General features: G+C 36.6%; 1 protein-coding gene across 1 annotated transcript; it reads right to left on the bottom strand.

Annotated features, from left to right (window-relative positions):
- Nucleotides 1-40,063: 40,063 nt before the first annotated feature.
- LOC145054207 (cytochrome P450 724B1-like) lies at nt 40,064-44,135 on the bottom strand. The gene is made up of 9 exons (XM_079002350.1): nt 43,697-44,135; nt 43,203-43,527; nt 42,929-43,081; nt 42,358-42,651; nt 41,962-42,048; nt 41,605-41,683; nt 40,765-40,871; nt 40,482-40,609; nt 40,064-40,390 (listed from the first exon to the last, which is right to left on the bottom strand). The coding sequence occupies exons 1-9, from the start codon at nt 43,906-43,908 to the stop codon at nt 40,297-40,299; spliced, it is 1,479 nt and encodes a 492-aa protein (XP_078858476.1). The 5' UTR covers nt 43,909-44,135; the 3' UTR covers nt 40,064-40,296.
- Between the last annotated feature and the right edge of the window lie 27,954 nt (nt 44,136-72,089).

Genomic DNA, 72,089 nt, shown 5'->3' with positions numbered 1-72,089 from the left:
TCAGCCTATTCCTGATATTTGCAACCATCATAGACCGATGACTATGAAGGGTTTCTTGATCTTGGTTTTATGCCACAAGTTGTTGTTCCTGTTGTTCCCTTAAATGTTGTCAAACCTGATTCTTACTTTGAGGGGGAGATTTCTCAAGAAGAGGTTCCTCAATAGTGACATTGAATCTGACAATGACCAGCTCAATCCTCGAAAGAGGAAGGCCTCCTTCTCAGGTGGAGCTTATGGCGTTGAAGCTGGAAGTTGTTCTGTTGTTGTTGCTGGTGATCCTTCGACATCTCCACCTAAAAAGAAAAGTAAGTTCATCTTTGATCTAAATGAATTAGCATAAACATGGAGGTTACCTATTAAGGAAGTTATATAAATCATGTTAGAGTATAATGATGTTGTGAGACAAAAGAAAGTAGCAAGAAAAGAAGAATGTTTGTCTGCCAAACTTGCTCAAGCTCTTGCTTCCGCTGATGAGAGTGCTAATGTTCTAAGCACTAATAATTAGGTCATGAAAATATTCAATAATAATGTGGAGAAACAACACATAGTTTCAGACTTAAAAAATTTGGAGATGTTCTTACTCGCTATTCAAAGCCTGATCACGTCATCAAAGTGAGATGAACCAAACCAAGAAACAAGTCACTAAAGATTCAATTGGTCATGAAGAAGACTGAATATGAATACACTGAGGTTGTATTTGCTCGTGATCTAGTCAAATTTGGCTACAACGAGTGGATGTAAATTCAAGTAATTATTGGCAAACACAAAGGTATTCATGATTAGAAAGTGAAGTTGGAAATTCAACAGTTACTCAACAAAGTCAAGAAGCTGAACAATGTACCATCAACTGGTCCATCAAGACCATCCTCCTTAGGCAAAATAGGTGCTCCCATAAATTCCAAGCATACCAAGTTTCTTCTTCCTTATGGAACTTGGCATATTAACAATGAATTGCCAGTGCGTGTCGAACCAGTTTAATATATATTCATTCTAGAACCAGAGCCATGGGATATTTTATCTTGACATTGAGAATAAAATGTGATTTCAAATGCACCGATGATCTTCCTTTTTCTCCCAGTGAACATTTGTTTCATATTTGCTTGGAAGGACTTGGTCACTATGAACTGCAAAGAGGATATCATGTGCTGATATCTCTGGATCTTCGTAGAAGACTGCATGAACTTAAACTTGATCAATTCAGGTGGTTCAAGCCAGAGATCTTGAAAGAAGCTAACAAGTTGTACAATGGATCTTCCGATGAATCTGAAGAAGAAGATTAGTTTTGACATCATCAGATAAGGGGAGACTGTAAGGTCACACCTTAAGATCTGATGAGTCAAACACTCTACACATCTATCAGCGTCAGTGTCTTCACTACTACCAGTTCTAATGTATCAAGCTTATCAGTATTAGCACTTAGTATAGTTATTCTATGTAATTTTTTATATATTAGGTAATGATACAGATAAGTATAGAATAGATAGCAGATCCGTTATCTTTGTTACGAAGATCGGTTCTTAGTATAGATAAGATATCATCCCTTAAATCCAGGGATTCATATTTATAGATTAGTATATAATCTACATTAGGGTAAATCCTAATGTAGAGAGTTCGGCTTTGTGTCAATCGTCTTTATGACAACCCGTCTTCTTAATGAAGACAAAACCCTTTCTTGGCGAAAGAACAATTTGGAGAACTCTCTGTGTTATTAACTTTTTGTTCTTTATTTTCTTAGATTAAGTTTTACTTTCATCTTTATACTTGAAGTGTACCCAATTGATACAGATGCTCAGGCCTATTTAAAAGAAGTGATGGATAGGGTTTCCTCCACCCTCAACCTCCATCACCTCCAAAAGTGTTCTTGAGCAAACCCTATCCTTTTTCAAGCTTTGAGCTCATTATGGTGTCTTTAGTGCACTTTGAAGGAAGAAGAAGGAAGTTATGGTGCAAGTATCAAGAAACTAACTCCTCTCCATCTTTGGAGTCACTTTCTGGACCTTGTGTAAGACTTTAAGACTTGATCTTTTTGGTCCCTTTTTAGTAGATCTAGGGTTTGGTTGCATTTTTGGGTTCATAGATGTGATTGGAATGGTTCCGAGAGTTAAAGTTTGCAACTTTATGGCTCATCTTGGTCCCTTGGTCACTATATCATCTGGATCTAAAGTTTGAATGAGTTTTAAGATCCATGTATGAGATTTAGGCCATTTTCTCATTTTTTTTGACCTATTTAGGTGAAGGACATGCATGGTTCATGCATGTCCATAAAGCTTGGATTTTTATAGACTAATAGGGTCCCAAGAAGTTTACTGGAAAGTATGAAGAAGGGGCTTAATGAACTAAGGACTAAATCCATCAAATTGTTTAAGTGTAGTAGCCACAACATAGGGATGGTGGACTTCACGTCCATTCAGTATGGATGCTACCATGATGTGGTGTCATGTTTTCCATGATGTGGTAGTGGAAATTAGATCACAATTAAGTTTAATGGCCACGACGTGGCCATGGGGTGGCCACGACGCGGAGGCCACATGGAGTTGAGTTTGACTTGGTTTGACTTTTAGTCAAATTGCTACTTTTTAAAGGTAGAGTAAAGGTTTACCTTGTATGTTTCATTAAGAGGTGTGTAGCACCTGCTTTTCGACTGTGTAAGCTTGTTAGTTGTCGACTGCGTTTGTGAGGCAAGTTTTCTCACTATACTATATAGCATGCTAGACTATCTTTATGACTCTTGCATGAAAGACTGTGGTTAGATCACAACACTTATATGAAAGATTGTGGTTGAATCACAACACTTGTATGGAATACCATTATTGGATCATGGTAGGAAAGAATGCAGTTGGGTTGTAGCAATGTAAGTGATTGTAAGACTATGGTTGGATCATAGCATCCATATGGGTTGAAACATGCCCCTAGGGTTGGGCCCACTGATATGTATGATATGTGGTATTTTGGATAACTCACTAAGAGTTATGCTTACGGTTTTACGTTTACATGTTTCAGGTACATCTGGTTCCAAAGGGAATCGCCCGACATCATTACATCACATCCACTAGAGTTTCCACACTTTTGATTTTGTTATTACTATAATCTTAGTTTGAAACACTATTGATACACTAATTGTCTTTTGAAAGTAAATAATGAATGTTTTGGTTGAACTAAAAATGAAATGTTTACCTGTTATTTTTGGGACGTTACAAGTTGGTATCCGAGCCTTGGTTTGAGGGAGTTGGGAACACTCTCGGGCGTGTATGAAATTAAAATGAGGAATTAATAAAATCTTTTGAACAAAAACAATTTTCTAAAAAGGTTTTTACAAAGAAAGGGGTGTGATGCATGCCATCGGCTGAGCTCAGGTACGTAATTCACAAAATACCTATACATGAATGTTATGCTTTAGTATGCTATTATGTGGATTGCATTCTAGATTAGGGCTAAGGATCTGCTCATGATTTCTTTTGAATCTCCATTCCAATTATCTTCTTTATTGCTCTAAATCCTTCATCTCAAACTCATTCTTCAGGGTTGCCTTCAAATCATTTATTCCAGCCATGTCATTGGCTGCGATGAGCATGTCATCAACATATAGCAACATATATATGTAGGAATTTGGTAACAATTCCTTTGAGTAACACAGCTGTGAAACTGGTTCCTAGTGTAGCCATGCGAGATCATGAATGAGTCAAATCTCTTGTACCATTTCCTTGGTGACTGCTTTAAATGATACAAGGATTTCTTCAACAAACATACATGATCCTTCTTAGAATCAAGGAACCATTTTGGTTGGGACATGCAAATCTTATCTTCTAAGTTCCCATGAAGAAATTCAGTTTTCACATCAAGTTGTTCAAGCTCTAGATCAAATGCACTCACTATGGCTAAAAGAACCTGGATTGTCTTGTGCTTCACTATCGATGAGAACACCTTGTGATAATTAATTCCTAATTTGTTAGAAAACCCTTTCTCCACCAACCTTTTATTGAACCTAGTTGGTTCAACTAATGGTATCCCTTTCTTCTTCTTAAAGATCCATTTGCATCCCACTGGTTTTCCTCCTTTTGGTAATAGAACTAGATCCCATGTTTTATTCTTCTCTAAAGACTGCATTTCTTCATTCATGGCTATCAACCATTTGTCTGCTTCTTTACTCGCCACGACCTGTTTAAAAGATTGAGGATCCTTAGTGTTAATGTCTTCTCCATTTGCAAAAGAAAAAGCAATGGATTCAAGCTCACCAGAATTGACACATCCCATATATCTATCAGGTTGTCGAATAACCATCTTTGATCTCCCCATTTTAATAAATTCGAGTCCATCGTCCTTTCCGACATCAACTCCACTAGACGAAGATCCTATGGGTTTCTATTGGGTTTCATATTGTCTAGGTTGTTCATTTTCACCTTGCTCTTCATCACTTATCATAACTTTGTCTAGAGTTTGAGATGCAAACTCCACCTTCTGGTTAGCACCCTGATCTTTATTCCCTACCTGACTTGTATCACCTCATCTCTAGTTACTCATGGCAAATTCATCAAAGGTTTCATCGCTACTCATGATAAATTTAAGACTTCTTCCTTCTTCTGTACACCATAGTCGATAACCTTTTACTTATGTCGCATATCTTAGAAATACGCACTTCATTTTCCTTGGCTTAAGTTTACCATCATTCACATGAACATACGCGGGGCATCTAAATATACATAATCCAGAATAGTCAGAGGGTTTCCTGAACCATCCTATTGAGGAGTCTTCAAGTCTATAGCAGTTGATGGTGATCTGTTCACCGGATAGCAAGCAGTGTTAACTGCTTCTGCCCATAATTTCTTAGATGAAATAGCAAATATCTGCATGCACCTTGCACGCTGCATAAGTGTTTGGTTCATCCATTATGACAATCCATTTTTTTGTGGTGTGTATCGAACAGTGTGGTGCCTCACTGTACCTTCTATCTTGTAAAATTTATCAAAGGGAGCATTGTATAATTCTAATCCATTATAATTCCATAGAGTGTTGACATGTTTTTCCAATTCTTTTGTCAACCATGGTCTTCTAATCCTTGAACTTCCCAAACACCTCATCTTTAGTCTTCATAAAGTATACACAATCCTTCCTTGAGTATTCATAAATGAACATCACAAAGTAAGAGCATCCACCATGAGACTTTACTGACACATGACCCCATATATATGAGTGAAAATATTCTAAGATCTCCTTGCTTGTCTTGACCGGTACCAAACTTTCACTTTGCGATGCTTACCCATGATACAAGCTTCATAAAACTTTATTTTTCCAGTAACCTCTCCACCAAACAATCATTGTTTACTTAGAACTGACATGCCCTTCTCACCCATGTGCCCCAACCTACAATGCCACAACTCTTTCTTGTCATCACCTTCATTCAAGAATTAAGAGATAGCCACTGTTTCCGTAACTGTATTGCCTTCTAGGATATAAATCCCACCATGATTTATCTTCCCATTCATTAAACTAGGGAAAATTTGGAGACTTTAATCCAAGTCACCCTCCCCAACATATCTCATCCTATTCTTAGCCAAAGTGCCAAGACAAATTAGATTCTTCTGAAGTTCCACAATGTACCAGCATTCTAAATTTTTATTATACCATTGTGCATTTTGATCTGCACATTGCCACTAACCTTGATATTTCTCACCCAATCATCACCTATCTTGATTGTGCCATTCCAATATTTGAAGGAGTCTAACCCATCACAATTCTATGTGATGTGATAGGATGCTCCAGAATCCAAGACCCAGGCATCTATAGAACTAGATGTACTTACAGTCAGTACCTCACCATCGTCCCCTTCATCAGAACTCTCTTGAACCCCAACAGCAATGTTATTGATGCTTGATTCACTCTTGAACTTTCCATTCTTCAATTGTGGAAAATTTTGCTTGAAGTTCCCATTCTCTTTGAAGTCATAAAATTTAGCATTTCATGAACCTTTAGACTTTGATTTTGAATGTGATCTTCCTCTGTTTCCCCATTTCCTCTCTTCTAACCGTCCTCTCACTGCGAACAAACCGGAACTAGAAACCTCTTCTCCAACTGAAGCTTTCCTTTGTAGTTCCTTAGACATCAAAGAATCCTTCACATCATCCACAATGATTGTTGTCCTACCATGGAGCATGGTATCAACGAAATTCTCATATGAGTTCAGAAGAGAACACTTCTTCTCCAACTAAAACTTTTGTTTTTATACTGAAGTGATCAAAACAAAACCCTAATGGACCAATCCCATTGGCCCATAGGCAGATGAAAGGTGTCAACCAATCACAATCTTCTGTGCAACAACTTTTGGAACATTCATCCATGCCAACAAACACATGAGCATCAACAACGCATATGATGGAGAACCTTGAGCCATAGTGAAGCATCATGATGCATAGGTGGCACATCATGAACACTAATGGTGCATAATCCATCGTGTTGGAGCATCAATGGTGTATTTATTGAGAATATTCAACTTCTGATCATCCTTGAACAATCTTGAGCATCATAGAGGACTTCATAGCATCGTGGCTCATCAAGCAATACCATGGCTCATCAAGGACACAAGTGGCGGTGCATCATCTTCCATAGTGGCACACCTTGTTCCTAGAGTGGCGCACCTTAAGCAAGTATGACACATGTAAGTAACTATGCACTAACCTGATTGAGGTGGAAGATCCACGGGAAAGATATCTCCAGCTTATCCCTTTTAAACAACCTAAATAAGTATATAACTACGTCTCAGTATTCGTTCGTATTTATACAAGTTTTTATGCCTATTTCCTAGATTCGTCAATAATCCCAACGAATACTTCGAGTTCTAGTTGATAAGGAATAACCAAGTAAGATCATATTGGATGTAGGATTTGTTTGGTATACGGAGTATGCTATTTGGAAAATCTACTTTAAATATCTCTCTAAATCTAGCCTAGAAATCACTCTTGTAAGTAGATCAATCAATATTTTGACTTGGAATCATTGATAAATATTATTTATAAATTCGTAATAACAACTATAAATATAAATATAAGTTACAGTTAAAACATAGTAAGTGTAGCATAACTTACAGAGTTTCTCACAAAAGTTAGGAAAGTCGGAGATAGAACTTCGATATCGAAGACTTCTTTCTGTCGGGCTTTCTACTGCTGCATCGCCTCATTAAAGTAGTTGGAAACCCAAAAGCCTTAGAAAAATCTCAGCTAAAGAGAGAGATAGAGAGATAGAGAGATAGAGAGAGAGAGAGAGAGAGAGAGAGAGAGGAAGTTATGGAGTGAATGGGTGAAGAAAGGAGGCCAACATTGTACTATTTATAGACTGGAAACGGAGGGACGCATCCTGACCATATTTAGGTGCACCATGCCTATGCATGCTCAACAAGGTCTGGTTTCCGGTCGTGGCACGTCGCTTATAGCAAGTAAAATTTTCAAACTTTGAAAAATCATATCTTTCGCATACGAGCTCCGTTTTTTATGTTCTTCATATCCCCAGTTTTGTATCAACGAGTATTACACTTTCATTTAGATTTTTTTAGCTAATTCTCATTCTACTTTTAATTTTACAATTTATGAATATTACACTATAAAATACTTTGCAAAATTCATAACTTCTTCATATGAACTCCGTTCTCGAAATTCTCTACATCGACAGTTTGGTATTTACGAGGACTTCAACTTTTGTTTACATTGAAACTTCGAAAAATCATAACTTCCTCATAAAACCTCAAATTTAGGCGTTCTATATACTTAAAACTTTTTAATTACGATTACTATGACTTTCATTCAGATCACTTTGGCAAATAAGCAACCTGTCTCTGATTCATATTTTATGACACACATTGTTGTGTAGCGTGGAACGCGAAACTTTGAAAAATCATAACTTCCCCATACAAAGTAATATTCAAACAATCTTTATATCAACGAGATCGTGATCACGACTACTACAACTTTCATTAAGTTTATTATCCTAAATAATCTTTTGTTTTTACACTTTATTTTATCTCTTAAACAATAAATTTTATAGTAAGATTTTCTACAAATATTATGTACTTATAATATTTGTTCACATAACGTGCATATATTAAATAGATATTTATATAGTGCATAACGCAAATAACGAATAATTATTGTATTCGATGATTTTTAATTATTCAATAAAATGAATAATTATAACTAAAATCACTTAAAATGTCTAGCCTTAACTTACGGGCATTACATACATTTAGATGTACGTGTAGAAAATTCGGGTCGTTACAGTATATTTAGGGTTTGAGAAGCTAATTATTATTGCCGTAGTGAAACGACTAAACAATCTTCCCCATGTCATTGTTATTTTTTATGCCACCATTCAACACCTTTACAACCCCACCATCGGTTCTTCAGCAACACCACAGCCATTGTAACACCAAGTGCCTTCATCCTTATCGCCACACCTAACATGTGGTTTTTTTCCTATTAGAACTAATGCAAAGCAAAAGGGAATAGGAGATGTAGACTTGCAAATTTAAGGTTGGTTCATGGTGGTTCTAAGAGGTCCGAGATTTACAGAATAAGATAGATTGTGAGAAGAAGGATGATTGTTCATCGCTTTTTTCTTCCATCGTTTCATTCTCGTTACATTCTTAGATATGCAGTTATAATTTATTTTCATTCTAATGAGAATGTTAGGTTAACTGTAAATTATCTTCATTCTTATGAGAATATCATATTTCCTCTCTAAATCTTAGGTTTTCCTTTTATTTAATATCTTATTTTTCAAGAATATGATTTATTATTTCAAGATATGTTAAATATTTTTTAAGAACGTCAGTTATACACTTGGAATTCAAGTCTTATTCTTCAAGAATGTTACATTCCTATTAAAGAATATGAGTTATGTACTTGTAATTCATGTCATATTCTTCAAGAATATGTTACAAGAATGTCATTCTAAACCATTCTCATCATGAGGCATGAAGTTTTAACTAAGAAAATTGATTCTTAACCATTATCATGATATATAAAACACTCTATTTCTTAAATGATTATCAACTCTGTATCAGCCATGAGAATTGTTAAACAAAATGTAATTCCCAAGTATAACAATGGTATCGAATAAGCTCCACCAGTTCACTCTTAACCATTTTATGATAAAAAAAAATTGTTTTCTAGGGGTGGAGGAAATCATAGGTATATTGAGTGCACATATATATCCCTAAAATATCTCATATTTCGTAATTCATTAATCATAAAAAGTCCATATCATCCGTTTAGATGGTTTAATTTTGTAAACTAATTATTTTTTTCTCCTTTATTTACAATAACCCAATGGTTTTTTTTTTGGAACCGGTAAATATATTATATGAAAACTGACACCCGTCCAACAAGTAACAAAACGGGGCAAGAAGAGAAAATAGAGTACATGACAGGAATGAAAAAGAAACAATTACATATTACAGGCAAGAAAATGCGCAACTAGACCAATCACACCAATTATAGTTGCACTTTGCCTTTTGATATTTGATCCACATGAAGACCTACGATTTGATGTTATCCACCACTTTTGTCGTGTTAACATGAAGGTTCTTGAAAACCCTGTCACACCTTGCCTTCCAAACCCACCATAGCATTCAGTAACATATAATGATCATCGTATTTCTCTTTCTTTGACGGTTCTCCCACCCCCCATAAAATTTATTGATATCAATAACATATGAGAATTGGGATGGTGTCGGAATGTCGCACTATCGTAGGACCCATTCCCATACAATTATTTCAAAAGGGCACTTAATGAGGACATGGCTCGCATCTTCCTCTTTTAAGCAACAATAGTACATGACGAGGAACCTTGGATTAATCCCCTCTTCATTAGTTCCCGTAACGTTGGGATTTTCCCCTATCAACGCACGCCATATGAAACATTGAAATTTAATAGGTATCTCACCAATCCATACAATTTTTTGTTGAGACCATTGTTTTTGGTCTATCAATCAATTAGCTAAGTACATCAACACGATGCATGCCATCCGATGATATCCCACATCGTCCTCTATCCATTTCCGTCGAGGGTTAAAAAGTTCCTAACAGTGAGGATAATGATTGCAATTCGTTTACCTGGTCTGCTGAGGAAGGGATTAATTTCCACCTCCAGGTGTGTTGACCAACCTGAATTCGATCTGAAATTCTACACGTTTTGTGCCTCTCCAGTTGGTATAGAGCCGGGAATACTAGTTTTAGAGGTTGTGTCCCTATCCATTGGTCAGACCAAAATAAAATGTTATCTCCTTTACCCATGTGCTTCACTAGTACTACATCCATATCAATCCCCAGTTCTTTGAGATCATCTTTGATTCCAGCTACATTGCTCCATACCCCTGGAATGGCTTTTGTTGAGATAACATTCGATGGTTTATTCCTTAATTTGTGAATTCCTTTAATCTCTCGAGCCCATAATTGTGAGGGATCCGTCTTAAGCCTCCACCACCATTTCATGATCAAGACTAGGTTTAGAGATCTTAGTGATCAAATTCCCAATCCACCCATTTGTTTTGGAGCTTTGAACTTTTCCCAAGATACTTAATGTACTTTCTTCTTTTCCTCGTGACCTCCCTAAAGGAACCTTCTTCTAATAGATTCAAGCATGTTTACTACCCTGATAGGAGCAGTAAACAAAGAAAGATAAAATGTTGGGAGGTTCCCCAAAAATAACTTAATCAGGGTCATCCGACCCCCAAAGGAAAGTGTATTCACCTTACATGTAATGCCCGCAGATCCGGACTAGTCAATTTAGAGACAATAAGCATCAAAAATGAATTGTTGATGGAAGATTATTTAGAAGTGTTAATCTTTTCCAAGTGGTAGTATATGTTACAAGGGTTCCATACATATAAAGAACGCCGAAATCCGAGTTATAACGAAGAAGTTATGACCCGTCGAAGTTTTTTGGCAAAACCGGCATGACACTGGGAGACATAAATAGTGAATTTACGATGGAGGACTTTTTATGTGACATCCCCATTTTCACGGCCAGAAAAGATCGATTTTGTTTATGCTTTATAAAAATCAGAGTATCTCTTTTAATAAAAACATTGCGGAATTTGTTCCCAGTAAAACATGATAAATACGTTATCAAAGAATTTCCGAGGAAAAGTATTTTTATTTATTTTAAAACATTTGGGATGTCATCGTCAATACAGAAACATAAGCATAAACAGAACTTACATTCATTATCACTAGTGATCTATATCTCCTTAATCTCTCAGTGTAATGTGACTTCATATCAACACCTGTGATATAAATAAACTAAGTGGGTCAGGTTGGGAAACATGGTGAGTACATAGGGTTTTCAACCCACAATAATATAATTATTATGTTTAAACAATCAAACAATCAACCCAATTACCCATCCCCGTTATCTTCTTTACTCTTAAGGATCTATCCTAAGAGTCATCTATTCTGCATTCGTTTATTTCGAGGTCCCTTGCTTCCAGGGTTATAGGACTGGCACTAAATCCATAGTTGCCAATGCTCGTTCGTAAAGCACTAATTCCATAGCTGCTATAGTTTATTCATCGGGTACTAAATCCATAGCTACCAGTGTTTATCTAATAGGTACTAAGTCCATAGATACCAACCCTAACATGTACTAAATCCATAGCTACCAGTGTTTGTCCAATAGGCACTAAGTCCATAGCCGCCGATGTTATTTATTAGGCACTAAGTCTGTAGCTGCCTATGTTTACTCACATCATATTTTATCTCTTATCATTCATCTACCCATGTCATACCCAACATATTTGTATATATATAAAATACGTATATAGTTTAAATCATTTAAAACATGATAAAAACGTTCATCCAACATAGATAGCAAGTACTCAGATAGTATGCACACATAGCACGTAATTTATATAAAATACTTCATATTTATGTGTAAGATGAAAGTAACTATACACTCACTTGATAAGGTGATGACTTGGTACTCGGACAGCACTTCGTTACTGTTAAAACAATTTCCCTCGGACAAAACCTAGTATCATTACCACTAGAGTTTAGTCTAACGTTAACCACGACTAATTAATAATCTAGATATTATTACTATTATATAAGCGTTAAGAAACACTCTTATATAACTCATAATAATAGCCCAAATACTCATTATAAGTTCCTAATAACGTTACTATATTAAAACATAAGCTATACTAAAGATAGGGTAGGCATAGATCACTTACAGCGGGTTTTTTGCAAGACCGGGCTTCGCTGGAGAAGCGTTTCCGAGCCGCAAGACCCTTTTTCTCGGGACTCTGGGAGCCTTGGGGCTTCCTTCGGGTGCTAGGGGGTTTACCTAGGCTTTTAGGGGGGTTAGGGAACTTAGAGAGAGAGTTTAGAGAGAGAAAGAAGAGGGTTGAGGGGTGAGAAAATGAGGGAACCCGACACCTTTATTTATAGGGTGAAATCCTGACGGACTCGCCGAGTCGGTGCCACGTGTCATCACCTGATGGCTTTTCTTGGGGAGAAAGCCTTGGCCAATATTCAGCCACGTCACCCCTTTTACAGCAGCACCCTGCTGACTTCTAAACCCCGTAACTTTCGCATACGAGCTTCGTTTTTGACATTTTGTTTTTCCACGCGTAGGTAAAAACAAGATCTACAACTTTTATATAGACTCCGTCGGCTAATTCTCGACCGATCTCAAATTTAACAGTAGGAGGCGTTTAGACTGTTAAATGACCGCGAAGAATTCGTAACTCCTTCATACGGACTCCATTTCCGTCTATCTTTTTATCGTTGAGTTCCTATTAATGAGATCTTCAACTCTCATTTAGGTCGCATAAGCCAAAAACCGCTCGAACTAAAATTCGAGTTTCAGGCCGTGCACTGCTAAGCCGAATCTTAGAAAAATCATAACTTCCTCATACGAAGTCAGATTTGGGCGTTCTTTTTATGGATGTTCTCGGTTTAACGTATACTACAACTTTGGTTTAGATCACCACGGCTAAAAAGTCCTCCAACGTAAATTCACTATTTACGTCTCTCGGTGTCGTGCCGGTTTTGCCGAAAAACTTCGACAAGCCATAACTTCTTCATTATAACTCGGATTTCGGCGTTCTTTATATGTACGGAACCCTTGAAACATATTCTACAACTTGGTTAAGATTATTTATTCTAAATAATCTTTTGTCGAAAAGTCGTTTTCGACCTCTATTATCTCTAAATTTAATAGCCCGGATCTACGACCGTTACATTTTAGCCTTAGAAATCTAAACAAAAGTTGTAGTATACGTTAAACTGGGAACATACAAAAAAAGAGCGCCCAAATCTGACTTCGTATGAGGAAGTTATGAATTTTCTAAGAATTGGCATAGCAGTGCACGACTCGAAACTCGAATTTTAGTTCAAGCGGTTTTTGACCTACGCGACCTAAATGAGAGTTGAAGATCTCATTAATAGAAACTCAACAGTAAAAGTACAGACGAAAACGGAGTCCGTATGAAGGAGTTACGAATTTTACGTGGATATTTAACAGTATAATCTCCTTGTACTGTAAAATTTAAGATCGGTCGAGAATTAGCCGACGGAATCAAAATGAAAGTTGTAGATATTATTTTTGCCTACGCGTGGGTATAAATAACGTCGAAGACAGAACTCGTATACAAAAGTTATGAATTTTTGAAAATCGACTGTTTTACCCCCTGTGTTCGGCGCCACGTGTCAGCACCAGGCTAAGCCTTGGAGCCTACGCAACACCACGACGTGGTGAGAGGCACCACGAGGTGATGACGCTCCAGGAAGCCTATAAATAGAGGTATCGGGCATTGCCATTTCCTCACACCTTTCCCCACTTCTTTCTCTCCCTAAACTCTCTCTCTCTCTCTCTCTCTCTCTCTCTCTCTCTCTAACCCCCAAACCCCCCGAAAAGCCTAGGGAACCCCCTAGCAAGAGGCGGAAGCCCCGGAGCGCCCGATGGCTCCAAAAATGTAACACTTGTGTTTCTAGCCTAAGCATTAATATTGATGTGATAGTCTAGGTTAACCTTTTTAACTCATTTTGAAGAAATGAAAAGGAATTATGTGAATACTATGTGTTTTATGTGTTTTATGCTTAATTACTAGGAGTTAATTAATTAAGAATAAAAATGAGCATCGAAAATAAATATTAGATAAAGCCGATATCTATTAAGAAAGTTTTAGTGGTCGTGACAAGGATTACAGATATATAAAGAATACCGAAATCCAAGTTATAACGAAGAAGTTACGACCTGTCGAAGTTTCACGACAAAACTGGCACAGTGCCAAATGTCGTAAAAAGTGAGTTTTTGATAAACTACTTTTTAGCCTTAGTGATCTAAATGAAACTCGTAGTGTTCGTTTAACCGAGAGTATGTTTAAAAAGAACGCCCTAATCTGACTTCGTATGAAGAAGTTATGATTTTTCAAAGTTCCAGCTTAGCGGTAGACAGCTAAAAACTCGAATTTTAGATCGAGTGAGTTTTAGCCGATATGACCTAAACGACAATCGAAGGTCTCGTCAATAGTAGCACAACGGTAAAAAGACAGACGAAAACGGACGTCGGATGAAGAAGTTATGAATTTTTAACGGATTTCCTGTCCCGGTCTGTTAAAAATAATAATATAAAAATTAAAGTCAAAATTAGCCGACGAAGTCTAAACGAAAGTTGTAGAGTGTAATTTTACCTACGCATGCATATAAATAACGTCAAAAACGTAGCTCGTATGCGAAAGTTATGGATTTTAGAAGTTTTTGCACAAAAACCGAGAAAATTCGCATAGGTGGACTTCGATCACGTCACCCTCGCTCAAAACGCGCCACGTATCCGAAATTGGTGAGTCACCGAAGCCAACTGGCGAGACGTGTCGCCTACCCTCGCATCCAAAGTCCGGTCCAATGGGTGTCCGACGTGTACCCTTTATCACGTGTCCGAGCCTCGCGGGTAAGCCACAAACCCCCTATCTCGGACCCTAAACCTCGGTCCACTTAGAAGCTTCCAGCGATACCCTCGCATGCATAGCCCACATGCGAAGCCATCTGCCCCCTTGCCACCTGGGAGCTTCTCAGTCGTCCGATCAGAAGCCTCCCCCTATAAATAGAAGGTTGCGAGCCTTCTCGGATGATTTTAAGAAATTGTCACTTTTAACCCTTTTCTTCATATTTCTTTCATTTTAATATTCCCAAAGCCCCGGTATCAATTATAAACCCCCCGGAATAGGCCACGAAGTGCCCGAGAAGCCCGGAAAATTGATCTTTTTGGTTTCGAAGCACAACCTTCGAAGAGCCCCGTTTCTTAATAAAACTCATGGTTTTATTAGAAACGATCGTTTTAAGCAACGAATTGTTGCCCAATTATCATCAAATCATGTGAGTGTGTAGTCACTTTCATCTTACACCTAGATATGAAGTATTTTCTATAAAATATGTGCTATGTGTAATTATATTAAGTGTTTATTTGAGGTGACTGTTGAACAGATGTTTTATACGAGTTTTAAACTATATATATATTTTATCTACAAATATGTTGGGTAGAACATGGGTAGACGAAATAGTTGATGTGTGTTAAAATGGTGAGAGGCCTCGATTTTTTTTTTGTTGTTGTTGTTGTTGTCGTCTAGCGGAGTATAGATGACGACCACGGACCTTTCTAGACAATCCAGTGGAACACGAGCAGGTTCGCAACTTGTAGGTGTTGGTGAACTATTTCTTCATTGATGTACTCCATCCCGCTCATGGTTTCCTTTAGGACATATATGGCTGAGGAGACCCCTTAGCAGTAGTGTCCATCCCGATGATATTCCTTAGGCTAGGTCCCTTGTGATAGGTGTTTAGGGACGTAAAGTGAGAACAACGGGAATGGGTAATCAGGGTTATTGTTGATTGGTGAACTTAATAAGTTTCTTATTATTGTGGGTTGAAAACCCTATATGCTCACCAGGCTTCCAAGCCTGACCCATTCAGATTTTTATTATTACAGGTAGTGGACCCCGAGCATAGTCGTAGGATGATGAGAAATTTTTGGATTATAGGCCAATAGTTTTAAATAAATGTTGTAAGGCTTATAATGTCTTGTTTATGCTTTTGATCTGTATCGGAACATGACATCCTGAGGTTTTGATATGAAATGAAACTATACATTTCTTAAAGAAAGGTTTTGATAAACTTTTATAAAGTTTTGTTTTGGGGACCAATTCCACAACATCTTTTAAAAGGATTTCTCTGATTTTATTTAAAAAACATAAATTAAATCAGTTTTTCTGGCCGAGAAATTAGGGGATGTCACAATTGGTATCAGAGCATTAGTTTAAGCGAACTAAGAAATTGTAGGATTTCTAGACTTCAACTTAGAATGGTAAGTGATGATTGTGAGATGAGTGTCTACCATATTTTAGACACGAGCACTAGTTTATTTTAGGAAAGGTGCCTAAAATGCTTTTTGTGCTAAATGCTATGTGTTTGCCATATATGCCATTATTTGTTCGGATCTATGGTCTATTGCCGACCGGATCTGGAAACCTTATGTGTAGGATTCTAAGCATATGATTACGAGATTAGAACTAACATGTAAACATTTCAAAGTGATAAGGGAATTGAAATATCTATCAAGGATAAAGACCTAAATTTGCCTTATTCGATATATAGATTATAATGGCAAGAACTCGGAGTGGAGCTGGAAATGCAAACAGAAACCAACAACCTCAACGTCAAGTGGTGGAACAGGTTCCTATAGTAGGAGCTGCACCCGAACCCATCACCATGGCTGGAGAACGAACTATGATTCAGACCATGATGGCTGAACAGAGGGAGGAATTGAGGCAAATGTTACTGACCAACAGGGATGAACCTTTAGTTCCTATTGAACAACGTGAACTAAATGACGATCGGTATGAAGAAGGGAACAACAACAGATCGGTTGGTCATAGTGAACCACTCGTGGTTGGGAAGAATAACCACGAGGATAGAGTGGAGAGAAATGGGTGCAAGTATTAGGACTTTATGACTTGCAAGACATCGACCTTCACTGGAAAAGAAGATTCTATCAGAGTAATGGATTGGATCTCGGAAATGGAATTGGCTTTCATGACTTGTGGTTGCCAAGGCAAGTTACAAACCACATTTGCAGTGCGGCAGTTCAGAGGTAGTGTTGTTCGATGGTGGAGCACTCTGGGGAAAACCCTAAGCCTTAATGAGCCACTGCAACTAACTTGGGTAGAGTTCTTGGTGCACTTCAAGCGCAAGTACTGCTCGTCCCAAAACGTGCTTGAGCTAGAAAACTAATTCCTGACGTTGAAGAAGGGAAGTACGACCATTGATGAATATACGAATAACTTCACAGATAAAATGGAGTTTGACTTGCGTATTGTCCCAGATGAGCTGGAAAAAATTGACTGATACGCAAAGGGACTTCCATGGGAGTATGCGGTGCCAGTCCGTTAGGCACTTACCTTGGAGGCAATTATTTGGGCTGCCAAATTTGTCGAAGATACGATTAAGGGGAGAGCCGCCAGCAAGGTTGAAATTGGCGAAAAGAGAAAGTTTGAAGGAACTTCAGGTTCCAATAAAAAGAACAAGTTCTCGAAGAATGGTTCGAGAAAATTCGGAGGAGGAGCCGAAGCCAAGTGGTGTGACAAGTGTAAGAAGAAACATGTTGGGAAATGTAGCATGGAAGTCACTTGTTACAAATGCGGAAAGCCTAGGCATTATGCCAATGAATGCACCTTCAATAAGAATGTCTGTTTAGGGTGCAATGAAGAAGGGCATATTTTGAGGGATTGCCCGAAGAAGAATGTGACATCCAAAATTTCAAAACAATTAAAACTTTTCAAAAGCCACTCATTTTAATAATGTTGTTACAAAAAGGTTTTCAATACATTATTTAACAGAGTATTTCCCAGGTTCAATTCATAAGACACCAATGCGAGGAACGGTACGATCACGCCTTTGCCTTGTCACAGACTCTTGAGAACCTGAAACATAAAACCACAACTGTAAGCCCGAAAGCTTAGTGAGATACCCCCAGAATACCAACCACATATACGCCTTTCCAGGCCCTGACCTTCCGGTCCATCACACAACATAATCGCCTTCCGGCCCATAACATATTGCCTTCCGGCCCATAACATATATTGCCTTCCGGCCCATAAGCATAAAATGCATATACAACATAACGAATAATCATATGGTAGTTCATAGACAACAATCGATCAACAGATTACATATCATAACATTACTCTAACAAGATACCGGTCTAGCCGGTCACTATCATAACATTACCCTATGAATCAGTCAACATACTAAATGCATACATACGCCTTTCCAGGCCCTCATGACCTTCCGGTCCACATAGTAATGCCTTCCGGCCTGTAACATATAATGACAACTTCCCGGATTTCCATCCGGTAAAAAAAGGGTCGGCCTTGGTGCCATAAACCCTAGCGATATAGTGAGGGTAACTCACCTCGAAACTGCCGACTGAACAGATAGCTCAAGCTGCTCCAATCACTGATACGATCTCCACCTCTGGACAGTCACCAATGCACTGAACTCAAACAATGACAACAATTACCAAAATACCCCTGGAACCACTGGTAAATCCTTGGTCAAAGACAAGGTCAAAGTCAACCCCTGACTGACCCTACTCGCCGAGTCAACCCTATGACTCGCCGAGTCCCCATACTCAGAACTTCACTTAACCCGCGACCTAACTCGCCGAGTCACCCCAAGACTCGCCGAGTTCAACGACTCTGAGTCCACTCGCCCTTGACTCACCGATTCCTTAAGGTTCCCTTTCTACACGTCGAGTATCCCCTTTTTACGCGACGAGTTCCTCCTGGAAGAATCGCGGGGCCACCCCGACTCAACTCGCCGAGTCTGAAGAACAACTCGACGAGTCCCAGTAAATCTTCAAGCTACTCGCCGAGTCTGTTCATCGGACTCGGCGAGTCCATGCCATGCAACCGCTCAAACTGCTTTCTAAGGTCAGAACTGCTCCGACCATTCATAAGTCTGGCCTTCCTAGACTGATCCACCACGTAAGGTCCTCATTTCAGTGCTCACGATACACCCCACGATTCATAATTCACATTTTGACCTAAGGCATAAGGATTCCAATCCAAAGCCTTCATCAATTCCCGAAATGCACAGGCATGGGACATTCTGGACCTCCAAAGGTCCTAATACAGAGTCACAATCGTTTGGGGGACTAGGGTAGCATTCAATCTAATCACAAAAGGGTTCCACAAACCCTAATTCCATAAACACATCAACATAGCAGAGTATACTCGAATTCTTACCTGGATGATGTATTCTCTGTGTCCCCAATCCTCAGAAGGTGACTCCCTTGCTGCTCCTTTAGCCAATCCCTTCTCTTCCTTGCACAACCACTCTTCTATAACCAACAATGGTCTATAATCCTTGCTCCAAATGCACACAAACGATTTAGGGTTCTTCTCAGAAGGCTAAAATGAACAATGACGGCCAATAAGTGCCTCTTATACGTCCCAAACCTGAACGGTTAGGGTTTTCGCTAAACAGCGCAGACTCGCCGAGTCCATATCTGGACTCGTCGAGTCCAGTCGCGAACCCGCGACCAGGTCTGCGATCCTACTCGGCGAGTCTAGGCTCCAACTCGCCGAGTCCCCTCTTAAAACACCCCAAAAACATAATTATTACAATACTTGGAATTCCGGGCTGTTACAACTCTCCCCCACTAGAACTAGACTTCGCTCTCGAAGTCTCACTCTGAAAATAGCTCCGGATGCTGCTCCCGCATCTCACGTTCCAGCTCACAGGTCATTTCCGATCCCCTCCGGTGCTGCCACCGAACTAACACTAGAGGTATCTCCTTATACCTCATAGCCTCGATCTTCCGATTTCTGATGACCACTGGTCTCTCAGCATAATTCAGGCCCACATCCACCTGAATGTCTTCTAATGGGACCACTGCCGACTCATCGGCTAAGCACTTCCTCAATTGCGACACATGAAAGGTGTCGTGGATCTGTCCCCACTCCGCTGGCAACTCCAATCGATAGGCTACCCGGCCTATCCTTGCAATCACCCGAAATGGCCCAATGTACCGGGGGCCCAACTTGCCCCTCTTCTTGAATCAAATCACTCCTCTCCAAAGAGAGGCCTTCAGGAGTACGAAGTCGCCGACCTGAAACTCAAGCTCGGATCGGTGGCTGTCTGCATAACTTTTCCTGTCGGCTCTGGGCGGTCAATAACCTCAGTCTCATCTGCTGAATCTGCTATGTCGACTGAAGCCCGATCTCTGTACTGTCCATCGCTCTCTGTAACCGAAAATTACCCAAGATGCAACTCTGCTCTAAATCTCAACGATCACTCGACCCATAAGGGTTAGAAAACCATGAACCACCGGATCCCCGATCCAAAGCCCACTTTGTCCATTCCGGACCGACTGAGAGATCCATTTTCACTCTCAGAGCAACTCTCACAAGTTCTCCTCTTGCCATCACATACACATACTGAACTAGTCCCAACACCCGCAGGTTGGAAGACCCGATACACTGATGATATCCTCGAACATCTCCCAAGATGAACCACTACATCCATCCTACACTCTGATCAGAATCACACGGAGAATTTAAGATTCTCTCTCCCCCTGCATCCCTTCTGATCCTCAACAGACATCTCCAAACCGGATGGGTTCCTACTTCGCTGTTGCGAACACGATGCTCGAAGGCATACTCGAAATACTCTAACCATAACTCTGCTCTGCAGCTTTCATTCTCGTGAACTTGCACTCCCTTTCGGAGTTACACACCTTTCTCTTTTCCTTCCAAGGGACCCTCTTGGCCATAATGCCACTCCAACCGGTGCTACGGTGCTTGCCCCAATCGACACCACCCTTTTTGCGTAACTGCTATTCACATACTCTGGTTCTCATTGTAGGGGCTCTCAATCCCATGCACCCTCTCCACTCATCAAAATCACTGCCTCAGCTAAACAAGATCACTACCCGGGGCCAGACCTTCCAATGCAATCACACTGCAACATACACGATCCGCAATCTCAAACTGATCCAGCAATACCAACAGAGTCTCCAGCATGACTGGACCGACTCTCATAACACATACTAGCCACTCGAGGCTATATCTCTGTGGGTCCGTACACCCAAACTCTGCGAACCCTCAGGTTCTAACTCTGGGAACCTTCCGGTTCCAGCTCTAGAAACATGCACAACATAATCCCGTGGGATTAATGTAGTACAACCCATCACGTACCTCCAACATACCAATACTCTGATCGCATACCCCGGTTACTTACTCAAGCTTGATCCCGGCCTTCTCTCAGGCCTCCATAATCAAATGCCCTAGGTCTGTATCCCGCCCCGCGTACTCGACAATCGCTCTTGTCAGCCTATACTCTGAGCTGATAGAACACTGCTGAATCCCAACAGCTAAGCACCCTCACATACTCACGATCTCCCGGAGAATTCTCCAATTCTCCCCCACTAAAGCACTGACTAACTGCCACCGATCGTCATTAACGACCTTTCAGAACAATCCTGCACAAAGAGAACATTTACACACTGACTGCTTCCCCCAAGCATAAGCAACCCTCAGCCAAGCACATCTCCTCCCTGATCAATCCGCTCGAAAGAATCTGGTCTTTCAATTATACACTCCACAACTGCAGATGCTACCCCAGTGCCGCATTACCACTATCAACTCTCACGAACGATAACCAACGGAATTCCCAAACAATAACCCGTAACCAAAACCCACAACCTGCAAGGGATAAATACCGCATCGAAAACCGCACAAGGCTACCGACACCAAAACACCAAACTATAACCCTACCAAACCATCAGGGAACAACGAATGCCAAAGCGAAAACCTGAAACACCAATCCATAACCAAGCCAAACCCGCGAAACAACGAATACCGCATCGAAATCCACACTACCAGCACAAACAATACGCCACAATCAACGCAAGCTAATCAAGACATCAAGAAAGCATCATACCCGCAGCTGCCTCCGGCACTGCTCCGTTTCCCTCTGCCGCAAGCTAATAAGCACGACCCTGAGCCCTTGGAGCTCCGCTCCATCCTGTCCTCCTCCTGAACTCCTCAAGGTGGCCGGTGCTAGAGCCTGCACCGGTCCTGCAAGAAGCTGTGGACAGTTGACCCTCAAATGTCCAACCTGCTGTCAATGATAACAAATCCTCGAATCCCGAATCGGCACTGACTGCCGACAGTCCCGCGCATAGTGCCCCTCTTTTCCGCACTTGTGGCATGCACCACCGGACTGGCAACTCTGGTGTGACCCCTCCCACACTTCCCACAAGTGTGGCGGCTCCGATCCCCCACTCTAACTTCAACGGTACTGGAAAGTTTCGGCGCTGGCTGCGACTGCATCGGAGCCTGCCTCAGCTCACGCAACTGTAGCTCAACCTCTAACTCACGCCGCATGGCGGCCTCCTGCAACACCAACAAGGTCTCGCACCTCTGCGCAGACACGAACTGTCTGATATCCCCCTTGAGCATGCTCAGATATCGGGACATCTGAGCCTGCTCCGAAGCGCACTCAGGGCAAAACATCGCCCTCTCAATAAACATCCCGGTGCTCTCAGTCACCGACTCCAAATCCTGCTTCAGCTCAAGGAACTCCCGAGCCAATCTCTCCCTCTCATCTCGCGGAACATAGCGAGTACTGAACATCTCTCTGAACTGATCCCCTGAAACCGCAGCCCTCTGCGCGTCGAAAAATGACCTCGTAGTCAATCTCCATCAATCCTTCGCTCCTAGCCTCAACAGGTTCAGAGCACACCTCACCCTCGGATCAGCAGGGCATAAACTCGTGGAGAAATACCCCTCCACGTCTGATAACCATCTCATAGCAACAATCGGGTCCTGAACCCTATCGAATGTGGGAGGCTTCGTATAATAGAAGTCCCGATACTGAAAACCCCGACTAGCTCCTCCCCTTGCCGCTGCTACAGCCGTTGTAGCCGCCGCGGCAACCGTCTCTGCGAGAGCCGCATATCGCTCATCGAAATACTCAATCATGGCGGTCTTGATCGACCCAAACAACTCCGGCAACTCAGCCCGGAACAATGCAGCAACCCCATCACGCAGGATCTCACGAATCCTCGCATCCCGCTCGCTCGTGCTCGTCCGATCGATAACCTTCGACGGCACTGATCCACCCGGAACTCGCTCTCCAGCTCCCGATCCTGATCCGGATCCACTATCATCATGCCTCGAGATCTCCATAATGAAGACACCCTACCAATCTCAGACACTTCCCAAAATCCTGGGATCCAACTCTCGCAACCCTACCCTAGAGACCATGGTTTCCCTGATACGCGTATGGGTCCTGTGCTTTCAGTAGTACGGGCCCATACTACCTTCCACACCTACCCATATTTGTATGAAGTACTACAACAATACCCTAGGGAACATGCATAACAACTATCAACCCTCACCACTAGAGGAACACTGAGAACATCCCACAAGGGACCCTAGGCTACAGGCATCACATATCAGGCAACATTATCATGAATTCCTGAAGATCCCTAGCCTAACTCTAGCATGCTGTTCTATCAAGCTCAAATAAACAAATATCATGTATGGTATCTTGGGGTTACTTACTGGCTCCGGCTGATCGTACCTCCGCGTCCTCCTTTTACCAAATTTGAAAACCATTTTAATTTCTCATTTTAAAATCCTCCTCGATTTGAGACTGGAGTCACACGAATGTTTCCCCAATTCACTCAAACCAAGGCTCTGATACCAACTTGTAACATCCAAAATTTCAAAACAATTAAAACTTTTCAAAAGCAACTCATTTTAATAATGTTGTTACAAAAAGGTTTTCAATACATTATTTAACAGAGTATTTCCCAGGTTCAATTCATAAGACACCAACGCGAGGAACGGTACGATCACGCCTTTGCCTTGTCACAGACTCTTGAGAACCTGAAACATAAAACCACAACTGTAAGCCCGAAAGCTTAGTGAGATACCCCCAGAATACCAACCACATATACGCCTTTCTAGGCCCTGACCTTCCGGTCCATCACACAACATAATCGCCTTCCGGCCCATAACATATTGCCTTCCGGCCCATAACATATATTGCCTTCCGGCCCATAAGCATAAAATGCATATACAACATAACGAATAATCATATGGTAGTTCATAGACAACAATCGATCAACAGATTACATATCATAACATTACTCTAACAAGATACCGGTCTAGCCGGTCACTATCATAACATTACCCTATGAATCAGTCAACATACTAAATGCATACATACGCCTTTCCAGGCCCTCATGACCTTCCGGTCCACATAGTAATGCCTTCCGGCCTGTAACATATAATGACAACTTCCCGGATTTCCATCCGGTAAAAAAAGGGTCGGCCTTGGTGCCATAAACCCTAGCGATATAGTGAGGGTAACTCACCTCGAAACTGCCGACTGAACAGATAGCTCAAGCTGCTCCAATCACTGATACGATCTCCACCTCTGGACAGTCACCAATGCACTGAACTCAAACAATGACAACAATTACCAAAATACCCCTGGAACCACTGGTAAATCCTTGGTCAAAGACAAGGTCAAAGTCAACCCCTGACTGACCCTACTCGCCGAGTCAACCCTATGACTCGCCGAGTCCCCATACTCAGAACTTCACTTAACCCGCGACCTAACTCGCCGAGTCACCCCAAGACTCGCCGAGTTCAACGACTCTGAGTCCACTCGCCCTTGACTCACCGATTCCTTAAGGTTCCCTTTCTACACGTCGAGTATCCCCTTTTTACGCGACGAGTTCCTCCTGGAAGAATCGCGGGGCCACCCCGACTCAACTCGCCGAGTCTGAAGAACAACTCGACGAGTCCCAGTAAATCTTCAAGCTACTCGCCGAGTCTGTTCATCGGACTCGGCGAGTCCATGCCATGCAACCGCTCAAACTGCTTTCTAAGGTCAGAACTGCTCCGACCATTCATAAGTCTGGCCTTCCTAGACTGATCCACCACGTAAGGTCCTCATTTCAGTGCTCACGATACACCCCACGATTCATAATTCACATTTTGACCTAAGGCATAAGGATTCCAATCCAAAGCCTTCATCAATTCCCGAAATGCACAGGCATGGGACATTCTGGACCTCCAAAGGTCCTAATACAGAGTCACAATCGTTTGGGGGACTAGGGTAGCATTCAATCTAATCACAAAAGGGTTCCACAAACCCTAATTCCATAAACACATCAACATAGCAGAGTATACTCGAATTCTTACCTGGATGATGTATTCTCTGTGTCCCCAATCCTCAGAAGGTGACTCCCTTGCTGCTCCTTTAGCCAATCCCTTCTCTTCCTTGCACAACCACTCTTCTATAACCAACAATGGTCTATAATCCTTGCTCCAAATGCACACAAACGATTTAGGGTTCTTCTCAGAAGGCTAAAATGAACAATGACGGCCAATAAGTGCCTCTTATACGTCCCAAACCTGAACGGTTAGGGTTTTCGCTAAACAGCGCAGACTCGCCGAGTCCATATCTGGACTCGTCGAGTCCAGTCGCGAACCCGCGACCAGGTCTGCGATCCTACTCGGCGAGTCTAGGCTCCAACTCGCCGAGTCCCCTCTTAAAACACCCCAAAAACATAATTATTACAATACTTGGAATTCCGGGCTGTTACAAAGAAGGATGCAGCAAAACCAAATCTTCCACCAAAACCGATGGCGAGAGCCTTTCAGATGACACTCGAAGTTGCGAAAGAAGAAGCCGATGTTGCTTCAGATACCTTTCTTGTAAACGAATTGCCTGCCCAAATTTTGCTAGATTCTGGAGCCAATTACTCCTTTATTTCGCATGAATTTGGAGAAAACTAGTTTTGCCTGTAGATATACTAGTTAATGCTATAATCATCGAGATTGCTAGTGGCAAGGTTGTACCTATTAGCCATCGTATGAAAAACATCCTCATTGACTTGGATGGAAATAAGTTCCACGAGGAATTATTGCCTATCGAGTTAAATGGATTCAACATAGTTTTACGAATGGATTGTCTTAGCGCCAATGATACGGAAATATTGTGTAGAAAGAAGATAGTAAAAGTAAACCCGCCAGGGAAAGAGTCGTATGAGGAAATTATGATTTTTCGAAGTTCCAGCTTAGCAGTAGACAGCTAAAAACTCGACTTTTAGATTGAGTGATTTTTAGCCAACACGACCTAAACGAGAATCGAAGGTCTTGTCAATAGTAGCACAACGGTAAAAAGACAGACGAAAACGGACGTCGGATGAATAAGTTATGAATTTTTAACGGATTTCCTATCCCTGTCTGTTAAAAATAATAATATAAAAATTAAAGTCAAAATTATCCGACGAAGTCTTAAAGAAAGTTGTAGAGCGTAATTTTACATACGCGTGCATATAAAGAAAACGTCAAAAACGGAGCTCGTATGCGAAAGTTATGGATTTAGAAGTTTTTGCACAAAAACCGAGAAAATTCGCATAGGTGGACTTCGGCCACGTCACCCTCGCTCAAAACGCGCCATGTATCCGAAATTGGTGAGTCACCGAAGCCAGCTGGCGAGACGAGTCGCCTGCCCTCGCATCCAAAGTCCATTACAATGGGTGTCCGACGCGTGCCCTTTATCACATGTTCGAGCCTCGCAGGTCAGCCACGAACCTCCTATCTCGGACCCTAGACCTCGGTCCACTTAGAAGCTGCCAGCGAGACCCTCGCATGCATAGCCTGCGTATGAAGCCATCTACCCCCTTCGGATCTGTTGCCACCTGGGAGCTTCTCAGCCGTCCGATCAGAAGCCTCCCCCTATAAATAGAAGGTTGCGAGCCTTCTCGGATAATTTTAAGAAATTGTCATTTTTATCCCCTTTCTTCATATTTCTTTCATTTGAATATTCCCCAAAGCCCCGATATCAATTATAACCCCCATAATACGCCACGAAGTGCCCGAAAAGCCCTAAAAATTTATCTTTTCGATTTCGAAGCCCAACCTTCGCAGAGGCCGGTTTCTCAATAAAACTCCGTTTTTATTAGAAACGATCGTTTTAAGCAACGAATTGTTGCCCAATTATCATCAAATCATGTGAGTATGTAGTCACTTTCATCTTACACCTAGATATGAAGTATTTTCTATAAAATATGTGCTATGTGTAATTATATTAAGTGTTTATTTGAGGTGACTGTTGAACAGATGTTTTATACGAGTTTTATACTGTATATGTATTTTATCTACAAATATGTTGGGTAGAACATGGGTAGACGAAATAGTTGATGTGTGTTAAAATGGTGAGAGGCCTCGATGTTTTTTGTTGTTGTTGTTGTTGTTGTCGTCGTCTAGCGGAGTATAGATGACGACCACGGACCTTTCTAGACAATCTAGTGGAACACGAGCAGGTTCGCAACTTGTAGGTGTTGGTGAACTATTTCTTCATTGGTGTACTCCATCCCCCTCATGGTTTCCTTTAGGACATATATGGCTGAGGAGACCCCTTAGCAGTATTGTCCATCCCGATGATATTCCTTAGGCTAGGTCCCTTGTGATAGGTGTTTAGGGACGTAAAGTGAGGACTACGGGAATGGGTAATCAGGGTTATTGTTGATTGGTGAACTTAATAAGTTTCTTATTATTGTGGGTTGAAAACTCTATATGCTCACCAGGCTTCCAAGCCTGACCCACTCAGCTTTTTATTATTACAGGTAGTGGACCCCGAGCATAGTCGTAGGATGATGAGAGATTTTTGGATTATAGGCCAGTAGTTGTAAATAAATGTTGTAAGGCTTATAATGTCTTCTTTATGCTTTTGATCTGTATCGGAACATGACATCCCGAGGTTTTGATATGAAATGAAACTATACATTTCTTAAAGAAATGTTTTGATAAACTTTTTAAAAGTTTTGTTTTGGTGACCAACATCTTTTAAAAGGATTTCTATGATTTTATTTAAAAAGCATAAATTAAATCGGTCTTTTCTGGCCGAGAAATTAAGGGATGTCACAGAAAAAAAAAGAGCCTTCGGCTCAGAAACTCTGCTTCGACAGAGCCCGGTTTTGAGAAAAACTCGTTATAAGTGAGCTACGCCTACGCTATCTTTAGTATAGTTTATGTTTCAATATAGTAATGTTATTAGGATCTTATAATAATTATTTGGGCTATTATTATGAGTTATATAAGAGTGTTTCTTAACGCTTATATAATAGTAATAATAGCTAGACTATTAATTAGTCGCGATTAACGTTAGACTAAACCCTAGTTGTATTGATACTAGGTTTTGTCAAGGGAAATTTTTTTTGAGATAACAAAAAGTTGTCCGAGTACCGAGTCACCACCTTACTAGGTGAGTGCATAGTTACTTTCATCTTACACATAGATATGAAGTAATTTATATAAATTACGTGTTGTGCGTGCATATTATCTGTATATTTGCTACCTATGCTGGATGAACGATTTTATACATGTTTTAAATGATTTAAACTGTATATGTATTTTATATTTACAAAATGTGTTGGGTAAAACATGGGTAGATGTAATAGTTGTTGTGTGACAAAATAAAATAATGAGAGACCTCGTCATAGATGTTATTGATGATCCGGTCATCTAGCGGAGTATAGATGACGACCACAAACTATTCTAGACAGTCCAGTGGAATGCTAGCAGGCTTGCAACCTGTAGGTGTTTATTTGAATTGTGTGCTCACCAGCAGTACTCCATCCCCCACATGGTTGCCTTATTTGACATGAATTGTTGAGGAACCCCCGAAGCATGTGTTGTCACCTTGATGAAAATCCTTAGGCTAGGTCCCTTATGTTAGATGTTTTAGGGACGTAAAGTGATGATAACGGGAACGGGTAATCGGGTTTGTTTGGTTGATGAAAATAATAAAATTATTTATTGTTGGTTGGAAACCCTATGTGCTCACTAGGCTCCCAAGCCTAACCCACTCAGTTTCTTGTATTACAGGTAGTGGCATACGAGCATAGATATGATGTATGGGATGAGAGATTACAGATATAGGCCTGTAGATATGAATAAATGTAGTAAGGCTTATACTGTACTGTTTATGCTTTTGATCTGTATCGAACATGAGATCCTGAGGTTTTTAATAAAATACATTTCTTTGGAAATGATTTGATAAATCTTTATCATATTTTATTTTGGGAACAAATTCCGCAAAACTTTTATTTAAAATGTTACTCTGATTTTCAAACAAAGCATAAACAAAATCGGTCTTTTCTGGCCGTGAAAATGGGGATGTCACAGTTGGTATCAGAGCATTAGTTTAAGCAAATTAGGAATTTGTAGGATTTCTAAACTTAAACTTAGAATGTTAAGCAATGATTGTGAGATGAGTGTCTAGTATATTTTAGACACAAGCACTAGTTTATTTTAGGAAAGATGCCTAAAATGCTTTTATGTGCCATATGCTATTATTTGTTCAGATCTATGGTATGTTGCCTACCGGATCTGGAAACCTTATGTGTTTAGGATTCTAAACGTACGACTACGATATTAGAACTAGCATGTAAACGTTTCAGAGAGATAAGGATGATTTAAATGTCTATCCTAGATAAAGATCTAAATTCACCCTATTCGATGCATAGATCAAAATGGCGAGAACCTGCAGTGGAGCCGGGAATGCAAATGGGAACAGGAATCAACCACTAGTAATTGAACAAATACATGTTGTATCAGATGCTCCTGAGCCAATTACAATGGTCAGAGTACAAGCCATGATACGGGCTATGTTGGATGAAAAACGAGAAGAGATGAGGCAGATATTGCATAAAAACAGGGACGAACCTACAATGCCAGTTGAACAGCCCAAATTGAACGATGGGTAGTCAGAAGGAGGGCACTACAGTGGGACCGTTGGTCAAGCCAACCCACTAATAGTTCGACAAAACAACTAGGATGACGGAGTCGAGAGGAATGGATGCAGGTACAAGGATTTTTTGACTTGCAAGCCATCGACTTTCATTGGAAAGGAAGATCCGATCAGAGTCATGGACTGGATCTCGGAGATGGAGTTAGCTTTCATGACGTGTGGTTGCAGAGAGAAGTTACAGACCACCTTTGCAGTACATCAGTTTCGAGGAATTGCGGTTGGTTGGCAGAACACTCTGGAGAAGAATCTAAGCCCCAATGAGCCCCTGCAACTAACGTGAGCAGAGTTTTTGGTGCAGTTCAAACGCAAGTACTGCTCAGCCCAAAACCTGCTAGAGCTAGAAAACCAATTCATAACCCTGAAGAAAGGGAGCATGTCTATTGATGAATACACCAACAACTTCACATAGAAGATGGAGTTCGCCTTGCGTCTTGTTCCGGATGAGCTGAAAAAAATTGACAAGTACGCAAAGGGACTTCCATGGGAGTACGTGGTGCCAGTGCGTCAGGCACCTACTCTGGAGGCAGTTATCTGGGCTGACAAATCTGTGGTGGATATGATTAAGGGAAGAGCTGCCAGTAAGGTTGAGGTTGGCGAGAAGAGGAAGTTCGAAGGGTCTGCAAAGCCCAACAATAAGAAGATTAATTCCGGTTCAAAGGAGTTTAGTGGAGGAGGAAATGAAGCTAAATGGTGCAAGAAGTGCAAGAAGAAGCACTTCGGGAAATGTAGCGAGGAAGTGACCTGCTACAAGTGTGGGAAGACCGGGCATTACGCCAACGAGTGTACCGCCAACAAAAAGGTGCGTTATGAATGTCGTGAAGAAGGGCACGTTGCTAAGGATTTCCCCAAGAAGAAAGAGGGAGCAAGACCAAACATTCCACCGAAAGCGAAGGCAAGAGCGTTCCATATGATTCTTGACGAAGAAGATGGCAATGAAAGGGATCAGGAATGAGGATCTGTGAAGTAGTCGTGTAAATAGTACCACGTGGTATAGCCTATCAGAGGCATAGTATGGGTTGAACTTGAACACCTATGTAATCGTTTCAAGGAATAATATAAAACCTTTGTTTTGTTATCTGATGTGTCAAGTTGTTATGTGATTTTCTTGTATGGTGACTTGGGTGAACTACGATACAATACTTGGGATGAGTATGAGTAGGTGTGTAAGGTAGTAGAGGCCTATACTACCGGAAGCACAAGACTCGCACTTGGATTAGGGAAAGTCACAAGGTTACCAAGAAGCTAGTAATTGATTCCGTTTTATTCAAGTATGTCGTTACCATCACTTCGGTAATGACTAAGAAGATGATTGTTATTCCGACCCTAGTGGTCATACCAAATTAAGTCTGACTACGACGAGTATGTTACGTGGTTCCGAGAACCAAGTTCGATGTAGCACCTGACTTAAGTCGGAAGAATTAATCAAAGCGATCAGTATAGGTATCGCGACAGTTGATTGTAGCTGCAAATGCTACCTTTTAAGATGAGATTAGAACATGAAGGAAAGTATAGTCTGTTCTGGAAGACTCTAAGAGAACTGAGTCTAAGCGTTGCAACATATGATGATAGCTCATTAGAATATGACACATCGTTCCATTGTAGTAATAAAAGAACTTATCTTAAGTTCGTATCCAGTAAGGATCAAGATTGCGACTTGAAGGTCATAATTTGGAGTCTAACGTGAGATAGGGAGCAAGTGCAAGATCGAGCACCGCCTGCAGTCAAGGAGTCCAAGATTTAGATACTCATTCGAAGGAACAAAAAAGTTACGATTATTACCTAGGATGAAGAGATAACATATGGAGTCATTATACTGCCATGTTTCGATGATGATTCCGGGACGTAATCATCCTAAGGGGGAGATAATTGTAACGCCCGCAGATCCAGGCTAATCAATTTAGAGACAATAAGCAACAAAAATAAGTTGTTTATGGAAGATTATTTAGAAGAATTAATCTTTTCCAAGTGGTGGTATATGTTACAAGGGTTCCGTACATATAAAGAACGCCGAAATCCGAGTTATAACGAAGAAGTTATGACTTTACAATGGAGGACTTTTAGCCTTAGAAATCTAAACAAAAATTGTAGTATACGTTAAACCGAGAACATACAAAAAAAGAACGCCCAAATCTGACTTCGTATGAGGAAGTTATGAATTTTCTGAGAATTAGCATAGCAGTGCATGACTCGAAACTCAAATTTCAGTTCGAGCGGTTTTTGGCCTACGCGACCTAAATGAGAGTTGAAGATCTCATTAATAGGAACTCAACGATAAAAATACAGACAAAAACGGTGTCCGTATGAAGGAGTTACAAATTTTACGTGGACATTTAATAATATAATCTCCTTGTACTGTTAAATTTAAGATCGGTCGAGAATTAGCCGAAGGAATCATAATGAAAGTTGTATATCTTATTTTTACCTACTCTTGGATATAAAGAACGTCGAAAACAGAGCTGGTATGCGAAAGTTATAAATTTTTGAAAATCGGTTGTTTTACCCCTTGTGTTCGGCGCCACGTGTCAGCACCAGGCGAAGCCGTGGAGCCTACGCAACACCACGACGTGGTGAGAGGCACCACGAGGTGGTGACGCTCCAGGAAGCCTATAAATAGAGGTATCGTGCATTTCCATTTCTACACACCTTTCCCCACTTCTTTCTCTCTCTAAACTCTCTCTCTCTCTCTCTCTCTCTCTCTCTCTCTCTCTCTCTCTCTCTCTCTCTCTCTCTCTAACCCCTAACCCCCCCCCAAAAAAAAATCCTAGGGAACCCCCTAGCACGAGGCGGAAGCCCCGGATCACCCGACGACTCCGAAAAGAAGAGCCTTCGGCTCAAAAACTTTGCTTCGACGGAGCCCGGTTTTGAGAAAAACTCGCTGTAAGTGAGCTACGCCTACCCTATCTTTAGTATAGCTTATGTTTCAATATAGTAATGTTATTAGGATCTTATAATAATTATTTGGGCTATTATTATGAGTTATATAAGAGTGTTTCTTAACGCTTATATAATAGTAATAATAGCTATACTATTAATTAGTCGTGATTAACGTTAGACTAAACCCTAGTGGTATTGATACTAGGTTTTGTCAAGGGAAAATTATTTTGAGATAACGAAGTGTTGTCCGGGTACCGAGTCACCACCTTACCAGGTGAGTGCATAATTACTTTCATCTTACACATAGATATGAAGTAATTTATATAAATTACGTGTTGTGTGTGCATATTATCTGTATACTTGCTATCTATGCTGGATGAAAGATTTTATACATGTTTTAAATGATTTAAACTATATATGTATTTTATATTTACAAAATGTGTTGGATAAAACATGGGTAGATGTAATAGTTGATGTGTGACAAAATAAAATAATGAGAGGCCTCGTTATAGATGTTATTGATGATCCGGTCATCTAGCGGAGTATAGATGATGACCACAGACTATTCTAGACAGTTCAGTAGAACGCTAGCAGGTTCGCAACCTGTAGGTGTTTATTTGAATTGTGTGCTCACCAGCAGTACTCCATCCCCCACATGGTTGCCTTATTTGACATGAATTGTTGAGGAACCCCCGAAGCATGTGTTGTCACCTTGATGAAAATCCTTAGGCTAGGTCCCTTATGTTAGATGTTTTAGGGACGTAAAGTGATGATAACGGGAACGGGTAATCGGGTTTGTTTGGTTGATGAAAATAATAAAATTATTTATTGTTGGTTGAAAACCCTATGTGCTCACTAGGCTCCCAAGTCTGACCCACTCAGTTTCTTGTATTACAGGTAGTGGTGTACGAGCATAGATATACTGTATGGGATGAGAGATTACGGATATTGTCCTGTAGATATGAATAAATGTAGTAAGGCTTATACTGTACTGTTTATGCTTTTGATCTGTATCGAACATGAGATCCCGAGGTTTTTAATAAAATACATTTCTTTGGAAATGATTTGATAAATCTTTATCATATTTTATTTTGGGAACAAATTCTGCAAAACTTTTATTTAAAATGTTACTCTGATTTTCAAACAAAGCATAAACAAAATCGGTCATTTCTGGCCGTGAAAATGGGGATGTCACATTACATGTAGAGAGTTTAGCATGGAACTTCTCAATCACTAGCTTCCATTATTTTTTTTAATTTCATGTTTGCTCCTACAGGACAAACACGACAAATATAAAATATACTAAAAACTAGTTTATTTAATGAATAATTTATCAAATATAACACGATAAACACGACAAACACGAAAACACGATAAAGAACTGCTAAATCGTGTCAATTTCGTGTCGAATTTCGAACACGAACACGACACGACACGACATCGTGTTTTTTATAGCTAACACGAACACGGCACGAACACGAATTCAAATTTTAGTTTCGTCCCAATGTCGTTTCGTGTCGTGTATTTTTGTCGTGTCGTGTCATAAATTGCCACCCCTAAGTAGATACAAGGCAGTAATCCATTTATGCCAATTCTCACCATATCCCATTTGGCTTTGGAGGGAAATCTCCCAGTTTACTGAGTCAAATGCCTTGTCAAAGTCGACTTTGAAAAGTAGGATTTTTTTCTCACCTTTTTTGACGATGAACATAGTTCATTGACTATAAGTGGTCCATCAAGTATGTTTCTTCCCTCTACAAATTTCGATTGTATATCATCAATGTTGTGCCCAATGACTCTTTTCAATCGATTTACAAGTGTCTTAGCAATAATCTTATAAATACAACCAATGAGGCTGATTGGTCGGTAATCACCTGTCTGGAGTGGGTCTTTGACTTTTGGAACCAGTGTTATAAAGGATGAGTTGCATCCTATATTGAGTTGCCCATGTATCTCAAAATGTTTTACACATGTGAATATATCTGCCTTTAGTAAATCTCATAATTTTTTGATGAATTTAAAACTGAATCCATCAAGTCCTGGGGCCTTCTCGTTCCCACACACCCAGACTGCAGATTTAATTTCTTCAATAATGAAAGGGGCCTCAAGAATGTTACTTGCTCTATACTCAATGAAGTAAATCTATAACTGAGAAGCTTTGGTTTTGATGGCCATTTCTCATGGAATTTCTTGCTATAGAAGTTAAATAACTCTTTCTCGATTTCTTTTGCATCTGTATTCCATTCACCATTGATGATTAGACCATGTATTTGATTTGTATTCTTATTATTATCGTACCCATGAAAAAAACGAGTGTTTTCATCCTGTCCACTTCCCACTTTATTTTTTATTTTGGTTTGAGATCAAGAACGACCATCCTCTCCAAATCAACAATTTTCTAAAAGCCCACACTTCTCTAGTGTATCTCATCATTACTTAAGGGTTGATTCTCTGCAACTATGTCAAGTTCGTGGATTCTTTGTTTTAGATTTTTCCAACTGCATCTTCTCCTTTGGTATCTCAATGCTTCTCCATTTTTTTAATTGTATTTTTTAGATATTTTAATTTTTCCAGTAAAAACATGTCAGAGGTCCCATACCCAACAAAAGTAGCCCAGGTTTCGATAACAACTTTATCAAATCCTTCCCTGTTCATCCATGAGTTGAAGAATCTAAAAGGAGGTTTCCCAAAATCTTGAGTCGAAGTCTGGAGAAGGATTGGGCAGTGGTCCGAGAGCTCTCGGGGTAGGACCATTATAGAGGTAGAGGGGAATTAATCCACGAATTCAGGGCTCACAAGGAAATGATCTAGCTTGCTCATCTTTCAATCCATTTGACAGAAGTAAATGTACCTATTTCCACCCAAATGAAGGTCACATAATTCCGCTTCACCAATGAATCGATTGAATGCATACGCAATGGAAGGGCAGAACTGTGAATTGAATCTATCATCGTGCCTTCGTACTGTGTTGAAGTCCCCCATCACTATCCAGGTTCATAATTTTTCTCTTATTATACCGCATGCTTACAAGTCCACCAGACCTGCCAGTAGTGTGACTGGAAGAAACCATAGTCCATGGAGCCCCCAACAACCTTCCATATCAATGTTATCTAAATCCGATAGTTGTGTTTCTTGTAACCCAATAAAGGAGAGATGATTTTTTTAAACGCCTTACCCAAGAGATCTCGCCAATACCCCTTATGTTTAAACTAAGACAATTCATTGGGATTTCTTTGCTCTCCTGCTTCATCCATTACTTCCTTTAGGATGGGATTATCCATTTATCTGTCAAAACCAAGCCCTTTCCCAATTTCCACTATTTTCTGAGCTTCCAGGGCAAGGGAATAATCTTCACTTAATTCAAGCTCGGAATGGGGGGGGGGGCAGAGACTAAACTTCTATTTAGGCTTAAGTGAGACGATTGGGGTGTGGGCTTGTTTGATGATGTGCGTGTTGAATTCCTTCGAAATTTTCCAAAGAAGTTTTATCCATCCTGAGTGGAACTGTTAGTGGGAGCGAAGACCATGAAGAGAAGGGAGATAAGCTATCTAATTCACATCTTCTACGTTTTCTACCAAATAAGGGATCTGAGTTGTGTATTGGTTCAATCTCCACTGTTTGGCTAGATGCTTGTAACATCCCCCTTTGGCACGTCTCACAATATTGTCCGCTTTGGGCCACTCGGCACGAGGACTTCCCAGGGGGTCACCCATCCTGGTACTACTCCCGCCCGAGCACGCTTAATTGCAGAGTTCTTATGGGATCTGCTGCCCTCATGGCTTTAAAACGCGTTGTGTTAGGGAAGGTATCCACACCCCTTATAAGGAATGCTTAGTTCTCCTTCCCAGCCGATGTGGGATCAGAACTCTACAGTTAAGCGTGCTCGGGCGGGAGTAGTACCAGGATGGGTGACCCCCTGGGAAGTCCTCGTGTCGAGTGGCCCAAAGCGGGCAATATTGTGATACGTGCCAGAGAGGGATGTTACAAATGGTATCAGAGCCAGGGCACGGGTCGATGTGTTCGACGGGGACGTCGAACCCTATAATGGGGGGTGAAAGTGGGTTAGATCTGATCCCACATCGGCTGGGAAGGAGAACTAAGCATTCCTTATGAGGGGTGTGGATACCTTCCCTATCACAACGCGTTTTAAAGCCGTGAGGGCAAAAGATCCCATAAGAACTCTGCAGTTAAGCGTGCTCGGGCGGGAGTAGTACTAGGATAGGTGACCCCCTGGGAAGTCCTCGTGCCGAGTGGCCTAAAGCAGACAATATTGTGATACGTGCCAGTGGGGGATGTTACAAATGGTATCAGAGCCAGGACACGGGTCGATGTGTTCGACGGGGACGTCGAACCCTATAATGGGGGGGTGAAAGTGGGTAAGATCTGATCCCACATCGGTTGGGAAGGAGAACTAAGCATTCCTTATAAGGGGTGTGGATACCTTCCCTATCACAACGCGTTTTAAAGTTGTGAGGGCAACAGATCCCATAAGAACTCTGCAGTTAAGCGTGCTCGGGCGGGAGTAGTACCAGGATGGGTGACCTCATGGGAAGTCCTCGTGTCGAGTGGCCCAAAGCGGACAATATTGTGATACGTGCCAGAGGGGGATGTTACAATGCTAATTTGCTGGAAAAGGCCCAAAACAGCCCATGGTAACTAAACTTTCAAGTAGCCCACTTCCCTCAGGCAGTAATGAGGTATTCAGGGGGTACATTGTCGTAATTTCCCCATCACTTGTAGTAGAGGTGTCATTCCTGTTATCATCCGTATTTAATTATTCTTTATTATCATGGTCTAGATTGACTTCTCCACTGTCCACAGTCCTGTGGTTCCTAATGATTTTGGTCTTCCATTCCTGTATGTTGACCATCTGGTGATCTTTCAGCTTCTCCGGCGACTTCCTGCGATTTTGGCACCCATTCATCCTTCGTATTGTCTGCCATTATTGTCTCTTTTTCATTTTCATCGGGCTTCCGGACTGTGCTCGTGTCATCTTGCAGTATCTCACCCTCTTTCGGTTCCTCTACATCATCGGCCATCCATGTATCCGATATGTCTTCATCACCGTCTTCATTCTCCACACTCTCCTCCTCATAAAAATCTCCCGTTGGGTCGAACCGGAACGGGAACCAATCCTCGTCAAATTCTACAATGCAAACCTTGAATAGTTTTTCTTCTTTAGTTACAGTGATCTCCTCGTTTATCCTATCTTGTCTTGATGTTATTATCCCAATTTTAACACATGAAAGATCGTCCCGATGATAAACATCATCAAAGGGGGTAATCGTCCTTCCATAACGACCGTTGATGGAGGCAAAATTCCTGCGACCCCACAACTTCGGTGGCAGCCCCACGATTCTAATCCAAGCAACTCTCTCAAAACCAAAATCCAATTGTTCTCCATACTTCACCCACTTGAATATTTCTTTCCACTTTTGTTTGTTTTCCAAGAATTCCTTTGTATCCTTTGAGTTCTCAAATATGAGGAGAACTTTTAATCCTCCAAGGTATTTTATCTCCCTGATAGGTGCCTTTTTAACTAAGAGCAATTTGGGAAAGTGTCCAAGGTGATCTAAAGATAATGTCTCACCAACAAGTGTTGTCTTTCTTAGCCAATGATGGTTTTCTTGTTCTTGGTACAGGAGAATGGGTGGTGGTGGTGGTGGCGATATTAATGGAGACGAGGCTGGGGGTGTTATTGTCCCTATACATTTTCCTTGTGTTTTTGTCACCTCTGTGAATGTTTCCTAATCCCTCAATCCTGCTCTCATGTTGTGTTTGAGAGTGGGTTTCTCTTGCCTCCTTCTTGTATCGTTTGCATATGTTTTTTCCTTCCTCCCATACAAGGACAGATTGTTCTCTAAAGCTCTCCCTTTGTATCTGATCCCGTTCGACTGTTTCTCAAGGCTTTTTGTATCTTGAACTGCTCTTAATCTTACAAACATGAAGTTCTGACCATTCCTCCTTCTTACTTTACTCCCAGATATACATCTGAGAGGTTCCCATACTTTTCGTATATCTTCCAAAGATCATTCTTCTTGGCCCCCTCTGGTACATTTCTTACAAAATACGTCGTTACTTCATCTGTATTCTTCCTCGCCGCTGTCTTCTTTCTTGTTACTTATGTCCACTCCGATGGCTTTTCACCTCCCATTTTGAACCTTTATTTTGTCTTGACAAATATTTTTATAGGTTTTGCATTCACATAGTATATGTAGTTCACATTTAATCCTTATTTTATGTGTGTGTGTGTGTCTGTGTGTGTGTATATATATATATATATATATATATATATATATATATATATATATATATATATATATATATACACATAACTTGGTTTCAATGGTTGGGGTGTATGCTTGGTAAGCATGAGGTCTCAATATCCATATTCATTTAAAACCACAAGGTTTTACACCTCCCTCTTTCTTGTTTGAAATTGCTTAAAAAGGCTCCCTCTCATCTTCTTCATCTTCTGGAGGTAGCCATTGAACGCAATTGTTCTCAAAATCCACGAGTTTGAATTCAATATACTATAAAGCATATAAAGATCATGAAGATGTTTTACATTTATCACAAACATCTACACCTTCAAAAAACATGGAATCAAAATTCTTTTGTAATAAATAAATTTTTTTCATTGTTTGCATTAACGACTTATTCGCTGTCTGGATGAACTTTACAAGACTGGTAGTCATTGCTTACATTATCTAATTGTAGTTCACCATAATCAGAGTTATCAACTATAAATTTATCTGTCTACAACCACATTTGGTTCAAATACAAGGTTAGAGATTTCCAAAACCTAATCTTCTACTAGAGTTTGAAACTATAGATCAATTCAGATTGAATGAGTAAAACCCAGGGATCTTTTATGATATTAAAATTCGGACATTTGGTTCAAATACAAGGTTAGAGATTTCCAAAACCTAATCTTTACTAGAGTTTGAAACTATAGATCAATTCAGATTGAATGAGTAAAACCCAGGGATCTTTTATGATATTAAAATTCGGAGAGAGAGAGAGAGAGAGAGAGAGAGAGAGAGAGAGAGAGAGAGAGAGAGAGAGAGAGAGAGAGAGAGAGAGAGTGAGTTAACATAATGACATTCTAATCATTTTACATGATATTAGTTAGGAACTATATCCGTAACAAAATAAAACGATAAGAGTGATATGATAAGGTAAAAAATCAGACTGTAATTCTAATTTTCATTACAAAGATATGAATTGTTTCGATAATTTACTTTTAATTTTTTATAGGTTATTAATTAGATTTTGTTTTAATTTTTTATAGGTTATTAATTAGATTTTGTTTTCCAATGGGGGCAACATTTATATTTTTACAAATATAAATAAACAAATTTCAATACAATACTTGTGTCCAGGACACTTTATTTTATGATGAACTACTAATATACAAATTTAAAAGAAAAAGAAAAAGAGAAGAAAATGCTACACTAGAGATACAATTTAAAGCATATAAAAGTATTCTTGATGAATTATTACTCTCTCCCAAGAAATGGATAATTTCCAAGATGACTCAAAGGGCAAAATGGTCCAGATTTAATACTAAACCTCTTTGAAACTCTACATATGGATAGGCAATGGGTTGGTCATCATCTTCTACACTCCACCTACATCACCACCACCATTGTTAAAATTATCAATTTACCATTGACTTTATTTATATTTACAAAAAATAAAAAGATAATCAACAACACTCACCTGAAATTTTGTACAAGGTGGTGGAGGAAAAATGCAACCTCTACCCGAGCTAGTTCGGACCCTGGACAACATCTTGATCCTCCACCAAACGGTGTGAATTTCTTCCCCGTTTGATCTTGCCTCTGTGTCTACACGTATAAACTAATGTCATTAACCAAAATGAATAAAATTCTAAATGGTCATTATAATATATATATATATATATATATATATATATATATATATATATATATATATATATATATATATATATATATATATATATATATATATATTGAATTACCTCCCATCTCCAAGGATGAAATTCCAGGGGACTTGAATGGATGGATGGGTCCAAGTGAACTGTACTTAGAATTGGTAGGACCTTCCAACCTGCTGGTATCAAATAATCTGACCATAAAATACAAAACATATGTCTTTTTTCAGTATTTCATACAAATAACAATATTAATTAATATCAAAACGACCCACAAAATTGTCAAAAGAACAATTATCAGATACACAAGATAGGAAGTGGCTCATGCATGCATGAATCATTATTATGAAAGAACCTTTTTTGACCTTTAAATTACAATCTCATCTCTATAATTAGGTTTGACTTACATGTTTAGTCCAAAAGTTTCAATTGCTACTCTTATTATATTGTTGTAATCGTCTATTTTAAAACGATTCCAGCTAGCTTTATTTATTGCAAATCCATAATCCAATACTTGCATATCTTTTCGATCCAAATATTCTATTATAATAAACATCGCTTACTCTAGTTTTTAGCTTTTTTCTATAACCTTACCCACTTCGTTAAGTTTTGTTTATCTTCGATCTTACTTCTTTTGCAAATATGAATGCAAAAATGAAACTATTTTAGATTCTAACTGTAGCAAGTGAAACTTTTGGACTAATATTGTAAGTTCAGCAAAACCCATAGGACGAGATTTGTAATTTAACCTTTAGAAAGATTTTGATTTGTTTATGACTTTATGAGGTGCATCTTTTGTGAGCTAACTACCTATAAATCTTGTATTTAATTGATAAAAGAATATTTTTTATTTTTAAATCATATGGAATATGTCTAAAAGACATAAACAATTGGGGTATAAAGAATTAAACATATATAATAAAGTACCTTTGAATTTAATATCTTTGAGAGCCTTTCTATGCACAAACTTGACAATGTTGCCATATCTAAGAGCCTCATTGATGACCTAATTGACAAAAGTAAAGTGTATACTAGGTTATTGACATCATCAATAAAATTAGTATTAATTACTTATTTAATTAATTATGTCTTCATGGTACAATTAATATTTGTGTCATGTATATAAATAAATGCAAGGGTGTATATTAATGGACATCATATGTACCTATATCGTTTTTCTCTTTAAGATGTTAACTACTTATATATGCATAAAACCATTGGTATCTTTCTTTTTCTCAAAATAGAATTTAAAATATATTAAAAGAAAGTTAGAAATGCGAATACATTTTGGGTGAATCCCATCATTTTGTAGTCTTCCCAATTCAAAGACTCGTCCTTCTTCTTCTTGCCCCTTATGCATTCATGCTCTACCTAAGATTAACCCATAACAACACAAAAAAATATAAATATTACAAAAAAAAAAGAAAAAAAAAAAAAAAAAACACTCTGAACGACTTTTCAGGGAAAGTCAAACGAAATAAATAATTCTAGCTTTAAATTTACATCGATATTTTCAAGTTTCAGATGAAAACTGTAGCATTTAAAATCATAAAATTAAGGATTATAAGTCTTTAGTTTTGGTAAAAGAAATACATTTCAAATCAATTTGAAATGTAAAAAAATTGTAGCCTTGACTTCCAAAAGTCAAACACAAAATATTTAGAAAACGAATATATATACCTTCAATTGCTCAAGTGCAGATGGAGATTTGGCGACAAAATGCACCACCATGGCCATCAAAATAGAAGTCGTTTCATAGCCACCCAGTAGAGCATCAAGAACAAAGCTAACTTTTTCATCCTCAGATAAGGTATCAACACCTAGGAGTATCTCCAAGAAATCACTCCCCCTTTTTTGCGAATTAATATTCATATTCCCACAAATATTATCATCATTATTATTAGAGATAATATTATTATTTCTTCTTCTTTCCTTTATAATTTGCTTGACACTTGCTGATATTCTGATTCTAGCCTGTAAAGTTGACACCAACACAAAGTTCATCATCACATGTACATGCCTCTTCTTCCTTTTACAAAACCAAGATGATGATAATAATGATGCAAACAATAATAATTATGTTTTCTAAAAATCATAATGTAAACTACCCAAACTTACAACAACAAAAAAGTTATTCAGATTGATTTTGATGTCAAATCTTTGGCTAGTAAAAGTTTGAAGCATTAAAAAATTAGTTAAGTATGTGAAACTTAAAAAACCTTAAAATTTAGAAAATCAATGAAGCGCGTACCTTAACTGCATTTGCATAAGGAGTTCCCGGGATGTAGAGAGGAAAAGATATTAAACCTCTCATAAAGGTGAGAAAATCTTCAAGAATTCTTGCAGTCTGTGGCTCTTCTGGTGTTAACCCTAGCACTTGTTTTACTATTACATTGAATGTAAACTGTGAAAAAAGTAAGCTGTAAGTTAATTAATTAACTAACCGATTAAAAATATAGATAATTTAATAACATAATATTGTACATGAAGTTGATTATTAAAGAAACTAGAAGCCATCTGCAAACCTTTCGAGCTTCTTGGCAGAAGATTATTTGTTTCTTGTCCTTCCAAGAATCCAAAATCTGGAGGGTGGTTTTTTCAATGTGGGTGAGAAAATCAGGTTTAGATTTGGTGGTGGAAACAAGAGAAAGGGCCACATTTCTAAGCCTCTTGTGGGTGTCACCGACAACCACAAGCATAGATATCTTGCCAAGAACACCATGAATGGGCTTTGGATAGCTACATTCAAAAAGCTTGTCTTCATTTTGTAGTATGAAGTAGTTGAGTTCTTGGTCACATGAAACTATGGTAGGTGAGAAGAATAAATGTGATTTGAACACTTTCCCATACCTGAAAAAACAAAATATGGGGTTTTCAACATATGTTCTTGCTATAAAAGGTGTGTGTTCTCATGTATCACTTTCATGAACATGAAATTCTATGTATACAATCAAGAATCTTTCTTTTTATAGCAAGTTTAGAATTTGATTGTTGAAAAGATTATATCAAATGAGTTTACCTAGAGCAATGTTCTTGAAGAAAAGAGCCAATGGTGGTGGAAGGATGAGGGTTAAGAAAAGATAGGGTTTCACCAAGAAGAGGTAAGTATCCAAATGAGCCTCGAGGAAGAGCACCAAGTTTCTTGTTTTTCAAGAACAGCAAAGGTAAGAAATGGTTGAAGATCAGACCAAACACAAACCCCACCAAGATTATCATAAATAAAAGACCCATTCTGACGATATACCAAGAGGCTTAAAACTGGAACGGATTAATGGGTTTGTATCTATGTTTGGTTCTTGATGCTTTGTGTGTGTATGTATTATTATATAGAGAGTAGGATACACACACAGTGAAGGTGTTTGTATGTGTGTTTTTGTAGGGTTTAGCAAGACTAGGAAGAACTAAAAGCAGAAAGTAACAGGCTTTTTTTGGGTACAGTCGGTGAAATTTTGACTTTAATCACAGGCATAGGAAAAGAAATAAGCATAGCTATGGTAGCTAAGGATCTAGGGGTTAAATTTGACATATTCATAAACTAAGTGTCCTCCTCATATTTAATTTCACATCTATAACTTTTATTGGGAGATTTGTAACTTGTGTATCATATGTTAAATGTTAAATGTAATCTTATTAGTATTTCGCTCGAATCTTGACTGTTGATATGAAGCTGACATTTAGTATGAATTTTACTATGAATTCTACAGCATAGTTGGTGGGTAGAGGTATATATGGCGGTTCGGTTCGCTTATTGTTTAAAACCGAATCATAATCTGTAACGTCTGTGTTTCTGGGCTTGCCATTTTTAGCAATGTAATAGTCTAGATTAACCTTTGTAACCCCAATTTGAAATAATAAAAATGTATTATTTGTGAATTTTGTGAATTATGTGAGTTATGTGTTTATTTGCTTAATTATTATAATTTAATGAATTAAAAATAAAATAAGCGTCAAAATTAAAGTGTAAGATAAGCCCGATATTTTTGCATAATGTTGTAGTGGTTGAAACAAGGATTCCGGAGATATAAGGAATGCCAAAATCCGAGTTATAACGAAGAAGTTATGACATGTCGAAGTTTCGCGACAGAACCGGCACGACGCCGAGTGACGTAAAATATGAATTTAAGATAGAGCGATATTTAGCCTTAGCGATTTAAACGAAAGTCGTAGAGTTCGTTAAACCGAGAGCTTGCATAAAAGGAACGCCCAAATTTCGTGTGAGGAAGTTATGATTTTTCTAAGTTTCGACTTAGCAATATGCAGCCCGAATACTCGATTTGAGATCGAGCGGTTTTTAGCCGAAACAATCTAAATGAGAATCGAAGATCTCGTTGTTAGTAGCGAAACGATGAAAAGTTAGGCGAGAACAGACGTCAGACGAAGAAGTTATGATTTTATAACGAAGTTTTTCTGTCCCGGCCTTCTAAAAATAAATAATAAAAATAAAAGTCAAAATTAGCCGACGGAGTCTAAACGAAAGTTGTAGAACGTAGTCTCACCTTCGCGTGGATATAAAGAACGTCGAAAACGGAGTTCGTATGAAGGAGATATGAATTTTTGAAGTTTAATAAATATTTAATATTTATTTTTAATTAAACCTCCGATATTATCCGAAGAGGAGTCAGCCGGTCTATCCGAAGTACGCCCCACGTACTACTGTACGCCCCGCGTACAGCGAAGGATGACGAAGTCAGCACTCGAGTACCTCCGATGACGCAAGCGCTTACGAACCGAGGCGTATGCCCCGCGTACGTGCGAGGGTTCAGCCTATAAAATGGGATCCGAAGGCAGCTGAGTTTCTTTTGCAAATTCCATCCTTCTCTCTAGTCTTTTGCCTCGTTTTGCGTGCCGTTTGTACCCCGAAGCCCCGGTATTATTCCCGAGCCCCGAAGCGAGATCCGAAGCCCCGAGAATCCCGAAGAGCGTTATTCCCGAGCCGAAGCCCTGCCCGCGAGGAGCCCGATTTTTTGTGAAGATCTTCCAGATCTACGGAGAGACACTGCTTCTGCAAGCCATAGTGCTGCCCGATCATCTTCCGATCATGTGAGTGTATAGTCCCTTTTCAATACGCGATATTATACAAGTAATCGTTAAACGTATTTAAGAATACGGGATGTGAGTGTGTAGTTATTTTCTTTCCAACGCAATATTATGAAGTATTTAATATAAAATACGTGCTACGTGTAAATATTTTGTGGTTATATTTGTGAATGTATATTCACTCTCTTCTATCTCATAGATCTGATAAATTCTCTATGAAATACATGTTATGTGTGTATGCCTCATCTGTTATGTGGAATATGTATTGATTAAAGCATGCTATACAGGTTTTATAAACAATGTATAAAAATGTATATTTTTATCTACTAATATGTTGGGTAGAACATGGGTAGATAATTGGTGTGAAATAAACAGATGAGAGGCCTCGGTGTTATTGGTGTTATTCTAGTCATTCAGCAGAGTATGGATGACGACCACGGACTATTCTAGACTGTCCTGTGGAACACTAGCAGGCTCATTACCTGTAGGTGTTGTGAACGACGTGTTCACCGGTGTACTCTATCCCCCACATGGTTGCCTTTAGGACACTTATTGTTGAGGAAGTCCCTTTGCAGTAATGTCCGTACCGATGAAAATCCTGAAATAAGTTCCTTATAATAGACGTTATTTTTAGGAACGTAAGGTGAGGATAACGGGAATGGGTAATCGGGTTTATTGTTGATTGTTGTAATTAAATATAATTATTGTGGGTTTGAAAACCCTATATGCTCACCAGGCTCCCAAGCCTGACCCACTCAGTTTATTTGTATTACAGGAAGTGGCGCAAGAGCTTAAGATGGGCGAATCATCAAGTTGTTTTGTTTACAAGTCTGTATATGTATATATTTGTTGAATGACTTGTAATGTTATCGTTTATGCTTTATGATCTGTATCGGAACATGACATCCCGACTTTTGATTATAAAACGAAATCATATTTCTATATGAAATGTTTTGATAAATATCTATTTTATCATGTTTTGTTTTTGGGAACAAATTCCGCATCTCTTTTAAAATTAAAAGGATTTACTCTGAAAATGTTTTAAAAAGCATAAATGAAATCGATCTTTTCTGGCCGAGATTTTGGGGATGTCACATAATCATTATAATTGATTAATGTATGTCGATAATCAATTAATCATTGGATAGCGGTTAATATTAGTTTTGATTAATGGTTTTATTCGGTTAATTGTTAGAACAAATTACACGAATGGTCCTTAATGTTTTGTTTTTTTCCCTAAAGTAGTCCTTACGAAACTTTTTTCCCTCAGATGGTACCTACAGAGCAAACATTGCACACAAATGATCCTTATGACTAATTTTTTTAACGGATTCTGTTAAGAGTGTGTCAAAAGATGAAAATGCTCTTTGTTTTTATTTATTTATTTATTTATTTTTATTATTTTGTTAATTAGAAATTAAAAAAAGTCTCTCTCTCTCTCTCTCTCTCTCCCCCCCCCCCCCTTTAGATCTCATCCATTTACCCCTTTTATCCCATCTCATATTGAGGTTTGTTCTTGCTTGATTGTTAAAATCAAAATTGAAAAGCAATCGATTTGTGTTTGTTCTTTCTTGATTTCTTTGTGGAAATCGAAACCTAGACTTCAGAACCTGCTCCACCAGCGATCATTGAAGTGGTGGGTGAAGATAGTGGCGATGAATGTTGAACCACATATCCATCTTCTCCGGCGGCGATCCTGAACCACAAAATTGTTGTCTCCGCTGAATGTGGCTTGATTCGATTTTGTTGTTGAATGGTGAATGTTGCAGACGGTGGCTTGAAGAGAACAAATAAGATCAATGGTGGTGGTGTATCCATTAGAGCAAAAGTGAATTGAGGGCTAGGGTTCAACTTCCCTGACGTCATTTTCCCATATCATCTTCTGCTTCTTTCGATCTCCATCATCTTCTCTCCGATCTTCTTTTCATTTCAATAATTCCTCAAACTCCATTTTCTATACTTAAACTCTTGTTTTTGTTAGGTTTCTACCAGTTAAAGATCAGAATCTAATGATTTTTTTTATTAATTGGAACTTTTTCTAGTCGTGATCATATTAGATTAGAGAAAAATTCTCTATTTTTACTTGTTACTTGTTGCTCAAGACTAGATATTCTGATTGCTTGATCTTGATTTCGTTTCTATAAATGGAAGAGAGTGGGGGTCAGGGTTTTTCATTTCATCTGCTCAATTTATTTCCTTTTCTCAATTGCATGTATGCTTAGAGTATCTTGATTTCGTAGATTCAGAAAAGAAGAAGAGAAGGGGAACTGGTAGGGTGGGGTGGATCGCAAACAATGATTTTGGTTGTAGGGAGTATTGTTTTTATTGTATGTATATGTGTTCTGAGAGAGAAAGAGAGAGTGAGAGAGAGAGAACCATTTGTGTGCATAAAACAAAGGGTATTTTTGTCATTTAACAAAATTTAACAAAATATGTTAGCAAAGTTAGTCACAAGGGCCTTTTGTGTACAATGTTTGCTCCGTAGGTACCATATGACGGAAAAAAGTTTCGTAGGGACTACTTTAGGGAAAAAAATAAAACATTAAAGACCATTCGTGTAATTTGTTCTAATTGTTAAGATCGGTTAACCAAAATGGTCCAAAATGACAAAAAAAAAAGTATTTTTCTATAAAAATTGAAACACATAAAATCTATCATTACAAAAAATAGATGATTATATATATATATATATATATATATATATATATATATATATATATATATATATATATATATATATATATATATATATAGTTAGGTTATTTTGTTTTCACTATCTATTGTGTGCATCTATGATTGATTCTGAATCAATCATTTTAGTTATTTTAAGAAAGTAATTAATGCATATTACATGTTGAAAATATAATGGATATTAATTACATCTTTAGCATTTAATATGCATTAATTACTTTCTTAAAATAACTAAAATAATTGGTGCAGAATCAATCATACATGCACACAATAGATACTGAAAACATTTGAATCTAACTTTCTCTCTCTCTCTCTCTCTCTCTCTCTATATATATATATATATATATATATATATATATAATTGTATTGATAGAACATTACTTATTCTATCTAACTCCAACTAATTACCCTTTAATTTTCCAATTCTTAATATAATTATATGCATATACTTAATATTACATTATATTAAAAAACATTATTTATATTATTAGTTCAGTTCGGTTTATAATAATTTGATTTTTTATTAAAACCATAACCGAATCATATGTATTCAGTTATTCAAAATTAGAAAGCGAACCATATCTTTTAGTAATGATGCGGTTATATTGGTTAATTTGGTTATGATTCGGTTAATATGTTCACCCATTTTTGTGGGTATCAAACATCATGAAAAATATATAATTGTTCAATTTAAATAAAAGGTAATAATAAATCACATCATTTTTTTAATGCATGGCATCATAAGGTAAAAAGCTTATGAGATCAGAGCCGGTCCAGACGGTGGGCAACCCGGACGACAGTTCAGGGCCCACGACTCCAAGGGGCCCAAAATTTATGGGTTACGTAGATTATATATATATATATATATATATATATATATATATATATATATATATATATATATATATATATAAATTATATCCTAAATGATGTTTAGGGCCTAAAGTTAGTTGAAACTCAAATTAGTTCAAAAGATAAACAAATTAGTTTGTTTGTTAGTGCTAATTGAACACGGCTATATTGAAGAGTAAATGATATATTTTTATTAATCTTTATTATATTTGTCTTTGACGGACCTTTTTTTCTTTTTGCCAAATGCCTCATATCTGTTTGGACCGGCCCTGTATGAGATTTGAAGTAAAAGTCGCTTCATTTTAGTGCGTTTAATAATATGTTTAACACGGAGCTTTTAAGGAAAAAACACGAAAAAGATAATTAAATTTTTATCTGCTTATATACGCTTTTTAATTTTATTTTTAAAATTTTATGATCCAAAAAATTATTTCAAATAACATTTAATAAAAGTTCCTAGTTCATACCTATTGTAACAAATTTATAAGATTACGGTAATAGTTGTCTTTTTATGTAATTACTAATTTTGCAAGTAATCATATAATCATCCATCTAGGACATTCATAATATATTGAATTCCAAATATTTTAATGAATTATCACACCCACATTCACTATTTCATAAAATTCTATCAATTTTTTTCTCATAATGTATTGAACTCTATCAAATTCAATGGATCATATATTGAATATTTATTTAGGAATTAGTGAACTTTTTTTCTTATCGGAGTGTTCATTGGTCATCTAACTATAAATCCATTAAATGTTAATCCTATAATGTAAGTCCTTCATCTATAGAATGACATCTTATAGTGTATTGAACACTATCGAATTCAATAGACCATATATAAAATATTTATTTATGAATTAGAGAACTTGTTTTTCTTATTGGAGTGTTTATTGGTCATCTAACTCCAAATCCATTGAATGCTAATGTGACATGCTTCATCTATCCAATGACAACTAAGTATGGCATCTTATTGAAATCTCTCATTAAGCCAAGCAATGAATACTCTAACAACTACCAGCTATCAGTTTTCAGTAAACTTACTGTCAACTAATTTTTTAAACATGTACTAAAAGCAATCACCAATAGAATACTTGGTCATAAGTAAATAATAGTGAATAATGTTAAAAGGAACATAATATTTTTCACATTTAAATAAAACCATAATATTTTTGTATTAAAATATACTACTTTTTAATGGAAAAAGTATAGAAAACCACTATATATTTGAAAATACAATGATGTATTTATGAAAAGCAAACTTAATGGATTTTTAGATTAGAAAAAATGAAAATTATAATAACTTTTATGTATTTTTTTATTATAAAATTAAGTATTGTTCTAAGCTAGCTAAAACATTATATCTTATAAAATATCTAAAAATTGTAACCGACCAAGAAAACGTTTTGCAATATCTAGAATAGTCACCAAACATTTTGCTTTGCATAAAAAATCCCTAAATAAAAAAGTTGTCCTCTTCTTCGTATTACTTTTTTTAACGGCTATGTGTGTTAAACTAGCTAGAGTATAGTTGTTCATTATTTAGATAAAACTGAATTGTCCAATTGGACAATTTGAATTGGGCTATTTGGTTCGGATATTTGGATTGATTTTCAACAAAACCGAATTATTATTTTAGATTTTAGATTGGTTTGGTTTATAAAATAAGAACTGAATAGTCCAAAAAACGAATAACAATTTCTTATGTATTTATTTTCAATATATCTGTAATTATTTATTAATTTTATCAAATAGTTTTACCTAATAAAAGACATTAATATGTATTTTCTCTCAAAAAAAATTATCTATTAAATAATAAACTATAATATGTCTTCTTAGCGGTTGTTTATAAATTTTAATTCACAAGTAAATAATTTGTTTTTACTTCTTCTGTAAAATTAGATCATATTATAATTCTATGTCCTTTTAAAATGTTATGGTTTTTGAAAACCGAATTATAAAACCGATCCAATTGAATTGTAATTTGATCGGATCGGATCGGATCGGATTTAAATTTAGTTTGGACTATTTGGATCCATATTTTGATAACCAAAATCAATTTAGATTTACTTAACTGGATCGGATCGAACTGATCCATTCAAACGAACACCCCTAAGCTAGAGGCTAGCCAAAAAAAAACGGAAAAAACATTCAGGTCGTTAATGGATTTTTCATTTACCCATTCTAGTTTATTATTATTATTATTATTATTTATTTTTATTTTATGATTCCTACTATAAAATCAATTAAACGAAAAAGATACAATCGAATCAAAAAGCAAATCTTTCCTACCATAGCAAATCATGATAATATAAAGAGGAAAAAAACATTTTAACCACTAATATGTAAAGGTGTTCAAAAATATCTGGTATCCGATATCCGATTCGTAAATCCGAAAATCCGATCCAAAATTATTTGAAATTACTATTATTTACTTATGATCAAGTATTCTATTGGTGATTGTTTTTAGTGCATGTTTGAAAAATTAATTGGTAGTTGGTTACTAAAAACTAATAGCAGGTAGTTGTTAGAGTATTCATTGCTCGGTTTCAAAACAAAATATAACAACAAAAAAAAATTATACAAAAGGAATCAAGGATGCCAAAAGAACTAAGACCCAAACAAGTTTCTTTTTAGTTACATGTGTTTGAACAACTTTGTTATTACGGGTTGCTTAAATAGTCATCTTTTATTTAATAATTTATTGCATTTTATGTCTTTTAAAACTTAACTAGGAGTGTTTCGTGCTTCGTGGCGGTGAGGGGTGGTGGTTTTACTACATTGGACTTTGTGTAACTCTATAACTGTTTTTGTAAGTTTCAGGTTAACCGGTCTTATACTACTTCTTTTCTTCGGTAAAAGTTTGTTCGAACACGTTCCCTACTATCGAAGGGCAATGAACCTCATAATACAAAGACATGAAACAATTCAGAAAGAGAAACAAATAGTTGTAGATGCCTCTAAGAGGTTAACCATGCTAAGGAGTGTCGGTAAGAATTGAACTAAAACTGATCCTTTATCCTCTGGTTTAGCAGAAAATAAATTGAAAAAAGTTTATAACTAAAAGACATCTAAAAAGCTAAAAATAAAAAAATTATGTATACAAATCGTTTTCTTATTTGTTACAATTTTGAAAGAGCTTCTACTGATTCCTTAAGGGAGACTGGTAATCTTTGAAGTTTTTCACGTAGCATATCCGAATTATCATCTGTTTGGATTCAGAGAATATAAATTTAACTTATGGATTATTATAATAATATGGAGAAGGAGAACATAGGAATATTTGTGAAGTGTTTACCAATAGGATCAGGGGGAGAGAGATGTGTGCGAAGACCATCGATTCCTGGAGCAATAATAGCGGCAAGGGCAAGATAGGGACTTGCACATCCATCAAATGCTTTTATCTCAAAGTTGCTCACAATGCCATCTGGAATGTCAAATTGGACATGCGGTTCTCAGAGGAGCCTCTCAGTTTTCTTTACCCCAACTAAGGTAGGCCCAAGTCCATGTATTGGGTTGTATACGATCATAACTACAATAATAAAAATGATAATTTGAATTTGGGATCAGAGGCTTGTGGCTAAATGCAAGAAATACCACTGTATTTTAATTGGATAACATTGCTAAAGTTAGGTAGATTTGTAAAAGCAATTTACAATTCAGTAATGGGAATAAAAAAAAGGTAGAATGTTATAACAATTAACAAAAACAAATCAATGAATGTTTGTTGGTATTTCTTGCACAACCCTAATGTATTATCAACAATAGTAAAAAAAATGTATTACCTGTTTGGGATTGGAGTTGTAAAAGATAGAACAGAAGGAAGATGATGTAGAACATCAGCCATAAACTCTTCTCCAATTTTAGACATTCCATGTTTTGAGGACCTATCAGATGCAACAAATACATTATGTCCATTTTCAAGCAAATTAATATGCACATGTGAACGAGACCCAATGTCATCTAATGCATACCTAAATTCACCACAAATAAACATAACATGTCAAGTCGTGTCATTTGCAACAAACATGGTCGTGTATATTTTATCAAAAAAAAAAAACTTTGGCATAAAAGTAGCAATCAACCCATGCTTCCTTGCAACAACTCTACAACTTCACGTACATAAATCAAATTATCTGCAACATTTGTACAAGTTGTGTAACGCCAAAACAATGAATGTACAATGTTATTTCTTAATTGTCATGCTGTCAAATTCCTTCACGACATCCGTAAACTTTGCAACATCTTCTTCATCCACAAATGCAGCTAAATTTAGTCATTAAGAAGAGATATATAATAAAATAGTCGTACGATTCAATACAAACAAATATAAAATTTTCCCTTGTTCATTAGTTCATTAACAAAAGACACCGACTTGGTAAGATATCATCACACAAAATATAACTATTTTGAACAAATTAAAATGAAATATGATACTAATTATTTTAGATAGAAAACTAGATTATAACCCGCGTTAAACGCGGAGGAACGCATAAAAAACATACAAACGTCTTTAGAATTTATTATTTAAATATTTTTTGTTTTTTTTAATTTCGAAGTGTACTTTGTTATTTTAAGGTTATGAACAAAACCTATATAATTTTGATTGTTATTTTAGGGTTATGTCCCAAAATATATAAATTTATTGAGTTTTAAAAACTATAAAAAAATTATTAACAAAAAATAGTAACATGAACAATTTTTGTTATTTATAGCAACATACTTTCAAAGTACATTGTTATTTTTGCTCATTTATGTTATCAACATGTGTATTACAGAAATTTTAACCAATAAATGGATCTTAAATTATATTATGTTCTATAGGGCATAATTATATTAAATGTCCTAACATACATAATATATATCAAATATTAAAATAAAAGTATATATTAATTTAAAATAATTAGCATAACAATCTAAAAAAACTTATATCTTATTAATTTTAATGAACGCATATGCAATTATGATGTTTGTCTAATGTGATATGGTAATAAACCAAAAGTAAACAATGTCCATTTACTGAATATATGGAAATAACAGTTTTTCCAACACCTCTGGTAAATAGAGTTGTTGAAGCATCTATAACAGTCATCATGATTAGACAAAGAATGGAATTAAAGAATATTGGTGAAGATAATAACGAATTAAAGTTGGTTAACAAACATTGAGATATAATTGGAAAACATGTGTCGTGATTTTATATTAAATAGAAATATATATCAAAAATAGATGAATTAAATCCTTTTTAATAAGATTAAATTAAATGATTATTTCTAAATTGATAAGGGTAGATGATTTTAAAAAGATTTAAAGATAATATTTACTTATTAAACGAATTAATTATAAATGTTTGCATTCTATATATTGAAACATGATAAATATACATATAATTATTTTGGAAAATGTTTATGATTGACAATATAATTGGAATAATAATCTGCATAAATAAGAATATAAGATTCATGAAAGAAATTAAAATATGTAGAGTATGTGCTCATGTTGAGCATTATACCCTTGGTCATAAGGAAATTACCATTAAACTTAAAACAAATTGACAATTATAGACTTAGTAAACATAGTTTGTTATTTAAACTTAAAACAAATTGACAATAACAGACTTGGTCAACATAGTTTGTTAGGAACAATAAACAAATTATTGTTATAAAATCTTGTTTGTGGAATAACAAACCCAATGGCTTAAACTAAAGATTAAGGAGATTACCTTTAAACTTAAAACAAATTAAAAATAATAGTCTTAGTCAACATAGTTTGTTATTTAAACTTAAAATAAATTGACAATAATAGACTTGGTCAACATAGTTTGTTACGAACAATAATAAAAAATTATTGTTATAAAATCTTGTTTGTGGAATAACAAACTCAGCGGCTTAAGCCAAAGATTAAGGCATGAAGAAGTAACTTTTAGGCAAAAGTCTAAGCGGTAAAGTAAAATATTGGGATCCTATTGCAGATTTGCAAAGTAGGATGATATAATGTGTATTTACTTTTAAAAAATAGTTAAAATATAAATGTTATTAATGATAATATAGGACAACATTGAAAGTGAAATTATATTATGATCCATGTGGCATAATATATTGAGTAGATGTTCATTTAGGAGATTGTAACATAAATGGTCCATATTATTTGTAAACATTATTGCTTGGTACATCGATATATTTCAGCATGTTGGTTTTATGCACCTTGACAACGATTGTTGTTGTCATGGTTGTTGTTTTAATGTAGGAAAAAGTGTAAACCACACCTCCACCAAAAAAACAGTTTTCAATTCAATAAAGACGAAAATCAAATAGCATTCGGCAAAGGAAGTTCGATGAAAAATGTGAATTAAGAAAATTTAGAATTATTAAAATTTTAACATGACAGAAAGGAAAAAATAAAGCAGTTTGCATACATGATAAACATATTCAAAACACCATTCCATACATGATTCATGATATAACAACAAAAACAAACATTGCAGAGGATAATGAAACCTATTTTGGATGATGGATGATGGAAGTAGGCAGCAGCGAGTGTAAAGAGAGGTTGAAGAAACAATTCTTTTTCGTGATTGAGAGGTTGAAGAAACAAATTCTTTTTCGTGATTTGTATGATACGTAATATTATATAGGGTTAATAAGGATATATAGAATGATAAACAGTGATTTTCTAAGATATCTATATCTATATATCATAACAAAATATGGAAAATAGTATAATTGGAAAACATGAGTCCTGATATTATAATAAGTTAAAATAGTTATAAAAAATATATGATTTACATCCATAATAATAAGACATAGTTAAATGACTAGATTTGAAATTGATAAGGTTACATGAATTTGAAAAGATTTAAAGATAGTATTTCCTTATTAAACGATTTAATCATAAATGTCTAGATTCTATGTATTGAAACATGATAAATATACATATAATTATTTTAGAAAGTGTTTATGATTGACAGTATAATTGTAATGATAAACTGCATAAATAAGAATATAAGATTCATGAAAGAAATTAAAATTTGTAGAGTTTGTGCTCGTGTTGACAATTATACCCTTGGGCATAAGGAAATTACCTTTAAACTTAAAACAAATTGACAATAATAGACTTGGTCAACATAGTTTGTTACGAACAATAAAAAAATTATTGTTATAAAATCTTGTTTGTGGAATAACAAACTCAGTGACTTAAGCCAAAGATTAAGGAGACTACCTTTAAACTTAAAACAAATTGACAATAATAGACTTGGTTAACATAGTTTGTTATTTAAACTTAAAACAAATTAACAATAATAGACCTGATCAACATAGTTTGTTACGAATAATTAAAAAAAAATTGTTATAAAATCTTGTTAACTCAGTGGCTTAAGCCAAAGATTAAGGGATGAAGAAGTAACTTTTTGGCCAAAGTCTAACCGGTAAAGTCAAATATTGGGATCCCATTGCAAATTTGCAAAGTAGGATGATATAATATGTATATACTTTTAAAAAATAGTTGAAATATAATTGTATCATGCTGTAAAACAAAACTAATCAATATCATTCAAAACAAAATTTTCTTTTAATTAGGGTAAAGATCCTAAATGTTGACGAATTATAAGAAAGTTTGGTAGTAGAAATCAAAATTAGTACCTCCAAATCAGTAAGATTGCAACCAATGGATGAATCCTGAAGTATAATCATAGTATGTGTAGGTGGTAACAATGCCTTCAGTTGTGTTCTGACTACTCCTGTCTTCAAATTTGAAGAACACATTAGTGTTTTTTTAATTAATACATAACGGACTCAATTAATTCAAAAAGAATGGGTACCAAATATGCAGCCAACAGACCACATGTCAACATCTATTGAATAATGAGTAGCACCCAAAAGGACCTCTGGAGCTCTATACCAAAGGTTCAATATCTAAAATGATACAAGTTATTTAGAAATCTTCAAATTAACTTTTTTTTTAAAGAATTTTAACCATATTTTTAATAGAAATGGTACTTTTTAAAGAATTTTCACCCAAGACGATTGTCTTCCCATCTTTGTTTACACCTTGCTTCACATCCAACAACCTGTTTGATTTAGTTAATCGCAGTCAAATCCAGAACGAATCAATACCATTTCGATTTGATTACTAAAAACCCATAGATAGAAACATAAATCGGATAAACATAATATAAACCTAAAACCCAAATAAGAGTGATTCAAATCAAAATTCCCGTTAGAATAATCAAAATGGAAAACTAGTTGCAGATTCATAAAAATTCAAATACCTTGAGAAGAAGAAAAACACAATGGGAATAATCTTTGGTAGTGAATTTCAATTTCAAAGAAGAACATGGATAGAAATTAGAGAGATCATCGGCTCTTGATATCATCTTCATCAGAGAGAGAAAGAGGAAGAGAGCAATCCGTATTTTGGAGGAAAAATAATTATAGACGGTAACAAATGTGTATTTATAGTTCCCTTTTGTTACGATGAAATCAATGAAATTGATCCAATGGTTTAAAATAATCAATGAAAAACATTGAAGGGGCCAGATTGTTTTAGGTTATGTAATTAGGTTTCTGTTTTAATATATATATATATATATATATATATATATATATATATATATATATATATATATATATATATATAGAGAGAGAGAGAGAGAGAGAGAGAGTAGGTAAGACCTGGTATCTATTAATTACGAAAAATATTCAATCACTACCCCTTTGATCTTTACCAATTCATAGAAATCTCAAGTATTTGGTAAATTCATTCACTAACCTATATATCTTCTAATCATATCTCCTACACAACACCAAAATCAGTGATGATGACATGAAAATAATCAAAAGTCAGGCATAACATCAATCACATGGTGTGCAATTGTTATAAACTAAGAATGAGCCTCTTAATTATTTGTATTCATGTTCAACTTAGTCGATGAAGCTTCAATCAATTTAGAGATAGGATTCCATCTGGCGTCTTGCACAGATCCCACTTCTCCAATTTATGGAAACAACCCGCCCATTATCATGAACTATGTTCAAAGTATCGATGTATATACATGAATTTATGTAAAAATGATTCTACCAGTAAATGATTTTAATGGCAAACAAATAGTTTGGGAAATGTAGAAACTATCAACTACCTTTAGCATCTCCAATTCTGATTTTGTCCGGCAGAATTGTACAACATAAGTGGAAAAGTTTCTCAAAACATAGTAAAATTGGATTAAGTCACAATTCTTTTCGGTATATTAAGCTAACAAATTCATGTTTATATGAATTCTTTTAATGAAAAATCATTTTACTTTTGGGTCGTTTTTGCTTATGCTTGGAAGTAATCTTCAAATTTCCAAGTGGAGCTCTTCTCTCTAAACCCATACAAAAAATACAGTCTACCTATAAAAACCTACACCATTATATTTATTATCCATCTTCCTGCTATGAACCCAAAAAATCAAAACATTGGAGCAGATCACAAAAAGAGGCAAAGTTCATCTATTATCCAGAAAAACAATACCAAAAATAGAACCGATACCTTAGTTAGAAATGACGAAGAAGCCGACAACAGGATGAAGATATGTGGACACAAATTTGATTACATCTGCACTTGCAGACCTGGATAGCAATTAGGCAGGGGTGAAATGAATTCAAGAAAAGGCAAATTTTTTGGAAAACAACATACTCGATCAGGACAATCAATGAATAACAATTTAACCAAGAACCTGATCACTTTCTGATCCTCCTTCCCTTCTATCTCCTATGTAACTGAAATCATCTCTCTCTCTTTGTTTGTCTCTCTCTCTCTCTCTCTTTCTCTCTCTCTCTCTCTCTCTCTCTCTCTCTCTCTCTCTCTCTCTCTCTCTCTCTCTCTCTCCTTTCCATGACTTCTTCCCTCAATCACCGTTCCCCCTCTTTCATCAACTCTCACATAGTTTTCCTATTCATTTTTGAGCATAGATATACGAAAAATCACGAAGGAGGAACGCATCCTCAGTAAGAAGATTGGAAGTCGACGAAGGGATTCCGAAAATCGTGAAAGCAAAAAAGCCATAATGGAAAATCAAGGAGAGAAGGATCATATTGAAGGATTGGTAGAGGTCGATTGGGTTTAGGATTTTGATGATGCTTCCAGAGGATGCAGCAAAACCTCGAAGAAGTGGAGGAAAAAAAAGGCAATACGACATGAAGAGGAACGAGCCTACGCGTGTAAGGATAGGTGAACGGGAAACCAGAACTGTTCCTAAACGTGTTGTTCTTTCAATATGTATATTAATGTTCAAATCAAGCAATAACTGATATAAAGGTTAAAATGTAGCTATATTATCGTAGACAAAGTTATTTAAATGGTTTATATGGTATGCAAAAGATATTACTGTATTTATGAAGTTTAGTTTAACATTGTTGATCCTTATGGCCTTATATCCAAAGGAATGGCATGCGATTTAGCCCCCCCCCCCCCCCCCCCCCCTCTTTCAAATGTCGCACCTCTCCCTTTAAATGTTGTGATCGTTTATTGGTGGGGAATAAAAGTGACCGTAAAACAATCAAAATATTCTCTCTCTCTCTCTTTCTCTTTCTCTATCTCTCTCTCTCTCTCTCTCTCTATATATATATATATATATATATATATATATATATATATATATATATATATAACCTATAAAATAAACCTTTCACCCTTATTTCTTCAAACCAAAATCGAAATTTTATATCTTTCCAATGTTTTTTCTCTCAAAATCAACAGAAAATGTCATTGTCTTCGTCTTCTGAAGAATTCAATTTATTTTTGATGTTGTTGTCGCTTGTGGTCAATGGCAGAGCAAGCTTATGTCGCTTTATGCAATAACGCAACTGAAAGTTCTCAACGGAGAACATGAAGATATATTTACAGACATCGTGAAGAAGTCAAACAACGCTTGGTATAAGACTGCTTTCACGAGAATGCCACTTTTCAAGGGTATTACTTTCGAAGGCGCTTCAAAATGTTCAAACCTTTATATGAACGTATAGTTAAAGATTTAACGAAGGAGTGTAGTTTTTTCAACAACGTCTCGATGCTTGAGGTAAACCCCGTTTCACTCTCTTACAAAAATGCACAACCGCACTTCGTCAATTAGCATATGACATCACGTCTGATGCGTTGGACGAGAGTTTTAGGATGTACGATAGGACCGCACGAGATAGTCTCCATATTTTTGTAAAACTGTGATTAAGTTTTTTGGCCTAAAATATTTATGTAGGCCTACACGCAATGACATCTTACAATTGCAAGCTCATCATGCAAGCGTACATGGCTTTCTTGGAATGATATAAAGTTTAGATTGTCTCCATTAGGCATGGGAAAATTTCTCTACCTCATACAATGATCAATTCACCCGAGGTCGTCATGGTCACCCAATGATCACACTCGAAGCGGTGACGTCACATGATCTGTAGATTTGGCATGCTTTTTTTTTGTTCTCCCGGTTCGATTAACGACATCAATGTTCTTAATCGTTCACCTATATTTAACAACATATATGACAAATATGAACCAGATTCTTCTTTTCAAGTGTGTGGAACGCCATATAAGTATGGTTATTATCTTGTTGATGAGATCTATCCTGAGTATGTTGTGTTTGTTAAATAATTTTCGTGTCCACATTATTATAGACAGGAAAAATTCAAGAAATCTCAAGAAAGAGCCAGGAAGGATGTCGAGCAGGCTTTTGGAGCTCTTAAGAAACATTGGTACATATTAAAAAAACCAACACTTTTTTTTCGGAGAGGGAAAACTTCAAGAAATCATGTATGCATGTATCATATTGCATAATATGATTATTGAAGACGAAGGAAGAACGATATGTGCGTATGACAAGCACGAAACAATCCCTGAGACACAACCAATAGAAATTGGTGGCGACGAGTACATAGATAGGAGAGCTAAGGTATGTTGCACTGAAACTTTTCACAATCTTCGCATGAACTTGGTGGAACATATTTACGGGATTCAACATATTAACCTCAATTTTGGATCCCTCGGATGACTCGGAAGGCGAGTTCTCAATGGACGGCTTCATGTAGTATATACTTTTTTAAATTTTTTTAGTTATTTTAATCGTTTGATTTGTGTTTTTTTAATGTCACGGTATACTTTTTTTTATTTTAAGTAATGTAATGTAATGTTTTTTTAAGTCGAAGTAATGAAATGTTATGTTTTATTATTAAAAATGAAGTATTTTTTAGAAAAATTAAAATGTTAAAGGAGTGTGCCACCACTCCTTGGGTATGGCAAGAAACCACATTTTTATGGTAAAAAGTAATGTGCCGCCTATGTGACAGTGTGACAAAATGAGAAAGTGTACCACAACTCCCTCCAGCTTTATATTTGACACGTTTGAAAGACTGTTAAAAGAACCTATAAAGGGACCAGATTACATTTCTTTTAGAACAAATTACTTAAATCGTCACTATGGTTTGCCAAAATTTCGTGTTTCGTCTTTAACGTCATTTTTGCACTCGGACCGCCCCTATGGTTTTGTTTTGTTGCGTGGTTCGTCCCTGACACTACCCCCACCACCTTTGGAACGCCTGTGTTTCCGGGCTTGCCATTTTTAGCAATGTAATAGTCTAGGTTAACCTTTGTAACCCGTTTTGAAATAATAAGAGTGTATTATTTGAGTATTATGTGTTTTGCGCTTAATTGCTTAATTATGTGGTTTGATTAATTAAGAATAAAAATAAGCGTCAAAATTTAAGTGTAAAATAAACTTAATATCTTTGGATAATGTTGTAGTAGTTGAAACGAGGTTTCCGAATATATATAGAACGCCCAAATCTGACTTCGTATGAGGAAGTTATGATTTATCGAAGTTTCGACTTAGCGGTATGCAGCCTGAAATACTCGATTTGAGATCGAGCGGTTTTTAGCCGAAGCATTCTAAACGAGGATCCAAGGTCTTGTTGTTGGCATCGAAGCGATAAAAAGTTAGGCGAGAACGGACGTCAAACGAAGAAGTAATAAATTTATAACGAAGTTTTTCTGTCGCGGCCTAATAAAAATTAATAATAAAAATAAAGTCGAAATTAGCCGACGGAGTCTAAACGAAAGTTGTAGAGCGTAGTCTCACCTTTGCGTGGATATAAAGAACGTCGAAAACGGAGTTCGTATGAAGAAGATATGAATTTCCGAAGTTTATTAATTATTTTGGAATTAAATTAAATCATTAATTCGGAAGCTTTATCCGAAGAGTAGTCACCGATCTGATCCGAGGTACGCGCCGCGTACTCGTGTACGCCCCGCGTACTCCGAAGGTGTCGACATCGCAGCAAGTGGCTTCGGATACGTAAGCAGTGACGTTTCTCAGACCAGTACGCCCCGCATACTCCGAGGCTCCAACCTCCTATAAATAGGATGCGAGGGCAGCCGGCTCTTTTGCTAATTTTCTCTCTTCTCTCTCCCGTTTTGCATCAATTTTCGTGCCAGAAATACCCCGAAGCCCCGGTATTATTCTCGAGCCCCGAGGCAAGTCCCGAGATCCCGAAGATCCCGAGAAGTGCGGTTCCCGAGTCGAAGCTCTGCCCGCGAGAAGTTCGATTTTTGTGAAGATCTTCCAGATCTGCTGAGGATTACTACTTCTGCAAGTCGTAGTGCTGTCCGATCGTCTTCTGATCAAGTGAGTGTATACTACCTTTCATAAACACGATAATAATACAAGTATGGTTCGAGTATATTAAGTATATTGTTGTTTATATGTGTAAGTGTGTAGTTACTTTCTTCTAACGCATGATGATGGAGTATTTTATACGAAATACGTGTTATGTGTAGAATTTGTTGTTATGTGTGTGAATGTATGTTCACCCTCTTCCATCTCATAGATCTGAATTGCTTTCTATGAAATACGTGTTACGTAGGTATGCCTCATCTGTTATGTGGAATATATATTGAATGAAAATGATATACAGGTTTCAAACTATGTATGAAAGTATATATTTTATCTACTAATATGTTGGGTAGAACATGGGTAGATAGTTGGTGTGTGATAAACAGATGAGAGGCCTCGATGTTGTTGTTGTTGTTGATCTAGTTATTCAGCGGAGTATGGATAACGACCACGGACTCTTTCTAGACAGTCCAGTGGAACGCTAGCAGGTTCATAACCTGTAGGTGTTGTGAACGATGTGTTCACCGGTGTACTCTATCCCCCTCATGGTTGCCTTTAGGATATCTATTGTTGAGGAAACCCCTTAGCAGTGATGTCCGTCCCGATGAAAATCCTAGATTAGGTCCCTTGAGATAGATGTTATTTTAGGGACGTAAAGTGAGGATAAGGGAATGGGTAATCAGGATAGTGATTGGTTGGTGAAATTAAATATAATTTATTTATTGTGGGTTGAAAACCCTATATGCTCACCAGGATCCCAAGCCTGACCCACTCAGTTTTATTTATATTACAGGAAGTGGCGCAAGGGCGTAAGATGGTTGAATCATCAAGTTGTTTTGTTTACAAGTCTGTATATGTATATATATTTGTTGAATGACTTGTAATGTTATCGTTTATGCTTTATGGTCTGTATCGGAACATGACATCCTGAGTTTTGATTATATAATGAAAATGCATCTCTTGATGAAATGCTTTGATAAATATTATTTTATCATGTTTTGTTTTGGGAACAAATTCCGCAACTCTTTCAAATCAAAAGGATTTACTCTGAAATTATTTAAAAGCATAAATGAAAATCGGTCTTTTCTGGCCGAGATTTTGGGGATGTCACAACCTTCTTGCTACAGGAATCGGCAACCACCACCATTTTCCCTCTGGTAACCACTACCCTTCACCTCCGGAACCCACCACCTATGTTCACATTTTGCATTTTAGAAATAGCCAAACACCATAATCAAAAACAAACCACACCACCAAAATCAAACGTCAAACACCAAACATGTGTTCCAGAAACTAAAATCGATATTAAAATCAAACATGTTTTCTTATTCGAATTTTAGAAATCAAAATAAGCACCAAAATCAAAAACAACCCAACCAAACACCAAACATTAGTTCTAGCAATGAAAATCAAAATAAAAAACAAACCAACCCAGATCGGAGGTTTAAGACGCTAAAAAAAACATGAACAGGACCATATTCAATGGCGGAGAAAATAGATCAGGAAGCAAATTATGGCCACGAGAGGAAGCAATCTAGAGGCGGTTTCTAGTGGTTTCAGATTGGGGCATAAAAGGGGATAAGAGGAGAACTCGGTCGTATGCAAATAGATTCACAGAACTTGAGCAAAAACGATGTGTGGAGACAGATAAGAGAAACAGAGTTGCAGGTTTCCGGTGGTTATAAAGTTGCAGATTTCCGAAGACTTTAGGTTTGTAGGCTACCGGTGGTGGAGTTCATCACCAACTACCACTCGTCACCTATAACCATGTTCGACAACACCTCTGAAAACCGAGAAGAAAGAAGATCGCTGAGTTGCTTAATTCAAGAATGGAAAGAACGAACAAACGATGGTGGATGTGGCTCCAATTCACGTCAAATAGACAACAGTCTTCTACCCGTCATCGTCGGTCTTTTGCACCATGGAGCGAAGACAATAGTGGTGGTGTTTGGCAAGGAAGAGGGTTTCGATGGTGGTTTATGGCAAAGGAATAGGTTGGTGGAGTGTTTGGTGAAGGGGTCAGGGTTGATGCAGATGAATGTGTATGTTAGTAGGAAGGATTGTGGTGTTAGGTAGACCCGTAGACATTAAAGCATTTCATTTAATAAGTTAATGATAAAGAAAACAATTAAAATAATAATAAGTATAGTATGGTCATTTTAAATTGGTTAGGGAGGAAAAACGCAACAAAATCATACCATAAGAAAAACATTAAGGACCAAACATGAAGTTTTGACAAACCACATGGACCAATTCAATAATTTGTTCTTCCTTTTATTCTTTTTTTCATTTATCATTTTCTTAATTAGTTTTCTTTTATTATTAAGAATACCAAATTTCCATATCCCATCCATTCATCGTCCCTCCATCTTTCCTTCTTTCTCTCTCTCTCTCTCTCTCTCTCTCTCTCTCTCTCTCTCTCTCTCTCTCTCTCTCTCTCCAAATTCATATTTTCCAATAGTAATTTTCCCAAACTTCACATTTCCATAATAAATATAAGGGAAAATACCGGGTATCAACATTATTTGGGGTTGAATTTCAAAATATAGACACAAAAAATTGAATTTCTGGATATAGACATGGATTCCGCGGAATCCACTGTAGCTCTGTGGAATGGCAAAATCGTAAATAAATGAGGAAATTAAAAAAAAAAAAAAAACTCAAGATCCATTCCGCGGAGCTCCGAGGAATGGATCTTCAGAAAAAAAATCTCCTAAAATGATTCTTTTATGTAATGATCTCTAATTAGGGATGAGCAGTTTGTCCCAAGTCCCAATCTTGTACCGGTACTGTACCGGAACTGGTACCGAACCGTACCGAATCTAAAAATACGGGACAATACTTGGTACTCTAAATACATGAGGTTCAGGAATCGGTACCGCAGGTACCGGTATTAGTACCGAAAACCGGTACCATTCCCGGTACAGGTACCGGTAATGTTGATTCGATTCGGTACTCGGGATTGACTTTCGACCAAATTCGGTTTTCGGGAAATCGAGAACGGTACGGGTCGGTACCGGTTCCGTCCCACGCTCATCCCTATCTCTAATTAAAAGATCAATTTTTTTTTCCACCTCACATTCATTCCAAACATTGTCAAGAAAAATCCAAACTATCATAATCTTTTCTTGAAAATAATTAGTTGGAGGAATGAATATAAACCCCGAAGAATTGATTTGAAAAAAAAAAAAAAAAAAAAACCGAAGATCCATTCCTCGGAGCTCCGCGGAATCCACTGTAACTCCGCGGAATGAATCTTGAGTTTTTTTTAAACACTAATTTATTTACGATTTTGTCATTCCGCGGAGCTACAGTAGATTCCGTGGAGCTCCGCTGAGCTACCTTCGTGGAATGCATGTCTATACCCGGAAATGCCTATTTTCATGTCTAAATTTTGAAAATACCCCTTATTTTTTTACTATTGCTGGTATTTTCCCTAAATATAAAGCTAGCAATTACATGGAAAATGCTTAACTTTGTTTCTTTTGTATGATTAATCGATCATCTCTTTGTAACTAAAATGTTTATAAATTTATATAACTAGTCCTACAAAAAAATAAATAATAAGTTGGTCATTTTACATGCACTTAACGGCCTTAGACATACATAAAAAAAAAATAAAAAATAAATAAATAAAAAAAAAAAAAAAAAAAAAAAAAAAAAAACTAGTGCAATATTTCAAAACCACAAGGACCAACCATATTAAAAATCTACATAAAAACTTGCAGTAGGGTTTTTTTTGGCAACTTTAGGGATCATTTATATAGTTCTCTTTTTATCTAATCCATATAATCAAATAGTTTTTCACATGCATTAGGTCAGTATGTTGCAGCTTGTGATTATAATTTCATCAATGTATTAATAGTGGTTGGTCCTTCGGAATTAAATATTTTCAGATATTTATGTTGAGCTAGAAAAAAAAAAGACATTTTTGTTATTATAAATTTTTATTTTTAAATAATATATATATATATATATATATATATATATATATATATATATATATATATATATATATATATATATATATATATATATATATATAATAAAAACAGACTTCGTATGACTGTCCATTTTTCCCATCTTCAACGCCCTCCATGTTAATACAAAAACTACTATTTGATTGATTTTATTGTATAAATTGATAACAAACTATAATATCATAGGATAAATAAAAAAAATATTGTTGCATAAGTTAGTTGTAAAATGAGAATTAATTTGCATAAATTTGTTTTTGAACGTTAAAATAACGTGTAGAAAATAAAATGGGAAATCAATATATCCTCTATGGACTATGATAGTGTAATTAGTATTGGATTATTGTTAAATAAACAAATTTACATCAATTCAATTAGCACATAAGATGGTATTACGTTAAAGTTTAATTATTATTTAAAAAAATAATGAGATAAAAGAAATATGAAATATGTGGTCCACTCTATAGTGTTTGAAGGAATAATCCATGTGCTTTGCACGTGTATAGGCTCCAAATGTTCTCTTTAAATTATAAAAGGACTTAAAGTGAATATTTTAGAACTGGAGAGGTCCAAATTTGAACAGTGACGTCTTTAATGAATCATGTCATTCTCTTGTATTTCATTCGAGGTTAATTTGGTAAATTACTCATTAGCCGATTCATTTTACAAAAAGAACAACACATATATTTCAATCTTATTTATTTAAGGTGAAATAAAACAATATTTGGTAAAAGACAATTTAACTAATATGCACACAAATGGCCCTTGGAACTCTATTAGATGGTCTAAATTAAAGGTAATTTCGAGCAAATAAACGAGGGCACTATAGTCTCTATGAAAGGTTACTTAACGATCAAGAATTCTAAATATATAATTATATTGATTTTGTGGGTTAAAAAATCATATGTAATCGTATTTTTGTACTTTATTGAATGAAAGGGTGGTTGCACTTTAGAAAAGAATATATAATATTGTCAATGTTAAAGCATATAATAAACAAATAATAAACCATCAGAGTAGATTGGTTTTAAAATCAAACGGATATAATTAGCTGTTTGTAGTGTGTTTTGGGCAATGTTCTAAAAAAGAAATGGCACGATTAGGGTTGTTCACTGTTTGGATAAAACCGATTTATCCAATTGGACAATTTGGATTAAACTATTTGGTTCGAATATTCGGATTTTTGAATTGGATTTCGCCAAACCGAATTATTATTTTGGATTTCGGATTGGTTTTGGTTTATAAAATAAGAACCGAATAGTCCAAAAAAACCGAATAACAATTTATTATTATTTATTTTTAATATATCTTTAATTATTTATTAGTTTTATATATTATTTTTTTCAAAAAAGTTCAAAATTTTTACCTAATAAAAAAAATTAATATACATTTTCTCTCAAAAGTGTTTTATCTATTAAATATTAAATTACAATATACCTTCTTTGTAGTTGTTTATAAATTATAAATTACAACTAAATAATTTGTTTTTGTTTTTTCTATAAAAATTGGATAATATTATAATTATATGTCGTTTTAAAATGTTATGCCTTATGATAACCGAATTATAAAAACCGATTCAACCGAATTGTAATTGGATTGGATCGAATTGGATTTGAATTTAGTTGGACAATTCGGATCCATATTTTGAAAACCAAAATCAATTTGGATTTACTTAATTGGATCGGATCGAACCGATCCATCCAAACGAACACCTTGTATTCAATATTACATCATAAAAACCACGTTTTAAGTCCTACATACATATATATATATATATATATATATATATATATATATATATATATATATATATATATATATATATATATATAAATTGGAAAAATAGTAGAAAACATATATATTTATATGTATAATTATAAATTATATAAAGAATTGTCACCTAAGTCATGCCTTATAAACCAAAAGGTTTCTAATCCAACAGTATAACGTATTGTCCTACTTTCTTGAGGTCGAGGGTTCAAATCTCATCTGAAACATGAGTGTAATTACGAGTAGTTTAGATTTGTTGTTCCAAAAAGCGTCACGCCTTAAAAACGTCATGACTCGTCATGTTTCATAAAACTTAAGATTTGAACTTGTCGTCACGATACGTCTCACGTTATTTAGTACTTTGTTTTGGAAAGTAATTGTGTTGAATACCTTTTTTTTCTTTTAAAATTAAGCAAATTGATGATGTTAATGCTACGAGGTGTACACTCACCAGATAATGCGGTGTTTGGTGGGTGATGTGATAGCGCGCAAAGTGTGGCGAACACAACTCCATTGATGTTTCTATCGCGTAACGGTGATGAATGTGATGGCAAACTCCCACAATTCTTCTCCCGTTTTTTTATTAATCATTTCATGAAAAATAGTTGAATTAAAAAAATCTAAATAACCCTTGTTTCGTAGGCCCAACTAAGGGGTTGTTTGTTTTCGTTGTGAAGATCTGCGCAACCACTTTTGTCTGCGTCACGCAGACAACACGCAAACATATGCCCTCGCAGAGTGTTTGTTTTTTGGAAGTGTGCAAATCAAAAAACATCTGCACGAGGTCTTTCTGGCGAAGACATGGGCCACTGTGCAGATTTTTTTTTCTTTCTATTTTTGCTGAAAATGCTTTTTTAATATTTATGACATGAAATTAAGTTTGAAAAATCAATTTATTTCAACAGTTGCAGACGTTAAAAACAAACAATCTTCTTATTACAGATTGCAGACATTTGGTCCACCTCTTCTGCCGCAGAGACTTGCAAATGTGGTCCGTAGACTGCACACATTTTGGCTTTAAAAAAAACAACACCTAAGAAATGCAAAACAACTTTTTTTTTGCATTTTTTTCAATTTAAAATGTCATTTTTTTTAAATGGCAAATAAAAAATATATAAAAAATATCCACCGATGAGTAAGGAGCTAATCGGGGGTGAAAAGATACAAGGTTCACCAAGAATACAACATCAATCTAAAGTTCAGAAATGATTACAACACCAGTCTGTCCATCGACAACTGTTGTGTTCCCCCCCCCCCCCTACACTTTTGCCAAGAATACACCCATGATATATGCCATTAGCTACCATCGTAGGAGAATTTTGAACCTTGTTAAAAAATTTGTCGTTTCCCGCCTTCCGGATCCGCCAAAGAAACCATAAAAGATAGCAGATAACAAATTTCGTTTTTTTGGACAGTTTCCCTAACATCCGGCAAAATCAATGAGCTCCTCGACATTTGAGAAATTCTTACGTTGGATGTCGCACGACTTTAAAATCCATCCAGTTTCGATGAAGCAAAGGGACAACTGACTAGAACATGATTCATCATTTCTTCCTCGGTGTCGACACCATTAACTCTAATCCAAGAAATTTCGAAATTAAACATGATTTCGACATTCCCAGCCCAAGTACAACTTGTATCTTCCAATTTCTTTTACCAATTCATTGAATCCACCCATAGAAGTCGAGTTTGACTTTCTCTGGGATTGGCTTTTGGAAGTCAAAGATGAATAAACAACAAATTGATGATTCAAACACCGATTTTTGGATCAAAAAAAATGTTCAAACAATTGTTCTAAACATGTTCTTCACAAAAATTTAAGATTTCTTGATCAATTTCATAATCAAAAAATTTGGATCGACAATTTCTTGATCAGTATCTACTTTGAGATAAAATCGATTCACAAGTATAACAACCTAATAGGTAATTGATTTGCAAGAACAACAAGAAGTAATTGATATACAAGAACATCGATGATTTTTATGAAGATTAGATAGATGTTCAATACTGAAAAGAAAAACGATGCATACAGTGTATATCAAGTTTATTTGGATGAACTTTTGGGCTCACAAAAATGTTTCATGAACAGTATGCGAATTTGATTTTGGGCTCAAACTTTTAATATATCAGATCCAAACAAGAAGTTGGGCTCAAAACATGATCGATGAACAGTATTTTTCGAAAAATTTTGGAATTTGATTTTAATTATTTAAGAATTTTTGATATGATCAACAATAAATGGATCAATCAATGGGAAGAAAACGAATTTTGATCCATTGAGACAAAACGATCAAACAATCAAAAATGCAACGCACGAATTCAATGATATTAAGAGAGGTCATATATATATATATATATATATATATATATATATATATATATATATATATATATATATATAGAGAGAGAGAGAGAGAGACTCGCCATAAATGCTCCAATTGTGACAAATTTAGCCAAACCGAGAATTGTTTCTTCAAAAAATCATGTTGATCTTCGAAGACCCGCTCTGATACCAAATGTAGTGAATTAGTGAATATTGGTTTGACATGTGAAATTAAAGAACACACAATGAACATGGTGATTTCGGTGTTTAAAAGATGCATTCGATTATGTATGGTGTTACAAAAAGGGATCTAGATCTAAATCTACATAAATAACACACACTTACACACTCAATTTTACATCTCTCAAGCACACCTCTACATGTGGAATAAACCCACCTTATATAGAGGTGTTTACAAGTCTCTCTCTCTCTCTCTCACTCTCTATCTCTCATGTCACAAGGCTAAAACACCACATGCAATTAGGTCTACAAAAGTCAAATCATTTACAAATTCATACATGGATAACTTCGTACCCTAACACAAAGATGACATCTAGTTGAGGGTATATGTATACCCCTATTCGAAAGAGCTTCAACAACTAGGATCCTTCCACTCATTTCCCTCCAAATAAAACACGATACCTTCAATGAGACTATCTTCAACCAATTGATTTTTTCACCACCTGTTGATGTAACTTTCGAGTCCAAAATTTTTTTGATTACTTCTACATTAAACTTGACATCATTAGTAATTACACATCTAAATTCATCAGGGCCATATGAGAAATTATAGTTGCATAAAATAGAGTTAAGAATTGATTGCTGAAAAATGATTGTATCTGAGGAGGGAATGGATTTCCACACCCACTAAAAACCATCCACAAATTTCCATTCAGATATGAAGGCAGTTTTGTGTGATACAAAGGAGTATAGACCTGGAAATCTATCTTTGAGAGGAGTACGGTCGAGCCATTTTTCAGTCCATGCCAATGTACTGTCTCCTGATCTTGTATCATCAAGAGAAATTCCAAGATTTTAAAGGCTATCAAAAATCTTGGAGTGTTTTAGCCAAATCCCAAGTAAAGATTTCTTTACCCTGGATCCCAACGAATTCCTACCAAGG

The sequence above is a fragment of the Lactuca serriola genome, chromosome 5 (genome assembly GCF_051521515.1).
Source record: "Lactuca serriola cultivar US96UC23 chromosome 5, Lser_US96UC23_V15, whole genome shotgun sequence".
Lineage (NCBI taxonomy): Eukaryota > Viridiplantae > Streptophyta > Magnoliopsida > Asterales > Asteraceae > Lactuca > Lactuca serriola.
Note: the sequence above shows the minus strand (reverse complement) of the source record. Positions and strands in the feature narration are given on the sequence as shown.

What these genes read in the sequence shown, in the direction of transcription:
- LOC145054207 (XM_079002350.1), bottom strand. Translation starts at nt 43,908, where the DNA reads ATGGGTCTTTTATTTATGATAATCTTGGTGGGGTTTGTGTTTGGTCTG. An exon ending in CTTATGCAAATGCAGTTAAG is followed by an intron (nt 42,652 to 42,928) that starts GTACGCGCTTCA and finishes TCAACTTTACAG; the next exon opens with GCTAGAATCAGAATATCAGC. An exon ending in CTGCACTTGAGCAATTGAAG is followed by an intron (nt 42,049 to 42,357) that starts GTATATATATTC and finishes GGTTAATCTTAG; the next exon opens with GTAGAGCATGAATGCATAAG.